Here is a 56,003-nt window from a genome sequence, read left to right as displayed (position 1 = left end):
AAATTAACAGTACCAGCAAATAAATACTGAATATAAGGAATCTCTAGGATTACTCTGGGGGTTTAGAACCATGAGCAGAGTGTAGCCTAACTTCTTAAAAGCTCCTATTTCTTGAAAAAGAATAATAGCTATAAAATGTCTTTTTATTACCTACTGGCCCATTTATATTGTATCAATTAAATAAAAAAGGTAATGAAACAGACAAATTAAAAGATAAAGCGACACTACTTTTTTCCATACTTTTAATTACCATTATTGCACCAATACAGCATACGCTTTATATACATATATCTTAAACTTCATCATCAATTTTTCAGCAATTCAAATACATAATATATTATCATCTTGAGAATACAAAGAACACAACATGGAGGAAGATTGAGAAAATAGGTTCCCAATAGTTAGTCACTAGTGATTCTATAGACTTTCCTTTTAGTGTTTTCTATTGGAATTTTAAAATGCCCCGCCATGGCTCTACAAGTATAGAGCTGCCTGGAAGTGGAGGCAATGAAAAAAGGATGGATTCAAAGTTAAAAAGAGTCAAGGAGGAAATCTAGGACAGAACATATTTTGAAACTAAATATAAGGACTCCATTCAGCTAGAGTATACACGTCCAAACAGGTGCTAAGGGAGAAATAATATCCTCCCATTTCATCCTCAAAATTGCCAATTAACAAACAAAACAGATAGTACCCAATCAACTAAGAAAGGGAACTCTCTTCACAGCATTGTAAAAGGAATGGTGGGGCAAAGGAAAAGAAGTGATGGGAGGGCAACTTGTTTTTGAGATATCCTGGGTGATGGGTATCAAAACTGTAACTTAGGCAAAACCTATCACAGGTAAAGCTGTGATTCTCCAGCTTCCTTCATAAATGATGATACATATAATAGCAGCTTTTTTATTGAAGAATTAGATAGACTGAAAAGCAAATGTTTATGGAAAGGGGCCAGGTACCCAGGCAGCAAGGCAATGCGGGTACTGAATAAGAGTCAAGTGCTTTCAACCTCTGTGCTCTACAAATCAGGTTAAAAATTCTAAACCCTCAACTTTAGGTCAAACAATGGGACAAATACAAAATAACGCTGTGCTTCAAGTGTAGCAATGAGATGGAGCAGCAAGAAAGTACAGGTCCTCCAATAATGTCATTTTGTCATACTGTTGATGATACGCCATAGGAACTTAACTCTTGTTTATATCAATTAGCCCATGGTAAAACTGGTTTTGTTGTAAGTTGTTTAAAGTCACAAAACCTACTGATGACGTTGAAGACTTACTGTAAACACTTCTCTAGAATGTAACTTGGAAAACAGAGCTCCTTGACTCTCCTTCATCCAAGAGACACCCACTGATCAAAGATGTTGCACTATTCAACAAACAAAAGAACAGCAGAGGCTCCACCAACACAACCCTCTTATTATAGGAAGAGACATGTAAACGCATGAGAGGGTGATGGAGCTGCACTCAGCACTAGATGTTCACTGAATTGGATAAGCCTGAAGGAGGATATATAGCACAGACCCAAGAAACAGGTCCTTCTTCATTTCCATCTCTATCAAAATTCTAAATTTGTAAACACTGAGGTCAGTCTGTCCATTTTCAGAGTCTTGGGTTAGCAGAAAAGAAATTTCAAGGTTTCTGTCCCTCCTGAAAAAACTCAATAGGGCTTCACAAAGACACACACAGGGTCATGAGATGATTCTGAAATGTTAAAGAATTTAAAAGATGGAGAAAAATTATGCAGATGTGGGAGGTCATTTCCCCCTCACAGAGACCCTGGCCTTTTAAGCCCTGCATAGTCAGCCACAAGTATGAGAAAACCCACTACTCCCCTGCCTTGATGAAGAGGAGATAAGAGATACTTTCTTGGCTGTACAGCAAGTAACAACATAGGGGAGCGACATAAACCAGCTTGAACGTAATAGCGAAGCTATGAAAGATTGTCCAGTTATTTTGGTTCTGGGGAGAGAAGGGATTCCTAACTTCCCTCACAGATTGGTGCCCTCAAGGTCATTTTTATTCTTCAAGTCTGTCCTTAATGTCCTGCCCATGCTATTCAGAACTGGACCCAGTTAGATGGCTGTGGTGCCTGGTTTGGAACAGAGCTGCAAGACAGAACAGAGAGAAAGCCAAAGGCATAGTATTAGGACAGCTACTCCATTCTTTACTTAATAGTTTCAAAGAAATTGCTACCCAAAATTTCTGAAACTTCACAGCAATTCTACTTAGCAAGGCCTGAAATACCCACCTCCAGCTTCACCTTACAGTTTTCTTATCTCACCATCCCAGTACTCCTATACTTCCTTACCTAGAATTCCTGCCAAAGACTCTATATGACCTACGAATGCCCTGATCTAAGATTTCGTCTGACTGTACATATTATCCATACCCTGACCGAGAGTATGTTACACCCATACCTGGATGCAGTGCTAAAGTCTCCCCACAAGTCATTGTTTGAAGACACTGGCGCTGGTGCTGATGTGGTGACAGGAGCAGGAGAATCCAGATCTAAAAGGACATCTGAATACAAGGTAAAAGAAGAAAAAAGGAGGAACAGGAAATAAAAACATATGTTCACACAAAAATCTATATATAGCAGCTTTATTTATAATAGCCAAAAATTGGAAACAACCCAGATATCTTTACATGGGTGATGGTTAAACATGCTGTGGTACATCCACAGCATGTATTTATTGCCATGGAATACTACTCAGCAATAAATAGGAAGAAACTATTGATATACACAACAATTTGGATGAAAGCTCAAGGGAATTAGGCTGAGTGGAAAAAGCCAATCCCAAAAGATTATATACTATACGATTCCATTTATATAACATTCCTGAAGTGACAAAAGTATAGAGATGGAAAACAGATTAGTGGTTGCCAAAAGTTAGGGACTGATGGGGAGGGTGAGGAGGGGAAAAGACTGGGAGGGAGGGAGGGATGGTTATTAAAGGGTGACACAAGGGATCCTTATAGTGATAGAAATGTTCTGTATGCTGACCATGGTGATGAACCCAGAAACCTACACACAATACAACTGCACATATACACACAAATGAGAACACGTAAAACTGGTGAAATCTTCACTGATATGTGGTATATAAACCAAAAACAACAAAAGAACAAGACAAACAAATGAGAAACAGAAACTCATAGACACAGACAATAGTTTAGTGGTTACCAGAGGGTAAGGGGGTGGGGGTTGGGGGGTGGGAGATGAAGGTAAGGGGGATCGAATATATGGTGATGGAAGGAGAACTGACTCTGGGTGATGAACACACAATGGGATTTATAGATGATGTAATACAGAATTGTACACCTGAAATCTATGTAATTTTACTAACAATTGTCACCCCAATAAATTTAATAAAAAAAATTTTTAAAAACTGGTGAAATCTAAGCAGTAGACAGTATCAATGTCAATTTCCTGGCTGAGATATTAGACTACAGTTTTGTAAAATGTTACCATTGAGGGAAACTGGGTAAAGGATACGAGGGATTTCTTGGTATTATCTTTATAACTTCATATGAATGTACAATTGTCTCAAAATAAAAAATTTAATTTAAAAAATAAAGAATAAATCTTAGATATTATCTCCAGTGTCTTCTGGTTAACACTTATTATAACTTCCAGACTGTAATACCTGATTCTCTAGTCTTAGGAAAATTCCTTTCTGAGTTCTAATCTTTGCAATTCTTTAAATGTAAATATATCTATTATTTTCCCCACCAGATAGTAAAGAACAACAAAAATGCATTCACAAACACAGATGTCTCATTTTCTCCCAACTGCCCTGGTGAAGAAATGAAAAAGATTAAGAAATAACATTTACTGAATGGTTACTATGTGCCAAGTAGTGTGCTAGGTGCCCTCACATTACTTAACCTTCGCAATCCTGGGGTGGTTTTACGTCTCTATTTTGCAGATCAAGATACTGAAACTCAAGAGACTTTAAGTAATGTTACCAAGCATATTCAGATATAAAGGGGCAGAGCCATGACTGAAATCTTGGTTCATCTGACTCAGGCCTACTAGCACCTAACCAAGGTACAATGAAGGAAATAGTCTTTTTTATATCCACCCATTTTCTGCCAAAGAACCTACCACATACCATGACTCTCGGTCCACTAGAAAAGCTTTGCTCCCTTGCTAGAGGCTGCCAGAAATCACTTTGTCAGTACCAAGTGCCAATTGATAACAAAAACATCAACACTCTCCTTGACAAAAAGGTGTTCTCCAATTACAACCTAAGATATGATTTCTGAAAGTTAAAAGTACTAGAGAGATTTACCTGCATCACTACCTCCATGGTTAGATTTTGGAATGGGTGGTGGAGTGACATGATTGCTGATGGCAACTGAGGAGGAAGGTGGGGGAATAGTGATTTTGCCTCCAGGTGGGGGTGGGAGTAAGCTTAGGCCCCCAGTCCCTGCAGTCTTGGGCTTAGAAGCACCTCCTTTCTTGGTTGTAATGTTCTACAAAAGAAGAAAAAGAAGGAGAGCGAGAGAGAAAAAAAGAGGTCACAGGCTTATGGAAATATAGGAAAGGGGGGAAAAACCATACTCACCCCAATACTCAACTTGATGGTCTGTCCTTCCTTGAAGCCCAGATCCAACTTGGGACGAGTGTCCATTTCCTGAGATTCTTTGGAAATCTCAGATTCCTGCTTTACCCACCTTCAGTAAAAGAGTAAGTTATCTTAATTTGGGATTCCCTGAAAGCAGGGTTTGACACACAAATTTTAGTGTAGCTAATTTATGCAAAACAAGATTCCAGAAAGCACAGTGAGGGAACAGAAGAGTTAAAGGGAAGGGGGGGGGGGGCAAGAAAGAGGGCAACTGGGGCTCAATACCACTGAGGAATGAAACATAATGTACAGTAAACTTGCCCCTCCGAAGGAGGGCATTTAGTCACCAATTCCCATTCGCCTGGGTAAGGGCTGCCCCTGAAGGAACGTTAATTCCTCAGTCCTTCCAGGTTGTACCCCTGTATTAACTGGCCTTCTGAGGCAGAAAAGCAGAGGTATGTGCCTTGAGGTAGGAAGCGACAGCGTGGATGGTGCTGTCCACCATAGCTACGCCAAAGTCAGGTGGTCTGAAGAAATGTTGCAATAGGCACAAAACATGTCACTATATGAAGTAACAAAACTGGCATGTAACTCCCCACATATCTCATATACAGCCCTGTTACTGCATGCCTCTCTCAGCCACCTAAAAGCAAGAGCACCCCCAGAGGCATAAACAAAAGCATCATCTCAAACCATTGTACAAGGAATCAAAAACATATTCTGGGCTATAAGGAAAGGATAAACTAGATACAAAGATAATATACGGACAAAGAATCAATGGGAAGATTTATATTCATAATAAACTTGTTTACCAAATAAAGAGGGTAAAGTGACAGTGCCCATTCAACTGCGAAGCAGCTTTCCCCAAACCATTTAACCTGGTAACTAGGATGAGCTTCACTCACTTGAAGTGATCTTGCAAGGAGACATTAAAGTCAAATGCATCACCCCGATCTGTGAAGCCAATGCCAATGAAAGCACTACGCCCTGGGGGAAGAAGACAGGAATACTCAGAATAGGAAGTGCCCCAGGGGAAAATTCTGTCCAATGAAAATATAAGTTACCCAACCTGAAGTCTGACAATGTCAATCATCTTCTCACAGACCAGGGGTCTGCAAACTACATACAGCCCGTGGTCCAAATGCTGCCATAGCTTGTTTTCAGTAAAATAAAGTTTTACTGAAACACAGCCCCACCAATTTGTTTACATATTACCCGTGGCTGCTTTCACACTACAACAACAGAACTGAGTAGTTGCTATAGAGACCACTTGGCCTGTAAAATCTAAATATCTGTCTGTTTACAGAAGAAGTTTGCCAACCTCTGATACAGACAATGGAGAAAAGATAATGATTGGCCTAGATACAGATGATTTATGATGGTCCCACCAAAAACCACTACAAACAATGAATGGGCAATAAGTGTAAATTCTTTTGTTAGATATACACTTTGATTTATTTACATTTACCGACTAATTACCATGTCTTGAACTTGTGTTCATGTCTATTACAAATAACATGTTAATCCTTCTTTCATAACTATAATTAACTTTGCAGAAAGAGGAGGAAAAATTTAGTAAACTGAAGATAAATAAGATCAGGACACACTTTTATTGAAATGCATTAACTATTTTCCCAACCTCATCCCATTTCAAATCCCAGATCCCTTACCAGTACCGTCCTGGATCCGAATTACAAAATAGCGGCTGGAATCTGTCACTGTCTCCACAGCAATACCAGGATATTGTTCTACTGGTGCCTGAGCAAAGAGTTCCCCTGACAGGTAAAAGAAAGACTTCTTTGAGCAAAGGAAGCAAAAATCTAAAACTCTAATTAACAAGTATTTCTACTTCAGTCCCCAACTTAAAGATACTTACAAAAGCACAACAAACCAATATCCTTAATATGTTAGAGAGTCAAAAGCATAGATTACCTGAAATTTTATCTTCGAGTTTGATATAAGCAATCTTCCCTTTTGAAGTGATTCGGAGGCGACCAGTCCAATCAGGCTGGTCTAATTTCCAGTCAGAAGCCCTAGGATAGGAAAATATTATAGGAAACCTCAGGCCTCAGGTCCATGTCTTTAATATACAAAAACCCTATGCAGAATCATTTGCCATATTTCTATTTCCCTGTCTTGGATTGCTTACTATTTCTACCTATTAAGTAATCAATAAGAATAACTCATGAGGGGCGGCCGGATGGCTCAGTTGGTTAGAGCATAAGCTCTTCACACCAAGATCGCCAGTTCAAGTCCCACATTGGCCAGTGAGCTGCGCCCTCCACAACTAGATTGAAAAGAACGACTTGACTTGGACCTGAGCTGTGACCCCCACAACTACATTGAAAAATAACGACTTGTCATCCTAGAAAAACACACTGTTCCCCAATATCCCCCAATAAAAAATAAAAAAGTTCTCATCACAAGAAAACAATTTAACTATACAAAGTGATGGATGTTAATTAAAAAAAGCATAACTCATGATCCCCTCTACATAGTTGATTCATGTTAACACACAGTCCAAAACAAACAACACAATGTTACTATTTGGGGATTCTGGAGTTCAATAATATTCTTTTCATTGAATTTAACCAATATTTACAGAGTACGCATTAAGTCACGGACACTGTTTTAGGTGCTTGGATACAGCAGTGAACAAAATCAGACTCCTGCGGTTGTGAGGCTTACATTCTAATAGAAGATGTACAATAAAAAGGAAACAATAAATAAGTGAAATAATTAATATCTCATCAGGTGGTGAATGCTAAGGTGAAAAGAAAATGCAGAGGCAGAAGAGGGAGATTGGGAGGGTAGAGAGAGTAAACAGGTTGCAGCATTTGAATACTGCAGTGAGAGTGGTTAGGGTAGCCTTATTAACAAGGCGAAATGTGAGCAAAAATGTGTAGAATGTGAGAGTTACCCATGAAGACAACCTGGGTTTGAAAAGCATCCCAGGCATAGGAAGCAGCTAGTGCAAAGGTGCTAAGGTAGGAGCATGTCTGGAATGTATGCACTCAAGCAAGGAGGCCGCCGTCATTAAAATAGAGACAAAGTAGAAAAGCTAACAGAACAGAAGGCCAGATTATGCTGGGCCTTATAAGCCATTGTAAGAACTTTAGGTTTTACTCTCAGTTAAGGAGGAGACAAGCTGTTACAAGTTTTAAGCAGAGGTGTGACACAATCGCCTTTTTATTTTAAAAGAACTACTTTGTTTGCTATGAGTAGAAGAGATATAAAGATATGAGTGTTGAAGTCATTCAAGCAGGGGCATTATTTAAAACACTATTGCAGTGATCTAGGAGAGTCATGATGGTGACTAGTAAGAGACAGTAGCTAGATTCTGGATATACCAGAGATAGCAAAAGAATGTGTACAAGTGGACACTTGGGTTAATATTACTCAAGTAGTAGTTCGTCGTAATCAGAAGTGCCTGAAAACTGATGGTAACCACTTTGAGCACCTCTTGTAATTGCAGAAGTCAAACGTGACTTGTATTCATCTTTTATCAGTATATATTGAGTATTACAATTTTAATACAGTTTTCCTTTCTTCAAATGTATGTACATTTTTTTGGCACCCTCTGTATTTAAGGTAAAGGCAGCAGGATTTTCTAACAAATTGGGTGTGAGGTAGAAGAAAAAGAGAAGTCAAGGATGACTCCAAGGTTTGTAGCCTTAGCAAAGGAGTTGCCAATAACTGGGATGAGGAAGGCATGTCTGGGAAGAAAGATCAGGAGTTCAGTTTGGCATATGCTGAGCTTGAGATGTCTAGTAGATTTTTAAGAGAAGACGGACAGTTTAATATGAGTCTAGAGTTTAGGAAAGACATGTGGGCTAGAGATACGAATGTCCATGGAAACAGTGAGTATTTATAATCTGTGTTATAAATGAATTTGAGTGAAATTTAAGACACTATTTAAATATGGACAATTTTACAAAACATTGCATTTCTGATTTTCTTTTGCCAGGAATATGGAAAAGGGAGGACGAAGTAAAAGTTATTAATAACTTATCCCTTAGGGCCCTGAAAACCAACACTTCCAGGTTAGAAAAGTAACAACAGGGTATGTCTGAACGAGTTTAGCTATAGAAGGATGAGTTTAACAAAAGGGTAAGTAAAGGAGGAAAGGAAGAAAGTGAAGATTAAAATTAGCACAGATGTTGAACAGGATTTTGTCATCCCCTTCTCTCTTGATGCCCTGCTCTCAAAGACCTTCAAGTACCTGAATCTGATCCAGATTAGAGCATTCTAAAGTTCCCTTAATAAATTTTTAAAAAACAGCTGTTACTTAGGCTACCATACCACAAAGAGCTAGATATAGTGTAAATAGCTATTGAAAATATTAGGAACAAGCTTACAAGATGTATTTGTTTGGACAGGTTCCTTGTCTTAATTACTGTGTGTGTCTAGTGGCCAATATTTAACAAATTCTCGGTAAGTGAATTTGTTACTGAGATTCAAAATTCAAAAACACGGCAGCAGTTTCCCTCAGCCCTCAGCATTAGTTCCTCTCACACTCCCAAGACCTAGCCTGAAGAACTCTTGGTTTTGGTGAGAATACTTCTGACAATACTGTAAACTGATCTCACAAATTTTCATTTACTTTAGCAATAAATCCTTACAGCAGCCATATGAAATATGCATGAAAAGCCTCTCTCTCTCTCTCTCTCTCTCTCTCTCTCTCTTCCCGCTCCCTCTCTCAACAAAGGACAATAACACAGTAAGCAATAATGCCTAACTTCAAAGTCCAGCATTCTTTTCATTACATTAAAACATACTATAGAATTTAATATTAATTTAGCTGGGAAGGAGGGTTGTAATGAATAAAAAAAGTTTTATAGGTCAGGAAACCATTTTCTATTTATAAATTTCTCATCAACCTAAATTTTCCTTCCATTGGTCCAGGAAGCAACAGCTTACACTAGTTGAATCAAAGTTATTTATTCCTTCTAATAGTATTAGTCACTAAAAGAAAGGATTTTTTCCTTTCATGGCAGCCTAGAGAATAAATCATGCTCATAATGGAAAACGGGTTCTGGCAAACAACAAGAAAGATTATGCAGACAAAAAGACAGAAAAGCAATATTTATCAAGTATCTATTATGTGCCAGGCATGCCCATTCTTGTGAAAATTAAGTGAGAGGATCTCGTAACATAAGTAGTATTACATCCATTTTTATAGGTAAGGAAACAAAAGCTCAAAAGAGTTAAATGACTTGCCAAAGGTACCCCAACAAATAAATGAGAATCACAATTCAAACTTAGTTCTGCTCTAGTCACTCACTATAGTAAGAGTGGCTGATGATAAAATGTCTCTTGGGGAATAGGAAATATTAGTAATAAGCATGGAAAACATAGAAGGATAATGAGAAAAAGAGTAAAAGGGGAAAATTAAGAAATTGTTTTGATGGCTCAATGCAATTAATTGACATAAGAATAAAGGGTGTGGATAAACTACAAAGTGGAGGTAGAAAACGCAGATGAGAGAAGGTCTTTAAAAAACCTTGAAGAAGAAGTAAAAGAATAGAATCCCATTTGAATGTGTATCATATCCTTTAGGAAGTTTTAACACCTTAAGTTGAAAGGTATGACTTATTTTCCTTATTTAACAGTTTAATCAATGCTAATTTATGTGATTAAGTGTAATCTACTAAATTGTTCTTTCAGTCAACATTTACAGAGTGCCCACTATGTGCCAGACACTGTGCTAGATTCTGGGTATACAAACTTAAAAAAGACCTCAAGTTCCTTACACTCTAGAGAAATAGGAGACCAAACAATCAATTGCAATACGGAAGGAAGAGCACTGTGACACAGACAAACATAGGTGCTATGGAAGCACAGAGCATACCTAAGCCAGAATGGAAGGGTCCAGGATGGCTTCCCAAAGAAGGTGATGTCTCAGATGAGTCACACATATAGTACTACCAGCAAAAAAACACACAGATTTCTATTCATGCTCAATTTGGGGTCTGACTGAAAGCCTAAAATTAGGACTACCTCTTTGTCAAAAGGTACAACCCACAGAATCTAGTGCACAAGTCAGCAAGCACAAAGATAATGACCCATGAGAAATGAACCTCGGTTCATTTTGTCATTCAAGACAAAATAATGGACATAGAGAGAGGATAAATTGTTAGCCAAGGTAATAATAAATGCCAAGAGGAAAATTACGATGATGATATGGAATAAAAACAGTACCACATGTTTAAATACAGCTTTACTGTTTCCTAATTCTTTCACATTTATTGTATGATTTCATTTAACCCTCCAAAAACTTTTGTGAGGCACATAACTACAACAGGTTTTATCATTAAGTTCTATTTTTTCTATTTTTACAGATGAGAAAACTGAGACTTGGAGAGGTTAAGAGATTTGTCCAAAATCATACAGCTGTTAAGTTGCCAGTGCCCATTCTCATGTTTTTTAACATGCAACCCAGTGAGTTACGTGTCAACTCTTTCCACTACATGACTTCATGGCTTCCTACAGCATCCCCAGACACTAACAGTCATTGAATTACAAGGTTACAACACAAATTTAGCTCTACAGAGAAAAGGCAGGTTAACTCTGGAGGGAAAAGCTATACATAGGTTAAGAGTGAAGGAAGAGAAGGAAGGTAGAAAATACTACATAATCATCGAGAAAATATATTGGAAAGAAACAGTATGGACAATCATTAGAAAACGTATGATAACCTTTGCCCACTGGCAGAAAAGCTGATGGTGAAACCAAATGGTGGATGATGTATTTGCTGCCAACATAAAAGATACATTAGACCATCCTGAGAGTGTCCAACAACACAAAGATGACCCACACATGTGCACGGAGTATTGGAAACGTGGCGGTGGAGATGAGGGTGACAAACTGAAGGACGCAGGGAAGAGGGAAGGAAAGGTGACTGACGAAGAAGCAGGCACGACTGGATGTGGGTGATGGAGAACCGATGGGTAACCCAGAGGGGTCCAGGGGAGGAGAAATCGAAGAGGCAGGATGGCAATTTTTTTTTTAAGCAGCGGAAACAAGGGTGATGGCAGTCTAGAGTGGGGTAAAAGCAGAAGGATAGGCCGATAACAGCCCAGGTGGGGAGGCTAGCAAAGTGACAACTCAGAGTTGGCAGTGGCGGGGACGCACGGCGATCTATCTGAGAAGGAAACTGTCATCCCCGACCGGGTACGCACGTGCTGCAGGGCCTCGAGGTTAGTACCTGTAACCGCGGTTAGAGGCCCGGGGCGGAATCCGGTAGACGCTCACGTCGGGTTTCACACACAGGACAGACTCGTACTCCAACTCGGCCGCCATCTTGGCTTTGCTCTCCGTGCCACCGGGGGCGGGGCGTAGAGACGGAGGCGGGACATGGAGGGGGCAGGGAGTTGCGGTACATGACAACTTCCGCTTACGGTACTTCCGCGTCAGTATATCTTGGTTCCCGAGATTAACCTCCAGTGGCGGGGGTTGGGAAAGCCATTTTGAAACCTGGAAACAGTGAGGCTACGCGGCTCACCATCTTGAGTAATGGCAAAGATGCCATCCCAGTGCGTGACGCACGTTATGGAAATCTCCATCCCCGAAAGGTAATGAGGGAAAGCGCCATCTTGCTCCCGGCCGGTACCCACGATGCTCTGGGAGGCTGAGAAACCTCTTGGAATCTGGCGAAATTTTTCCTTCCAAGAGTCAATTGTTAACCGTAGTTTCCTGGCAGAAAAGGGGTATCTGCACATCGATAATCCCCAGCTGGGTACCTACAGGAAATGTATGATCCTGTCGTAGACTTGGTGGATTTTTAACCCTCCAGATTCTAAACGTTAAAATTGCTTAGCCTGATTAATTGCCTAAAAGCACTTTTTCCCCCCTCATATTTTCCACAACGGCACCTTTAGAAATGGTATTCCTCACTTTCAGTTGTGTTTTCTGGTTATCTGTTTGGAAAATTTGACTCTGGTTAAACTCTTAAGTGGTATTAACCCAATTCCTGGCAATTTCAGGAAGCATAATGAACTATTTAATGGCTGCTATTTGTTCCCAGTTCTATTATAATGATATATCCTACCGAACGCTCTCTATAAATGTTACTGTACACTCTAAATGTAAACTTGCCACAAAACTATCACTTAAAACGATTTAATCATCAGATAACAATTGACAAAACCGAGATATAAAAAGTCTGTCTGTTGCACTACTGAATTTCTCTGAGACTCTGTACAGCTGGAAGCAGAGCCCCTGTTTACCTGGTAGAAAAAAGGTGAGGATGATGAGAAAAAAAAATTTGCAATAGCATCAAAAATGAGATACTTTGGGATAAATTTAACATTGCTGAGAGACCTCATTAAATAGATATGTTCATGTGCTGAAAGATTTAATATTGTTAAGATGTTAGTTCTTCCAAATTGATTTGTATATTCAATGCAATCCCAATCAAAATCTAAGCAGGCTTTTTTTTGTAGAAATCAACAATCTGATTTATAAATGCATATGGAAATACAAAGGTTCTAGAATAGCCAAAACAACTTTGAAAGTTAAGAACTAAGATGGAGAATTTCCCTATGTCACATCAAGAATCAAGACACCACAGACAATAGTTTAGTGGTTACCAGAGGGTAAGGGGGAAGGTGGATGGGAGATGAGGGTAAGGGGGAACAAATATAAGGTGATGGAAGGAGAACTGACTCTGGGTGGTGAACACACAATGGGATTTATAGATGATGTGATACAGTATTCTACACCTGAAATCTATGTAATTTTACTAACAATTCTCACCCCAATAAACTTTAAAAAAACAAAGAACAACAAAAAAAAGAATCAGGACACATGGGCCGGCCCGGTGGCTTAGGCAGTTAGAGCTCCATGCTCCTAACTCCGAAGGCTGCCAATTCGATTCCCACATGGGCCAGTGGGCTCTCAACCACAAGGTTGCCAGTTCAATTCCTCGAGTCCCACAAGGGATGGTGGGCAGCGCCCCCTGCAACTAAGATTGAACATGGCACCTTGAGCTGAGCTGCCTCCCCAGTGGCTCAGTTGGTTGGAGCGCAGGCTCTCAGCCACAACGTTGCGGGTTTGACTCCCACAAGGGATGGTGGGCTGCGCCCCCTGCAACTAGCAACGGCAACTGGACCTGGAGCTGAGCTGGGCCCTCCACAACTAAGAGTGAAAGGACAACTAGAAGCTGAATGGCACCCTCCACAACTAAGATTGAAAGGACAATAATTTGACTTGGAAAAAAGTCCTGGAGGTACACACTGTTCCCCAATAAAGTCGTTCCCCTTCCCCAATAAAAAAGAAAAGAAAAAAGAATCAAGACACATGAATCAAGAAAATGTTATATTGGCATAAGGGTAGACATATAGATCACATAAATCAATGTAGCATATAGGGAATCCAGAATAGGCCTACATCTATATGGTCAAATGATTTTGACAAAGATGCTAGGGCAATTCAATGGGAAAAGATAAACTTTTTTCAACAACTTGTACTGGAACAACTGGAAAAAAATGTCAACCCACATCTCACACCATATGTCAACCCATATCTCACAAAAATTAACTCAAATGGACCAGAAGCTAAAACTATAAAACTAGGAAAAAAATGAAATCTGTGAAAACTTAGGTTAGGCAAAGATTTCTTAGATAAAATATAAATACCACAAGCCATAAAATATTTGAAAATTTAGACTTTATCAAAATTAAAAGTTTTTACTCTTCAAAAAATACCATTAAGAAAATGAAAATGCAAGTCACAGACTGAAAGAAAATATTCACAATACATATATCTGACAAAAGACTTGCATTCATTGTGTGTTTGTGTGTGTGTGTGTGTGTGTGTGTAAATTAAATAGAAACCACAAGATAACACTACACACTTAAAAAGAAAATGACAACAACAACGTGCTGGCAAGAATATGGAGCATCTTTCATACATTGCTAGTGGGGAGATAAAATGGCACAATGACTTTGGAAAACAAAGTTTTGTGTTTTCTTAAAAGTTAAACATACATTTATCATAAGACCCAACGTTCCACTCTGAGATATTTACCCAAGGGAAAATAACACATATGTCCACAAAAAGACATATATGTAAATGTTCATAGCAACTTTGTTTACAATAGCTAAAAACTGGCAATAACACAAAATGTCTATCAACAAGTGAATAAACAATTTGTGGTGTACCCACATAACAGGATACTGTCATATTGATATACAGTTGTAATATATAGGATAGCAATAAAGAGGATTAAATGACTAATACTCAGTGATAGCAATAAAAAAAATTTGAACTACTAATAAACACAATGACATGGATAGAGCTCAAAAACATTACACTAAACAAAAGAAGCCAGGCCCAAAAGAGTACATACTGTATGGCTTCATTTATATGAAATTCTAGAAAAGACTGTAGTTACAGAAATTAGATAAGTGATTGCCTGGTACCAAACATAGGAATTGAATAGGAAGAGGTACAAGGCTATTTGAGGTGGGGTGGAGTGATGGAAATGTTCTGCATCTTGATTGTGGTGTTGGTTACACAAAGTGTATATATATATTAGTTGAATATAAGACAGTGTATCCTTAAAATGCATGTATTTTATTGTATGTAAATCATAAGTAAATAAAATTTATTTTAAAAATCTTAAAGTCCACCCCCCTGCTCCTCAAAATCCTTTCATTCTCCATTGAATTAACTACTGTAAACAATGTTTTGCATATTCTTTCCTGGTAGTTTTTATGCATTATGCATTTATAAGAATGTGTGTGTTTGTGAGTATATGAATTTACACAACTGGAATCACACTATACATACTGCACATATTTTGCTTTTTATTTAACAATACATCAACACCTTTTTATGTCAGTACATTTAGGTAGACCTCAAACTTTTTAGTGTTTCATACATTCGATTGAAAGACTACCTACAGAATCTTTTCAAATTGCCTGCAAATTAAATTAATAAGGTTAACTTCCAAAGAATTCTTACAAGGTAGCAGAAATATAAGAACTTTGAATTAGGAGAGACCTTTAGACATTAATACTTTCAAAACCTTTGGTTTCTTAGTAGTATAATTCACAGTAAGAACACATTTTATATTAGAACTCAATGCACCCATCTATACTCAAATATATATAATTGAAACAAAGTTTTCCCAAAATGATACCCTTACTAAATATGAGGGCAGTTTATGAGTCATAAACTCTCCACTGGCTGTACCATAAGTCTAATCTCCTTAGCTAGATGATTCTTCATAATCTTGTCCCAACTTCTCCTTCCAATGTCACCTAGAGCCTTCTCTCACACCTTCTTGCTCACTGTCTTCAGCCCCGATGTTCTTTCTAGCTTAACTGATTACGTTGCCATGACTTTCCAAACACACTATCTTTGTTCTTGCTGAACATATTTGCACAGGCTGAAATGCTCTTCCCATTCATTCCTTGGTAAAATGCCTTCAGATGTAATTTACACATCAGTTTCTCTGAGCTTTCCTGAATGTCCCTAAATAGAACTAGTAATTCCTTCCTCTGTGCTCCTACAACATTTTTTTTTATGGCCATTTTGCCTGTTATACTGGTTTAGACTGCTTTCCCAGAGTTCCACAACATTTTTTATACTTTGGTTTTAGTTATTATCACATTGCATTCAACTGTTTATAGCCACATCTATTTTCCAAGGGCAAGAAGCATGTTTGTATTGCCCCAACATCTACTACAGTTTACAGAATAAAATAAGACCTCCATATAGTTTGTTGTTGTTGTTAAATGAATGATCATTTCTGTCCATCTTTACAGGATAGTTTGTTCTTTCCCAATTAAGAAAAATTTAAAAGTCTTGGCTGGAATTCACCTCTGTGGACCACTAGGGGGTAGTAGCTACGCAATTCAAACGTTCTGGGCTGGAGAATAGATTAACTGTCCTAGAAACCAAGCTTATTTTCTCACGTGTGACTTTCTAAGTGTATGTGATTTAATCAAGTTCAACAAAAGCACCTTTGTTGGAAATGGCGGAGGCCTCATCCGTCTCAAATCTTGTTTATTTTTAGATACAATTTAAATATTTAAAAAGTTGTGATTTTCATATCTCCACCTATGTCATATGCAGTATGTATATGAAATAGTAGTAGGAAGAAATAGTAACATATTTCCCATCTCTTTCTTCTTTACTCACACACAATAAGTTATTTATCATATATTTTCGAATTCTGATTTTCCTTTGCTCAGGATACTGTTATCTAGCATAAAAGCGTACTTGTTAAAATACAATTTTCCTAAATCCTGGGGTTGAGGTTGCTGCAACTAGCAATGGCAACTGGACCTGGAGCTGAGCTGTGCCCTCCACAGCTAAGACTGAAAGCACAACAACTTGAAGCTGAACGGCACCCTCCACAACTAAGATCGAAAGGACAACAACTTGACTTGAAAAAAAAAAAGAGGCCTGGAAGTACACACTGTTCCCCAATACAGTCCTGTTCCCCTTCCCCAATAAAATCTTTAAAAAAGAAAAAATCAATAGAGCAGTGGCAAAGTTAACCACATGACCAATTACCAGTCAGGCTGCCTCAGTTTCAGTCCTCACTCTACTACCTACTGGCTGTGCAACCTCAGGCAAGTTACTTAACCTCTGTGTATTATAGTTTCTTCATCTATAAAATAGAGATGATAACTGTACCTACATAGGGTTGTTGTTTGGATTACCTTCAGCTAATATTTGTAAAGTGTAGCTATGATTATTTTTGAATGTGGATAAAAGAAAATATTTGAAATTAAGAATTAGAAAACTCTTATAGATGATGTAATATAGAACTGTACACCTGAAATCTGTGTAATTTTACTAACAATTGTCACCCCAATAAATTAAAAAAAAAAAATTAGAAAACTCACAGATCGTATAGGTAAGACTGGAAGCAGAAAGCCTGCAATGGTTTTGCAAAGCCTGTACTGACTTTGCAATAGTTTTCGGGATGTCAGACTCTCAAGTCTTTCTTTTTGGGGATCGTATCACCCCATTGCTGACCAATGCCAGGACCAAGTAAACTCCAAGTAAACTCCAAAGATGAAGGAATGGGGGAATATCATCTAAGTATCTCTAAATCACAGTTCATTCAGCCCCATAGCCATGTGCTTCTAAATGATTCCACAGGGGCAAGGAGAATTAGGGAAACTCAGAGCAAGCAGGTGTGGTGGTGGTACACCTGCAGGTGTTGTGATGCTGTTCACTCTGAGCCATTCAACAAGTTGCATTCCAGCATCTGGTGCAGTACTTTGTAAGAAACAGACCACTGTTATACCAAAGCCAGCTCTTTTAAAAAAGTTGGGGAGGGAGTTCTAGGGTTAAGAGCCAAGGATCCTCATGCTTTTGAGATCAAAGATACCAAAAGACGCTCTCTTATTAGTCCTAGAAGAAGGGGTCCCAACCTGAGACTGGGCTGTCCTGCTGCTTGGGATGACTTTCACGGAGCCATTCATGAGGGCTCCCACTGGCCAGGGGAGGCCAGGCCTTTCCTCCCAGCTGGGTATCCTAACCAGCACCCTCCCCAGGTCCTTGCACAGGAGCACCCGCTTTTAGAGGCCTACCAGAAACATGTAACTCTAGGTAATTGGAGGCTTAGTCTGAAAAGCACACATGAACCTGTTTCGAGCTACATACCCACTCGAAACACAGATATAGAGCCACATTCATCTAAATTAAGAAACATATCCATACAAACCTGGGTTACCGCCCTGTCTCCTAAACTCCTATACCACTACTAACAGGTAGCTTCCAGGACCAAGTGGATATACTTAGGGACTTAAGTAGTCCATCCATGGCCCAGACAGGAGAGGAGAAAACATAAAATCCCAAGCAAGATGAAGCCTCTTACTTGGCTTTGCTGTGGGATGTAATACCCCTCACAGAACAGATTTCCTAATGGCAAAGCAGGGAGGCAGGCACCCAGTTAGTGATGCCAGGTTGAAAGGCAGAGCTCTACTAAACACATAGCCCAGACTCAGCGAGAAGGATTTCCTGGCACTTTTCCCCTGCATTTTCTGAAGATTCTGGACTCCTATCTTATGAAGGAAAACTTAAATACAAGGTTCCAGAGACCCAGAACTGAACAAGAAACAGGAAGGGAGAAGATGATTATTAAGTGCTTTTATGAAAGGAAACTCCTCAGAGGTCAAATCTCCCTGGTGGCCACCTTATTTAGATGGAAGACTGGAAGGAGACTGAGCAGAACACTCCTCACTCCTCTCTTCCTATGCAGGATCTGATATTTTATTTTATTTTAAGGAACTGTCAGCAAAGGACAGGAGCCGGGTAGGGAACTGGGGCAGTGGTACTGGGTCAACATTAGGGAAGAACTTCAACCCAGGAGTTGGCATTCCCCTATGCCCTTACTTCTTGTCTCGGGACATGTGGGACTCCCATATCCCTTTGGATTCTATTGGTAGAGACATGCTTCCAGCCAGACATGGGAATATCACGAAAGGAGGCCTCTCGGTATCTGAGCTATGGTGAGTGGGGACAGACTGCTTTTCTTGTCAAGAGAGCAGTAATCACAGTGGGTTGGAGAGAGCAGCTCTGGTGGAGCTGACCTAGGGTTGCAGATAAGAAAATATAATACCAATGGAAGCCCTAAACAAGGCCAGGCCATGAAATGCCATCATGACTTTAGTGAGGGCCCACTCTCGGAGTGAGAGGGCCCAAGGATGGAGGGTGGTATGGGAGTCTGGTTGGGATATGTCAATCATCGCTATTCAGTATGAATGGAGTTCTGAAAATGCGGGCATTCTCTGATATCCCTTGCTGTGAGCATGGCAATATACACTTCCCTAGGGACCTCAGATGAATCCCATCCTATTAGTCCCAAACACTAAAAAACCTCAGAGCCTCTTCAGCAAGATGTGGGTTCCAATCCAGAAGCTTCCTCAGAATACATTTCCCAGAGATTCTCTGAGTTATCATTCTACCTTCCCCAGTAATGAAACCCAAGAGCCACCATCTCATTCCCCTACATCCACTAGTACCTAAAGATGACAGAGAGCAGATGAGAGAATGCACTAACCTGTCTCCAAGGTTCCCCCAGCAAACGGAGGGAACCCCTTGGTACTGGAGTTAGGGGTTGGAGGGATTCCCCTCTTCAAAGGCAGATGAAGAGTCTCATCCTCAGTGGCTCTTGCTGTACTTGGCTGAGCCTCCCAAGCTGGGGAGGGGAACTGGGTCCCCTGGGGACGAGGAGCAGAGGGAGGTGGAGCAGGGGGAGGCGGAGAAGGAGGTCCTACCTGGGGAAGGTGGCACACCCCCCACACTCTGCCAGATACCCTGGGGAGGAGGGGAGGAGCCTCTCCCAACCAGGAGCTGTCTCCTCCCCCTTGGGGGAGTCCCCCTCCCCCCCAAAGTGGATCTTTCGGGAGCGGAGAGCTCTTTCTGCCTGACGGAGATCTGAGCGCAGGGGTTCTGCCCTGTTCCACTGTCTAGGTACAAGGAAGTTGAGGGGGGAGTTCTTCCCCTCTCCCGAAAAGCTGAAAGCCGATTCCTCTTCTTTCCCTGGAGTGTCTTCTGCTTCTGAATGTAAGACTCCTCTCCCGTGATTACTGGAGAGGATGGAGAGTGCCTACTCCATAGGCATACCCCCTTTCTCTTTGCCTCAAAAGTCCCGAAGTATTGAGAGTGTGTTTGGAGGGGTGGAGGCACGCCGGGGCGGTCTCACTCTGCTTCCTTTAGTAAGGATCGCCCCCTTGTACTTCTAGAGGTCTATTCCCGGGCCAGTGCGGGGATTTTCCTCGTCTCCAGGAAGGAGAGACTCGTCCCCTATAAGGGTCTCTTCTTTCCCTCGCCCGGATGGTAAGGGTCTTCTCTTCCACAGGGAGAGGCGGCTCTCGTCCCCGCTCCTGCCTCCGCTCCTGGGGTGCCCCAGAGGGTGGGGTTTTCGTACTCCCCGCTCTCCCTGGGCCGGCCTGGGCAACCGGGTCCGAGAGGCCGCGGCTCCGGACTCCCGTCAGTGGCTACTGTGGCGGCAGCGCCTCCTCTAGTCCGGTCCCGTCCGGTCCGCTCCCTTCGCGCGTGGGGCTCCCCGCACTGCCACCTCTCGGGCTCCGGCCAGTCCGGGCTCCCGAGGAGCCAGAAGGCGGACGGACAGTGTCAGGGCTCGCCTCGGCTCCTCTGCAGACCCCGGCTCCGTCCCGGCCTCCGCGCCGCGCTCTGCGCCCCTCCCCCTCCCCCGCCCGCCCGGCCGCCGCCGCCGCAGCCTCCCTGCGCGGGTTAAGGAGGAGCGGGAGGCGCCGAGCGGCGGGCTGCGCCGCCCGGGGGCGCTGCGCCCGGAAAGCCGCGCCGAGGTACTCTTGCTCCCGGGGGACGCGCGTCGCCGCTCGCTTCTCCAGCCGCTACCTGTCCACCTCGCTCCATGCAGTTTGCCATCAACCCAAGACGACCCACTGCTCTGTATCCGGAGATTCTCTCGTTCACGCTGTACACGAACTATCAGTTCCAAGTTAACACTAATCCTGGTTCGCTGACCTCTTTTTTCATTCTGTTGTAGTCTGTGTACAGATAAACATCTCCGTTTTTCACCGAAATATTTTTGGTGGGCTTCTCTTTCCCCTGAGATAGTTTATAAAGGGTTATGAGGGTTGGGGTGAAGTTACCCTCATATCATCCTTGAGTTCAATCAATACTGTTGAATAAATGAATGTATAGAGACAAGTGAGTGTGTAACGGACATAACTCTGAACTAAACGTAAAATCTAGCTTTGTAAAGTTGTGCAAGGCCCTTGTTCTATAGAATCTTGGTCAGCAAAGAGAAGACCTTGATACTTGCCGTGTCCACTAAAGAGTGTTGCAAAGAAAATAGTTTATGTGAAAATGCTTTTTAAACTGTATAGGATACAAAATATGACTCGTTCATTTCTCTTGATGACCCTATAACATATCTTATTCTGGTCACAGAGTGTAGAATGTTCTCATTCTCTGCCCCTTACAGAATAGTCCCCACCCAAGACAGAAAATGCCACCAGGGAGCAGACTCCACCTATACTTTTCCTTCTGGAGTCACATTATTCCTCTGTAAACTCTTATATTGCATCCTCTGGCCTATTAAACTTTTCTCACTCTCCTGTACTCTCTATCACATAAAATAATATAACAGCAAAAATACTATGCATGAAATATTTGAATTGCTCAAAAAAAGTCTGCATATTCAAGATTACAGCTTGACTACATTTCACATTTAAATAAAGTATTTTGTCTTCTGGCTAAATATGATATTTTATCTAAATTATACATACATAAAATTACAGTATATTTACAATATGCCAGGCATTGAGCTAAGCACTCTGCATGTATTACTACATTTAATTCTTCTGGAAGTCCAGTAAGGCACTATTAAACCTATTTTATAGATGAGAAAACTATAACTTAGAGATATTGACTATGTCTAAATTAACATAATTAGTAAGTAGCAAAGTCAGGACTTAAACTAACAAATCCAAACGACTCTAAAGACCCAGCGCTTCACTTCTGTTCCATTGTCCTTAGCTGTCAGAATCAAAAGTCATCCTTAGGGGGGTTATCACTGTGTGAGGAATATAAATGATAAATGTCTATTGCATTGTTTTGTACACCTGAAACTAATTTTAAAAAAGGGGGGGGGGGGGGAAGTCATCCTTAAACTTAAAAGAAGTGAATCCCAGTCAAGCCTTTTCTTTCTCCCTACCCTTCCAATATCAGGTTTTAAAGCTGTATTTCCCCCCCCTTCTTTGAAACATCAACATATTCCTCCCACACACACAGATAATTTGGCATCAAATGTTTCTTGCTAGTATGCGTTAAGATGTTTTGCTTCTTTTTTCAACCCTTTTTGACATTTTCTATGTATGTATATGGAATTTGGGGGGCAAGAGTAGAGAGGTGGAAGTCCTAAAAATGGGAAAGCTAGGGAAGGATTAGAGTCCCTTTTTCTGGAAATTTAGAAAAATAAAAAGCTCAAAAACTTATTTGATATATACAAGATATTTGCTGCAGCATTGTTTGCAACTGTAAAAATTTAGAAACAACTTGAATGTCCATAATAGGGTAACTGTTAAATAAACTATGGTATATCTATATAGTAGAATACTACTTGGCTTTTAAAAGAGTAGTAATTGTATTTAACTTTGGAAAGTAGAATTAGTGAGGAGTTTGCTTTTCTCTTTTATATCTTCTTCACCGTTTAGATATTTTGCGATAGGCACATGTTATATTAAAAAACCAATTATTTTTCATTTATCTGAATATATTCCAGTGAGAAAATAATGTTTTAAAAGTTTGTATAATACAATCACACAGTTGCTCTTTAAAATATGTATATGTGTATGTATATATTTGTGTATATACATATATAGATGGATAGACACCAAAGATGTGAGCCTAAAGATTATTTTAATTTATACCTCATTTTCTACTATATCTGTAATTAGTGTTTGTATGTTTTTTGCTAATGTAATTTTTTTTAATTAAAAAAAACAAACTATAAGGCTGGTTTGGTTTTGGTTTTGCCCTAAGACGGGGGACCACTAGCATGCATTCTCCCTTTACTTTCTATTAAGGAGGGTGAAATGAAGCAGAACAAAAATGTATTCACTGAAAATGCAAGGAATCAAAATGTAAGGATCCACCCTTCTCTGTAACAGAACATGTTATATAATTCTACATGAGTGTTAGCTTGAGCAAAATGCTTCTTCATAATATTGGTGAATATGCCACAATATACATTTTGTTAGCATTTTTTAAAGACCTGTGTATTATATGAAACATAGTATAGTGCATAAGATTCATGTATCCAAATCATGTATTGGTACTCAGTAACTGAGAATTTAAGTCATTTAAGTCAACATCTCATTAGTAAAATGGGGATAATAATAGTACCTACTTCATTGTGTTGTGGAGGCTTTGTGTGACTTCATGCATGTGATGCATTTAGATAAGCACACCAGAGAAGGGGAACCTAGAGATTAAAAGAGGCTTAAAATACACATAAAGCAAATGTAATATATACAGATCAAGAGGCATATCCATCAAATGCAATATGTAGACAGTTGGGGGGAATCCTGACTTGAACAAAGCAGCTGGAACAAATATGAAGCAATTGGTGAAATTTCAGTCCTGGTTTTTGTGATATCACAGAATATTGTTATATTTTAGATGCTGCTGGTGATTCCCCATGGGCCAGTGGGCTCTCAACACAAGGTTGCCAGTTCAATTCCTCGAGTCCGCAAGGGATGGTGGGCTCTGCCCCTGCAACTAAGATTGAACTGGACCTGGAGCTGAGCTGCGCCCTCCACAACTAAGACTGAAAGAACAACAACTTGAAGCTGAACCCCCACAACTAAGATTGAAAGGACAACAATTTGACCATTGCTCAATAAAGTCCTGAAAAAATCAAAAAAAAAAGACCCAGCAATTGGTGAAATTTCAGTCCTGGGTATCACAGAAATCTGAAAACATTTATACATGTGCTAATGGTGTGTGATTATTCAATTGCAGCTTTGTTTACGGTGGCCAAGACATGGAAACAACAACCAAAATGTCCTTTGACACATGAATGGATAAAGAAGTTGTGGTATATATACACAATGGAATACTATTCGGCGATAAGAAAATATGCTATAGGAACATTTGTGACAACATGGATGGATCTTGAGAGTATAATGCTAAGCGAAATAAGTCAGACAGAAAAAGCAGAGAACCATATGGCACCCTCACTGATATGTGGATATAAACCAAAAACAACAAAAGAACAAGACAAACAAATAAGAAAGAAACATTTATACATAAAGACACAGACAATATTTTAGTGGTTACCAGAAGACATGGATGTTGAGATGAGGGATAAAGAAGGATCAAATATATGGTGATGGAAGGAGAAAATGACTCTATGGTGAACATTTGTGACAATGGATGGATCTTATAGATGATGTAATACAAATAAATAGACAGAAAAGAGAACCATGGACAAACAAATAAGAAAGAAAAACTCATAGACACAGACAATAGTTTAGTGGTTACCAGAGGGTAGGAAAGAACTGACTCTGGGTGGTGAACACACAATGCGATTTAAAGATGTTGTATTACAGAATTGGACATGTGAAATCTATGTAACTTCACCAACAATTGTCACCCCAATAAAGTAGAAAAAAGAAAATGAAAAAGCCACAGATTGGGAGAAAAAATTTGCAAAACACATATTTCCTAAAGGACTGGTAACCACATTACATATATAAAGGACTTAAAAATAATAAAGAAACTAATAACCCAATAAGAAATTGGGCAAAAGATTTGAACATATGAGTACACCACACCAGAAAAGACACACAAATGGCAAATAAAGCACATTAAAAGATGCTCAACATCATTAGTCATTAGGGAAATGCAAATTAAAATCATAACATGTTAGAATGGCTACACACTTGTTAGAATGGCTAATGTTAAAAAGACAAACAAAAACACCTTTCAGTGGCAAGTGCTGTCAAGGATGCAGAGCAACTTGACCTTTCATACATAGGCTGGTGGGAATGCAAAATGGTACAGATCCTATGGAAAACTGTTCAACAGTTTTTAATAAAGTTAAATATATACCTAAAAAAAAAAAAAAAAAAAAAATATGAAGCAATTGGTGAAATTTCAGTCCTGGTTTTTGTGATATCACAGAATATTGTTATATTTTAGATGGGCCAGTGGGCTCTCAACCACACGGTTGCCGGTTCAACTTCCTCAAGGGATGGTGTGCTGCGCCCCCTGCAACTAGCAATGGCAACTGGACCTGGAGCTGAGCTGCGCCCTCCACAACTAAGACTGAAAGAACAACAACTTGAAGCCGAACAGAACCCTCCACAACTAAGACTGAAAGAACAACAACTTGAAGCCGAACAGAACCCTCCACAACTAAGACTGAAAGGACAACACTTTGGCCATTGGTCCCTAATAAAGTCCTGTTCCCCTTCCCTCCCACAAAAAAAACTAAATACAATGCAATAAAGTAAAATACAAGGTCACACAATTAAGTTCACAAACTTGTTGCGATGATGTTACTAACCTTTTTTGATATCAGAGAGATTATTCATTATAAATTTGTACCAACCGGACAGTTAACCAAATGTGCTATTTGGAAGTGCTGAAAAGGCTGCATGAAAAAGTTAGAGGACCTGAACTTTTTACCAACAATTAATGACTGTTGTGTCACGACAATGCACAGCTCAACAGCACTGTCTGTTAGGGAGTTTTTAACCAGTAAACAAATAGCTGTACTGGAATACCCTCTCTGTTCACCTGATCTGGCCCCCAATGACTTCTTTCTTTACCAGAAGATAAAGGAAATATTGAAAGGAAAACATTTTTATGATGTTCAGGACATAGCTTCCCAAGGCGAGTACTTCGAGGGTGACCACAGTGATATTCAGCATTGAGGTATGTAGCACTTTTTCTAGGATGAATTCGTGAACTTAATTGTCCGACCTTGTATTAAGCATGTAAGTGATATTATTTGAGATTTATTACATGGGGCTGTGCAGGTCATTCCTCCCAACTACTCCCCATCCCCACCCACACATACCATAGGTGACTGTGGTGTATTTCTAAAACAAAAACAAAAGCAAACATCAATGAAGTGCGTAGCTTATGTACAGAAGTACTCTTTCTAACTATGCTCCGTCCTGAAGAAAATGTCCGAGAATTATACCCTCCCACTTCTCTTTTTTTCCTTTACTTATCTGTAAAGTGACTCACTTTGACCTCTTCCTGTGAAGTCAAATGGTAGTCAAAAGAGTGAGGTTCAATTTATCAACACAGATGAGGAGAGAGAGAAGAAAGAGGAAGAGCTCAGCAAATTTCCTAAACAAGTTTTCCAACCACACTTGACTGTGGTTAAGTGTGAAGATCAGACAGGACTCGGGGAGGCCCCCAGATCTATGCTGAAGCCTTCAGCTACTGTCTCAGCTTTTTGGTAAGGAATCCTGGATCCAGCTGGTAACTTGTGCCTCGCTTGTTTTGCTCATTATAGGTAATGGTTGGAAGGTCATTATCTTCTATTTCTCCTTATTCCTTCTCCAACTTATACTTCTTTTGTTTTCTCCCCGTGTGCACCTTTCTTTTTCTAAACATTCCACATTTGATTATCCTTGCTCTTCATATTTTCGTTCTAGAACTAATAGTGATTTTTTTATGTCATTGCCCCCCCCTTAAATTGGCTGTTTCTCTATCTGACCTTTGATTCCAGTTTTCCCCAATTGTCTATTTTTTCTTTTTATATATGTTTTTTTCCTCATTGTATTTCCCTCTCTTTTTCTTTTTTTAAAAATTTTTATTGAGGAGTATTGGGGAACAATGTGTTTTTCCAGGACCCATCAGCTCCAAGTCAAGTCATTGTCCTTCAATCTAGTTGCGGAGGGCGCAGCCCACCATCCCATGTGGGAATTGAACCGGCAACCTTGTTGCTAAGAGCTTGAGCTCTAACCAACTGAGACATCCAGGCACCCCCCTCTCTTTTTCTTATATTCTTTTACGTATTCCTTCTTGATACTTACTCTGTCATCCTATCATTAGTATTTGATTCTGGAATCCACTTTTTTTTCCCTACAATAATTGAATTTTAGTTTCAGTATTTTATTTATCTTATTAGTTACTGCCAGTCAATTCAGTATTAAAAACTAAAATAAAAGAAAATTCTCTACTAATGTTAAATGTAGAGGAATTTTTCAATCAAAACCCTAGGATAAATGTGAAAAGTGATCTTGTTCTGAAAGACTTTAAGATTCTGATTTATATATACTTTCATTTCAAGACAGATAATATGTGATATTTAAAATAACTCATACCGGATGACCCAATTTCTTTACATCGGAATGTTACTTCAGTCTTTGATATTTCAATTTGTGCAGCTCTTGATACCCTTCCCCTTGTTAGCAATACCACAGGCTTCTAAGTTACGTGATTCTTTGTGGTAAAAAGAAATTGGTCTGACACACATGGGACCTAAAATCTGAGAACCCTCTTAGTTGTATAGTAAAAGTCACCTAATTTTCTGAGTATCAGTGTCAAAACTGCAAAATGAAAGTAGAGACAAGGAGAAGTGATTGCTAAGTTTCCTTTTGGCCCTAAGACCCTATGACTATCCTTTTCTGAACATTTTATGGATCTATGCATGAATATGTGTGTTGGAATAGAACAGTGGATCAGGGGTGCTGCCATGCAAAACAGGGAAGGAAGGAACCCTGACAGGACTTGAATATTTGAGTATGTGAGGCAACAGGAAAGATAATAATCACTTCTTTTTATTATTTTGCTGACTTAGTTATTTTAACTTTTGCTAATTAGGACCCTACAACAACATTTGGTTAACTCAGCAGAACTATTTTCCAGTCACAAAAATATTTTGGGGCCTTTATAAAAGGAAACATAAAATGCTGTTACAGCCAGTAAGAATTGGGAAGCAGAAAACAAAACGGAAGTTAGAGCGGCCAGCTGCCGTGTGCTGCCGTGGGCTGCTGTGTGCTGCCGTGGGCTACCGTGTGCTGCCATGAGTGGCCAGTGGCCAGCGTGAGTAGCCAGCAGCCAGCGTGAGCGGCCGGCAGCTGGCGAGAATTGCCGTGAGCTGCCTGCCATGAGCGGCCAACCGCTGACCAGCGACTGGCTGCCTCAGCCGTGGATATGGGGGAGCACAAGGCTCATAACACCAGCATGGGCCAGGGAGCTGTGTCCTACACAACTAGACTGAGAAACAATCGGCTTGAACCGGAGTGGGGGTGGGGGGAGGCGAAAGAGGGGGAAAATGGGGCGGGGGGGATTTAGTTGAGAAAGAAAAAAAGTAAACCCCCAAAATGAGCCTCCATACATATAAGTAATATTTAATCTTTATGTCATATAGGCATTGTGCTAAATTCTGTGGAACAAGCATTTAGTAACAAGATTCATTTTTATCATCATTAAATTTAAGGCCAGTATGATAAATAAAACTGCCACCATAATAACTATAAGATAAAATGTGTCATTGCATAATATGAAAAGAGGTTCAAACCACACGCACAAAAAGAAAATAATTCGAAGCTGAAGAACTAATTTCTGGTTGGGATTATTAGAGGAAGTTTCAAGGAAAATATAATATTTGAACTTGATCTTGAAGAGCTAGGATTTTAACAGGGCGAGATTAGAAATGGAGGAAAGGGGAAGTTAAGGTGAAGGACATAATTGCAGAGAGAAGCAAACAGCATTAGCCATAGAACAGAAAATGGCATTAACTTGGAATAGTGAGTTGTTCATAAAGCTATGAAATAGAGTACATTTGTAGGAGTGTTCAGAATTGGGGGAAGGTAACATCACAGGCTAAGAGAAGAGAATGTTGAGGAGTCAGTGTATCACATGATATGTATTATATTGTGGAAGATGGCGACAGAGAAAAGGATGCTTGAATTTATTATTTAGAGGTAATTTTAGTGGAGCAATGGGGGCAGAAGACAAATTGCACAGTGTTAAGAAGTGAGTGGTAAGAACAAGAGACTCCAAAACAAGCCAATATCCTTGAAAAAGAGAAACTAGACTAACTTAAGACACTTAAGAAACATAACATCCTGATGTAAGTGTGATCCTAGATTGGATATAATTGTGGGCAAATTAGCTATAAAAGATAGTTTGGGGACAGTTGGAAAAAATTGAATAAAGATCGAGTATTCCTTAAGGTACAATCTTATTGTATAATGTGAAAACTGGTAACTGAAAAAAGAAAGCAGTTTATAAAACAATATGCATTTAAACCCACATTCATAGCGAGAGCATTATTCACAAAAGCTAAAAGGTAGAAGCAACTCAAATGTCCATCCACAGACGAAGAGATAACAAATGAGGTCTATCCACATAATGGAATATTATTCAGCCTTAATAAGGACAGAAATTCTGACACAAGCTGCAACATGAATGAACCTTGAGGACATTATGTTCAGTGCTATAAGCCAGTCACAAAAAGATGAATGCTGTATGATTCTATTTTTATCATAGTCTATGGCATAGAAACAGAAAGTAGAATGGTGATTGCCAGGGGCTGGGGGAAAAGGAAGTGAGCAGTTGTTGTCTAATAGGAAGAGTTTCAGTTTTACAAGGTGAAAATTTCTGGAGATTGCACAATAATGTAAATATATTTAACACTACCGAACTGTACACTTAAAAACGGTTGATGATAAATTTTACGTATATTTTACAACAATTAAAAATTTTTTTAAAAACCAATATGCACGGTATGATCTAATTTTGTTAAAATTTGCTTAGCAAAAAATATACATACATATATACATGTGTATGTATACACACATATAAAATGATTCAGAAGTTTCTAAATTAAGGTGTTAAAGTAGTAATTAATGACTGATGGTATATAAAACTTTTATTTTCTTATTTTTGCTTGTCTATATTTTCCAATTTTTTATGCATATTTTCTGCTTCTGTATAATAAAGCTATCATTTCCGCTATAATCATAAAAACAAATAAACAAGAAAGAAATGATGGGTAATGAGGAAATCAATAACAAGAGGGTAAACAACTCTTTAGAAACTGGGTAGCAAAAGGAAAAGCTGAGGTTGTATCTAAAAGACATAAGTCAGTCTAGGGCACCTTATTCGGTGGTGGTGAGTCCTTTGAAAATCTGGTGGGGGAAATGGATGGACCTTCTGCCCTCAAAGAAATGAAAATATGTAAAGTTAAAATTATCCATATCATTTGAGGTGGTGATGAAGCTTCCCAAAGCCCTTTCATGGATCTCAAGTTGGGAACCTCTGGTCTAGAAGTTATTGTTTGTCCATCAGTATCATTTGTTTGTTTGTTAATAGGGGACATTAGGTAAGGAAAGAAACCAGTGGAGAATGAGAGCTTAAAAGCTCAAGGAAAAGAAATTTACGTTGATATGGACTTCTAAGTGAGGTTATTATTTTGATACATACTTCAATTGACACAGTACATTTTAAATGGTCTATCAGAGAATGTTTTTGTGTGATCCAATGTGAAGCCAAGGAATAAAAACTAAAACAGTGTGAGAACCTTTGTGGTTCTAGTAATACATCATTAGGTGGGAAGGTTAGAATTCTAATAATACTCATTTTTTTTTAAAGATAATGTTTTTTTAAACATTTTTGTTCATCTTTTTGCAGAAGTTTAGCCATGGAGTCTTTCTCAGCTGAGACCAATTCAACTGACTTACCCTCACAGCCCTGGAATGAACCCCAAGTAATTCTCTCCATGATCATTCTCAGCCTCACTTTCCTACTAGGATTGCCAGGCAATATGCTGGTGCTGTGGGTGGCTGGCCTAAAGATGCAGTGGACGGTGAACACAGTTTGGTTTCTCCATCTCACACTGGCGGACTTTCTCTGTTGCCTCTCCTTGCCCTTCTCCCTGGTTCACTTGGCTCTCCAAGGACACTGGCCTTATGGTTGGCTCCTATGCAAGCTCATTCCCTCCATCATTGTCCTCAACATGTTTGCCAGTGTCTTCCTGCTGACTGCCATTAGTCTGGACCGCTGTCTTTTGGTACTCAAGCCAATCTGGTGCCAGAATCACCGCACTGTAAGAAGAGCTTTTGCTATCTGTGGATGTATCTGGGTGATGGCTTTTATAATGTGTATACCTGTGTTCATATACCGGGAAACATACACCTTGGACAATCATAATATGTGTGGCTACAATTTTGGTCTCAACAGTTTGTTAGATTATTCAGACTTCACTTTTGGTCTCCTGGAAAACGGGTCTCTTGACAACTCCACTGTTCAGCTGCCTGGAGAAATGGATGATAGGTTAGATTATTTCTCTTTACAAACAAATGTTCTTCATTCTCAAACATTTCAAAGACCTTCTGGAGATTCACTCCCTGGGGATTCAGCTAGATTATCTACTCAACATCCATATTATAATTTATTTAAACCTGATGGTGAGGTCTTACCTACAATCGCAAGTGGGTTTCCCACTGAAGGTCACAAAATTAACCCACTAGATAACTCTGACGCTTTCATCGCTACTGATTTAGAGTTTTTCTCTAGTTCCTCTAGCAATTCCTTATACATGACTGAACTATCACAAGATTTGCAGGATGATTATTTAGGTCAGTTTGCATATGACAATCAAGTTCCAACACCCTTGGTGATAATAACCATCACTAGGTTAGTGGTGGGTTTCCTATTGCCATTTATTGTCATGGTGACCTGTTATAGCCTCATTTTCTTCCGAGTGCGGCGAAGCCGCTTCACCAAGTCTCGGAGCAAAACCTTCCGAATGGCCATGGTGGTGGTGGTTGTCTTCCTTGTCTGCTGGGCGCCATACCACATTTTTGGAGTCCTCTTATTGTTTATTGACCCAGAAACTACCTTTGGGGAAGCTCTGCTCTCCTGGGACCATGTGGCCCTTGCTCTAGCATCTGCCAATAGTTGCTTCAATCCCTTCCTCTATGCCTTCATGGGGAAAGGTTTTAGGAAGAAAGCAAGGCAGTCCATGCAGGGCATTCTGGAGGCAGCTTTCAGTGAGGATCTCACACATTCCACCAGCTATACGCCAAAGTCTTTTCAGAAACAAACGGTAGTAGAGCTGTGTGAAAATATGGAGCATTGAACCAAGCAGAACTTCTTAGGTATTCACCCAGTGTAACATGCCCTGCCCCAGAGTTGTTAAAAGCTCTATTTATTTTTTCTTTATATATATATATATATATATATATATATATATATATATATATATATATATATATATATATATATATATGAATATTGGGGAAGTGTGTTTTTCCAGGGCCCATTAGCTCCAACTCAAGTCGTTGTCCTTCAATCTAGTTGTGGAGGGCGCAGCTCGCTGGCCCATGTGGGAATCAAACCGGCAACCCTATTGTTCAGAGCTCACGCTCTAACCAACTGAGCCATCTGGGCCACCCCAAAAGCTCTATTTCTAATGAATGCTAAATTTGAGAGTCATTGTAAACATTAGTCTATTTCTATCCCAAACTAAGCCACCCGAGATAAATGAGAATCTAGTCTATTATAAAATGTTTCCATCATTAAATTTTCTGTTGAGTGTATCTAAATTCCCTTCCAGATTCATTCTAAAATCATTTCTCCTTTTTCTGAGTGAAAGATGACCATTTATTCTATGGCTTTCTTGTTGTGCTGTTGGTGGTATTCGGGATGGTTTTAAATAAAAAGAAAGTGCAAGAAGAAAATGTTTATGAAAACAAGGATTGATGAGACTGATTCTGGAGCAGAGTACCGTGCCAGATGCTTCCCATTTGGAATACTCATGGATACAGGACATAGGAATTCCAAGATTCCATTCATACAACTAAATAAGCATCTCTTGTAAAGACAGACTACTAGAGCATCTAAAAACTTACTCACGAACTGGTATTGTAAGCTGCCGTTTGGGGAGTTCTCTTGTCTCTGTTTATTCTGCCTATTGATAGAGCCATCTACTTTCCACTTCTTGTCTTAAACTCCTTAATTCTCTCATTCCTTCCCTGCCTCTGTCTTCCTCCACATTAGACTTTGTACCTCTCCTAACCACGAATTTCAAAAGTTTCAAATCACTGAAAAATGACTGAGTACCCTCCAGGGACACTATCAAACTTATTAAAACATGACTATAAATGAGTATCTTTCACATTAAAATTAGCAGATACATCTTTAGGTTTTTAAAATTCATCTTTATCTTTACCGAAGTAATACATGCCCATAGTTTAAAGATAATTCAAGGTTTATGGTGAAATATAAGAAGTTTCCTGCCCCATTCTGCCCAACCACTCCCTCCTATTTTCTGAGATAACCCATACAACAATTTTAGATGTTTCTTCTGATATTTACTGTATTTCAAAGTCATGTGCTTATGCTGATAGTTTTTGTAGACATGATAAAATGACTTATTTTGAAAGATGAATTTTATCCATTCATATTTTTGTTTATTCAGCTTCCCAATATTCATTAACCATTAGTTAATGACCACTCATTTTCTTCCACTTTTTCTACCCATTCCAACCACATATATAGCTTTCCTTCTATCCTTTCATTTTATAAAAGCATTGTTCAACTCCCTATCACCTTCTCATTTTCTCTGTATATAAAACTTTATGTGTTAAACCTCTAAAATTTCAGGTTTGCTTGTACTACAACATAGCTTCATCTAAGCTGAATACAATGCTTTAACTAAAAACCGAAAATGAGAAGTTTTAAACTTGCAGTGATTGAGGTGAGGGTCTGAACTACAAAACTCTTTTAAAGTGCTATAGAGTCAATTTCAAATAACTAAGAATTCTTTCACTTGTAAGGTAATAATGTCTGATATGTTGTAAATTTGCAATGTTAACTTCCAGTTTAATCCACTTATATATTTGATGCAAATAAATGCTTTGATTTTTGTTGTTCCTTGCAAGGCTGAGAGATTCATGGATCCTTTTAATTGACAGAATATATCATCATATCTAAATATGCAGCAAAAAAATCTCATAGTGGGTAGCTGTAGATCTGCTGTAATGACAATTAGCTAGGCTTCTGGAAATCCCAACAGATCTCACAAGACCTTGGGTATAAGTGCCAAACTTCCTGGGTTAGTGTATAGAATATTAGGATGAATGAACTTGGCATAGTTACAAAGATTCAATAGTTGACATTCTTGGACTCCTTCTGAGAGTACCATTTACCTTGAAATGTATTCTGAAAAAATTCCTACAGTTGGAATTCCCTCATTTCTGATGAAAAAATATGGCAAGTACCTGTAAGTACTCACAGGAAGTCCCAGATGGAAACCCATCTCCTTCCCAAATTGTAGTATCTTTAATCTTTAAAATATCCCAGAATGCAAGCAAGGTGGCCTTGTCCACCTTGCTCCACACCAAGCTCCAAAGGGTGACTGCCTCTCGCAACGATATTTCACTATTTTAATAGCATTTGAAAAGGGGAATGCTTCAAATTCTTGTCTCCCATCAATCTTACAAAAAATTTCAGTGAACTAATCAAACCCTGTAGTGTGAGGTATGGGAGGGGCAAAACATTAATTGAAAACAAATGCTTCACATTTCTCCCTTCCTACCCTGGCAAAAAGAAATTTGAGGCCAGCACTAATAAGATAAAACCATAAATATTCTTTTTTGTTTTTATTAAGAAAGCATGCAAAAACAACAACTTCTGAGACCATACCCCACCTTCTCAGCCTGCACCAATGCAAAGCATTATGGGTGGTATGAAGGACTCACCAAACCAGAAACATAGGGGTTGAAGAGAGAAAGGCAGGGATGGGTGGATCTATACCAAGTAATTGTTCCTCTGTCCCTCTCCTCCACTTTCTCCCTTATTTCCTCTTGCAGGCAGTGAACTCCTGCAGTTTTGCACACATCACCCAGTACAACAACGACTATACTTCAAGTCCAGCAATGCTGAACCAGCAAGAAAAAGTAGTATTCCATTTCACGGGGGGGTCGGTGGGGGGAACGACACGGGGCTGAGGCCCAAATAGGGTCAAGTTTGTGCCATTGAACAAGGCTGAGTTTAGCAGAGGAGAGCTAAATTCCCAAGGAGTCCTGATGACCCATCTCCAACCTTAGTCCCCAATTTCAGTTACTCTGGCTGCCCACCAGAGTTCTTAATGAGACTAGTTTTTTTAAGATACAGATTAATTATAAACAAGGGACATTTACATGTATGATTTAGTCTACCTTTGAAAACCCTGTCTGGATCTGAGTAGAAAAGGGGTTAGAAAAGTGGAGTGACAATGTGTAAAGGGGGCATCTTAGGAAGAACAGATGGGAGGCTGTATGCAGGAGGCACCTTGACTGGAAGGAATAAGGAAGAGATGCACAAAATAGGAACACTGGGCAAAGGCATTTTGCCACCCTCTAAGAGAAATTCTCCTTTCCCCAATGGGAAATATTATGTCACACTTCAACCCCACTACTGCTCTCCAACACAATGGGGGATTCAAGCCACTCATACCCCTATCTCTTACAAAGAACTTCAAAGAAATAAAGTGCTCTTTAATCAACCACCCTTTCTTGCCCATTGCTTTAGCTTCACTGGACTTCTTCAACAAACTTTCATATATAAGCCCCTTACAAAGAAAGGAAGGGGTGGATGAGGAGAAAAAGCAGGAGTGGGAAGCTAAAAAAAGTGGAAAGCGAAATCTCTTGGAAATCATCAGTAAATAAAAGAATATTAAAAGCAGAAATCAGAGTGGCCTTGTCCATTCCACACATTTTGTCCTATAGCTTTCAGAAAGTAAACATTTAGTAAAATAGCAACAGAAGTAATATTGTTCTTCCCTCCCATATCTAAAATTCAACAATTAACATTAAATATACACTAAGGACTTTGCAGCAACAAATCATGGCCACTCCTTAAAGGAGGTAAGTCATCCCTATACCTTTTTCTGCGGGTCTCCCTCGGCCCTCATTGAATTCTTCCCTCTAGATTATATACTCCACACTACCAATTTCCTTCACCCCTCAATACCCTATTGCTAAAGCTTCAGCCCCAATGATCTGATTCCAAGAGAAGCATTTGTCTACATTGTTAAATAACTGAAATATTCCCTACCCGTATCTATGCCAGCTCTTTTCCTTTCCCCAACCTCTTATCACCAATTAGGTTTCGTTCTGCTGGTAGGTGGGAAAGAGATTCCCACCCTGTTCTAGGACATGATGAAAGTAAGAGTGATAATGGGTTACTTGTCTATCTTGAGAATGCCAGAAAATGGAAGAAGAAAATAAGGTGGGTAGAAGAGTTGAGTTAAAATATTTGCTGAATGGGAAAAGGGGATTGAAGGATAATTTGTAACTGCAAATCAGAGAAAATTATGTTTAAAAAGGCAAAATGGTTAAATTGAAAACATCTCCAAAAAGTTGACCCTATGCTGAATAGTTGTCCTCATCCCTACCATAGCAGCAGAGTTCTGGTTCAGACCCACTCTATCTTCCATAGAGAATGGGCTAGGAATAAGTCGATGTTTATTTGACATAGTATTACATACCCAATTTCATTCCATCGCCCCTCTGCAGTATTCAACTCAACTCGGGCCTCTTATTTCACTAGGATTTTATTGTCACCCTCTGGCACCACCACCATCACTCTTATCCTTGATGGGGAATGAGGATCGGCAGAAGTAAGGGTTAAAGATATACAGGGACAAGGAAGAGCTCAGAGGACAAAATTAGCACCATTGAGTAAAACCTGCAAAGTCATGGCTGCCAAGCAGTGTTTGAGATCCCTTCTACTTAATAATGTGGCCGCTCCAGTTCTGAACTGAATTGATAAGAACAGAAAACAATTTAGGGCCAAAAGGTGGGTTTAGCACTGACCTTCTCAGAGAAACAGGTAAGTAAGAGTTTGAAACCTTTCTCAGTAGCTATCATGGCCTCACCTTCTAGCCAGATGATTTTAAATTAGCAAGGGGTGGACATGGTCAACAGTGTAGGGACAGGAGACTGGGGGCAGCATATAACCAATAATAATAATATAAGAAGAAGAAGAATAAAATGACTCGGGGAAAAAAACAAGAAGGAAGAGGAAGAATGAGGCAGGAAAGAGGGGTTATCTTCGGCAGCATCTTGTGGTGGCTTCTCTGACAGAGAAAGAAAAAAAAAAAAAAGAAGATATATATCTATATACAGGCAAGGGGGGAAGGAATGGGCTGGGGCTGCTCTCTCCCCACTGCCAGCCTTCACCACCCAGCCCTGGGCTGACAGCCACACTCTGTGATGCACTAAGTGATCAAGTCCCAGTCGAAGTCATCAGGGATCTCCTCACTGGCACCAGGAGGTGGAACCGGTGGCCGAGGGACCATATGGTGTCCTGTCAGGAAGAGACAAAGAGATTAAAAGAAGAGTGGATGGGAAGCTATTCTATCAGTGAGATGGACAGTGCTCCACCCCAAATAATACCTTGAGGATCGTCTGGGGAAACTATCGTCCTTATCAGCCCAGAGTTATTTTAGTTGCTGGCCGCCACATTAGTGAGGTCCCAGGAAATAAACTAGAGTAAACTAGGTCCCATGGCAATATAATAGTATGCATCCATTAACACTTATACTTGTGAAGACTACGTAATGACAGAAAACATACAAAATGTACTATTATATGAAATAGCAGTACAAAAATTTGTGTATCATATGGATTAGGAGTACACGGACAAAGTCAGAGGTCACCCAAAAACTTAAAAATACTTATGGTCTGGCAGGATGATATGAGTGATTTTTCTAAAAGGTATTTAAAGATGAAGGATCTGTTCGTTTTATACTATTTATGGTCATTTAGAGTCTCTTCTGCCCTCATCAGAGATAATTCAATTCCAGACCCCTGAGAGTAGAGGGCAGGTGACAAAGCAGGTATGTCTGCATACCATGTTTCTTTTATTTGCCTGAGTATATACCTCATCTAGATTCCAAAGTTAGACATAAATGTTCTACAAATCCATCTTTTGTTTACATTCATGCTTTTAATTCCTTTCATTATTGCAGGTACCAGCTAATTTTAACATAATCGGTCTTTCGTCTCCCACGACCTACACCTCCCTAGCAGGTAGCCCACTCTCCAGCTTTGAAAATCATGAAGGCTCAGGCAGTAGATGCAGACAAAAAGGCACAGATGCAGGCTTAGAGCAAGAGGAAAGCGAAACAACTTGTCAGGGTAGAAAGGGCTTGGTTTGTGGTGAAACAAGCTTCCTGGCTCTTACCTGGGCGATTGTATCCTGCTGAGTCCTGGGTGGAAATTGGGTACATTGGTGATGGGCCAGGGTAGAGGTGGGGGGCTTGTGGGTGCCCATAAGAGTTCACTGCCAAACAAGACAAGAGTAACTTGAGTAGGATCATTATACTCAATGAAGCAGGGTGCAATAGAGAGGGGAAAAACAGTGCTCTTCCTACCCTTAATTTCTTCTCCCTTCCCTGCTCTGTTCTGTAGCTCCCGCAGAAGTTATCAGTCCTCACCACTTAGGGTAAAAAGGACCAGATACTACAACTGTGAAAGATCATAGCTATTAGAAGGGTGACAAATGTAGAAACAGGATCACTGAAGCTCTCGTGTCACTGGTTTGAAGATCATGTAACAGCAGAGAATACCAACTCCACCTGATATGATCCAGTTAGGAGTTACCAAGACACAAATTTGGAATGGAGACTTTCTCCTCCCTTTTCTTATGGAATCCCAACCTCCAAAATCAAGGTCTAAAAAGGAATCACACGGTTTATTTCTTTGGCATTTTTCAGTATAGACACTACCAATACAACAGGTGTTCAGTCAACATGGCGAACAAATTAGTCCTACTGCTCAGTTTGGATCATTGCCCATTGGATGATTTTTCTCAGTTCTCTTCTGTCCTTCTCCTCCCCTTCCCTTTTCATCAGAGTCTCCACCTCCTTGGCCACTTGCTTTCTTCAGTACCTTGGTTCAGGGCTGGCTCTTGTTTGCCACTGGTGAGGGCACAGGAGTCAGCAATACGGGCAGGGGCTGGTGGCCGATGGGAGCCCCCTTGGGGGGGCACATGACCAGTCTGAGTAAGGAAGTGATTAAGGGAGTCGCACAGATTGGCAATGTGATGCTGGTCGAGGCTCCAGTTCTTCTGCTCTGCCTGTCTCAGACTCTCCATCAGTTCTACAAACAGAGAAGCAAGAAATGCTAACCTTGCAGAGGCCCCGGAGTCCCTACCAAGTCTATCCTATCTCACTGTTCCGACCACCTCATAAATCAACACCACTGATTATATGCGTTACCGATAATAACTGGCATCTGTTACAGTTCTACATTATCCAACTCCCATTCTATTTGTTTGCTACTAAATGCTTATTATAATTTCCATCTTACTGATGAATAAAACAAAATTTCAAAGTGACTGAGTGAATTAGCCATGGTCGCACTGCTAGTACATAGTGACAAAACTATAAAATAGTGGTCCAGGGTTTCTGAATTCTGAGATTCTTCCCTCTCCCAGAGACATAACTGGCTAAGATAAATCACTGTCATATTTTGAGTTAAGACAAAATTAATTACAATTTATTTGCAAATAATATCAATATTATCCACCTTATAAAACATGGAGGGGAAACAATGAAATCCTCAATCCTCAAACTTCACTTAACCATCCCCTTCTGGTTCTGGTTTGTATTGGGTTTGTCCACTTACAAAATATCCCACTTCCTTCCAGTCATCATCCTTTGATCACTAACCTGAGAACTGTGACTGCTCAATGCTAGACCAGTTGAGCCGATTCACCATCTTGAAGCTTTCCTTTAAGGAGTCGATACTGGAGCACCAATCAGGAGGAAAGGCTGGAACGAGGAGGGCAAAGTGGAGAATAAAACAGATTCAAGTGTAAGATGGCAGCCAACTGAGAGTAGACTGACTACATGCAAGATTCTTGCATTTACACAGGTCATCAACAGCATTAACGAGATAATTTTGGAATCTCTCTCCCTGGAGATTTCAGACTAGTAAAGCTATCTATGCTATAGGGATTGACAGCCCAGCTCATAAGTAGGAGAATATGTAAAACAATCCCAATTATTTTTCCAAAAATTCTATGATATGGAGCTTGAAATAGCAAATTCTGTTAGCTCACATGCGCTCTCATGGAGGAGTCAGGCTAAAAGACTCACTATTAACTTCCTAATCAACTGCACCTCCATGCCAGAGTCTGAACAAGGAGGTCGTTCACCCTCCTCTAGGATCTCCCTGCACCCTCCTTACTCACCAAAACCAGTGCTGTTGATAGGAGCCTGGCCTGGTGCCTGTGGCTGTGGTGGTGGCGGCTGCTGGGCAGGGTGGGAGTGGGGATGGTGCTGATGAGGGTGGTAGCCTCCATGCTGCAGAGGGGGTGGGTGCATGGCCATCACAGAGGAAGGCCCATAGCCTTCGGCCCCAGTTTGCTTGCCCCCTGGTGGGGTACAACCATCTGGGCTTGGGGTGTGCAATGGAGGAGCACCCCCTACAGCTGAGGGGCCCTGGGCTGGTGCCTGCTGCTGCTGTGGCTGTGACTGCTGGGGCTGTGGCGGGGCCGGCGGCTGCTGTGGTGGTGGCGGCTGCTGCTGCTGGTACATGTAGTAGTTGTTAGAGGGCGGCATGTCCCCCAGGAGAGACGAAAAGCCTGCAGGGTGGGAGGAAGCAGGCAAGTGACTTGGGCAATGCATTTTTCACTCAACAGGATTTCCACTGGGTTGAGGTGGGCAGCCTCAGACAGAAACCACAGACTTCAAAGAGTAAGGGTGTTCTGGGACAGCACGGATCCCCCGGCCTCCTGGATGGTGAAACAGACAGGGGGAGGGCCTTGACAGTGTGGTGACCACTGAAATTTTAGCCAAAAAGGTAAGCATGTACCTTTTTATGCTATTCTACAGGGACTTGGTATAGGCCTGTAATCACAGTTTCCAAAGAAACCAGGTATCAGGTAAAGTTTAAAAGTAAATTACAAATAAAACAAAGCCATTGGGCATCTATTTTCTCCTCTTCCTTATTGTCTCTACAGCCTTCTACTCTTACCACCTTCTTGTGTTCACTACCAACAGATGGAGCTTCAGTGAGAAGTGGAGTCGGGATGGATGAATTTCTCAAACAGACTGAGCAGGGAAGAACTAGAAATTGAGGCGAGGGGCTTTCAGCCACCATTAAACTTGAGTGAACACTTAGCTTTCCTTGCTCAATCTAATTTCTCACTTTGTTTCTGAGAGCCCCTCTATTTTACCCAGTTCTAACTCAACCAATCACCTGAGTTGGATTCATTTCTCAAGCAAATGCTACAATCTTGGAACACAACTCTAGATATGAATCCCCTGGGATATAAAAGAAGAAATTCGTGAAAATTAATATCAAATTTCCCCGAAATGATTCCTAACCACTTTTAATCATTCCATTCATGTCCTGCCACAGTACAGAACAAGAAGGTCTGATGACTCACTCGAAGGCTTGAATTCACCCTCACCTCTAATTTCTTTAAAAACAAAACACAAAACAGGAATTACAGAGGGCCGAACCAGTGCTCTCTTAAAGAGCCTCCCAATAAGGACTTGAAATCATTCTCACATGATAATTTGGGAAATTGAGTATGGACAAGTGTGGTGTCCATACTCACTGATAAAAAACTGATATTAGGAAAGCTCGTTATTGTGTTAGGTGTGGTCATGGAAATGGGTAACTAAAACAAGATTTTATCATCAAGGACGCATATTGAAATAGTACGTACAGGTAGAATGGCATGTCGGGGAACTGCATCAAATTACTCCAATTTTTTTTTAAAAAGCTGGGTATAAATAAAACAAGCTTAACAAAACATTGGTACTATTAAAAATGGGCTACGGAAACATAAGGGTTTATAACACTATTTTTTCATCTGTTTGAAATTTCTTCTAATAAAAACTAACATATGAATATGCTAAAAAATAAAATTAAGTTGTTCTCACAATGAAACGCAGGGATTCTTAGGGGAAAAAGATGACTGCTGCCCCCTAGTGGCCATTATCTACATGACTTGCACGCAACCATAAAAATCACTGCCCTAGTTCTAGCAGGGGCATTCCTCCAACTCACTTTCTGAAACTAATAACCCAGCCCATCTCTTGAAACAGTTGTCCTTCATAACTAAGCCAGAAGAGCTCAGCTCCAAGCAGTTTTGGTGCATGACATGCTTCCCCTGACCAGTGATCAATCTCTCCTTGTCTTAAAAATAAGAAGGGCGAGAAGAGTCTGTCACCACCTGTTCAAAATACAGACGACCATACTCCTATCCCAACTGTAGTCTCACCGTGCTGGGAGGAGGAAGAGGACTTCTCCAGCATGGATTTGTAGAGGTTGCGGAAGGACCAGCTCAGATCCTGAAAATTGATCTCTGAGTAGGAGAATTTGAAGTCATGGTTGGTGTTATACAAGGGAGGGGGACCCTCAGTGCTTTCTCGGCCTGGAGCCCCTGCGGCCACTGCTCCGCCATCCACAGATCCTGTGCCCTGCAAAAAGAGGTTAGAAAGACTTGATCCACGTCCTCAGTGAGAAACAATACAACCCTTTAATGGTCACCAAGCTCTCTTGCCTGTCTTCATCCCCTCCCAACCTTTTGATGAAAAAGTATTATTATCTCCTTTTCTAATTCATTCTTCTCTTGATGTAGGCTCTTGGCCTTTTCCTATGTTACATCCACGTCCTACATTGCCTTCTCATAACCTTTTTGGCTCCCTTTCCTCTCTTCTCACCTCTTTTTTTCCTGATATTTCTCAAAGTTCTATTATCTATCTCTCTCCCTCACCCACTCTCCTGTCTCAGCTTCCCTCTTTTGCTTTCTCCTTCTTTCCCATTTTATCTGACTACTATATCACAGATATTCAATACAAAATTTTTAGTCGACAGATATATGAATCTTTTCTACCATCCATCCATCCATCCATCCATCCATCCATCCATCCATCCATCTGCCGCCCCTCTGCCCCCTGCCACCTCTACTTCCTACCTGGCTGTAGCTAGTGATAGAGGTGGGGCTCTGAAGTGACATCTGAGGATTCCCCTCAGGAGGCAGTGAGGCTTCTCCACTCCCTGGAACGCCTCCGCGGGGGCTCTTGCTTGCCTCCTGTTCTGGTGAGTCTTGGGATAGCTGAGGGTTGTGAAAGAATAGAAATCCGTAAGCAGAAACTAAACTTCCTCCCAAGACCCATGTTTTCACCTCTGCTGATATTTGTCCTTTGCCCCAAATATAAGAAAGGACTAAAAACACACGAAAGAATGTGGAAGGAGTAGCTGGTTCAGAAACGGCATCTCTCCATGAGGTGGCGACTTACATCATCATCTGGAGGGTGCCTTCTCTTTCGGGAGATGTCAGGACAGGTGTCAATTGTCCAGTATGAGCCCTAGGAGAACCACCACCACAGAGAACAAAATCATTATATATGGACATGCCCACCTTTGGAAAAGCAGACATTTGGGAGGATTTTCACATAAAATAAGTTACATTAAGAGAAATGACTGGGGATTCACACAGAATCCTGAGGGTACAGGCAATTTGTGAGGAGTAAATTTGTCCTAAAAGCTCAGAGCATGTTCAGAGATACCCCTTGGGGTGCAAACACAGGCTCCAGTTGTTCTGGAGGGGCAGAACAATGGTATCTAGTTCAAAGTGCTGGAAATGCCAAACACAACCCTTCCTTTCCATGTGATCTGAGGCGAGACTCTCTTGGCCTTTAGCATCCACGTTTGTCAAATGAAGAAAATGATCTAGCCCTTTTTTCCTCTGAAGATAAAAATCATGGGATTTTTCTATACAAACATTCCTACAAATGTTATTAAGTCCACCTTTTACATCCTGAAAGAGTGACACACAAAACAAATGGGGCAACAAAGTCAACTTTATCAAAAATATTTCTGTTAAAAAAAAAAAAAAAAGATTTCACAATCTTCCTTAGTCATTCATTCTAGTGGGAGCCTATAAGCTTGATTACCAAGCTCTTCCTCTAAGGAAAAAATAAAGCTGCTTCTCTAATTAACATGATTTCCTCTTCTGGGTAATTAAAACCACCAGAAGACTCTAGGCTGTCAACTACTTCTCCCCCCTTCCTGCTCCTCCCTTCAATGCTTACAGCAGTATCTCACCTTCCCAGGGTCATCCCGAGGTCTGGGCACCTTCCGGAAACATTTGTTGAGAGAAAGGTTATGCCGAATTGAATTCTGGGGAAGCACAGAAACAAGTTAGGTTTGAGCATTGTACAACGCAGAAAATTTTCCAATAGGACACAGAAGAACACAATAGGACATACTACACAATAAAGTTCAAATACCAGGGTAAACTTATCACCTCTCAACTCTACTAATGGAGGAAATTGCATATCACATAGCAAAATCAATGAGATAAGAAAAATGCAAAAATTATATTGATGAGCAGTAATGGCTATAAATTTGACTACTAAGTGCTTCTGGAAAGCTGATTATACAGTTTTTCAATCTTTCCACCCAACTAACAACAGGTACATAAATGCCTCAAAATAATAGCTGCCCAGTTCCTATATCATTCTATCTGTAGTAAAGGCACACTATTTTAAAACTGTTTATACAAATGATGACACATATAAATTACAAGTGAAACAAAGGCACAGTTCATCTTTGTCAATAGCTCATAGCACGATCACATTTGGAGGAAAGAAATATTGTTGTATAAATGTGTTGGGTGTTGTGGTAGCTTGCAGGGACACATTTATAAAGGAAAAAACTGAATGATTTCAACAGTCTCCAGCTCATCATCTGGTTTGTATGTCAACTGGTGACTCACAGAGTGAGAGAACTACATTAAATCCCCATTCTACTCAGCAAGTAGCAAATGAACTGCTGCTCCAAAAGATTTGAGAATATTAGTCTCTTCCTCCTTTGCTTGAAAGAGGAGTCCCCTTCTTCCTATCTCTAGCCAAACAACTTATCCTCTCATTACTTGCTTGTGATGCTGTTGGTAAAGGACCTAATTATTTTTTTCTTGGTAAACAATATTTTAAAAAGATGATGACTATGTGCAATGAAGTTTTGGAAATCTGATGAGATTCCTACCACCAGGTAGGAAGGAACAATGTCATGCCTTGCATAGTGACTTGAACATAGTAGAGTGGCAACAAGTATTTGTGAAATAAATGACTCTCCTTTTTAAGAAATCAGAAGACAAAAGGAAATAATCAGCAACAGCATCCTACCATCCACATAACTCTACTTAGAGGCTCGGGATCACTGGAGCTTTTTCCCTGATATATCTTATGAAAGCATTTACCACATCTCTGAGACAGGTCAGAGTGAACTGAACAAAGCTATAGAAAGAAACAAAAGTAGAGAAAAAGGTTGTCAGAGGCTGAAAATAATCCCTGATTATAGAAACCATCGCACCTTCCAACCAATGCCAGCATTCTTGTAATAGGGGAAGTTATCACAAATCCAACGGTAAATCTCACTGAGGGTCATCTTCTTGGCTGGAGAGGAATTGATGGCATAGGTGATGAGGGTGGCATAGCTGTATCTTGGTTTGCCATCCTGGTGAACTGCTGCCTCATCTTTGCTCAGGGTGGCATTAGGATCTGTGGGTGAGCCTGGGGGACACTTGCGGCTGCCCCCTGGCGGCCCAGCCTGGGAAGCACTCCCCAGCTTTTCAATGGTAGCTCGGAGGGTCAGCTGGGGGAGCCAGTCTATGGAGGTGAGGCTACTCTCTAGGTCAGAAGCCATAGTTCTTCTGGGTTCTGCAGAGAAGAGGACAAAGGGGAGAAGAAAAAAGAATAGATAAGAGTTACCTCTGGTTACTGGCAGCAAATAATACCAAAATCGTAGTTCTTAATAGGAAGTAGAGTTTCTTCCAGCTGTAATTCCCATAGAAGATTCCGTTCTTGGGACAGCCTTCAACCAGGTGTTCCCAGAACCCGCAAACGGATATACCGTGTTTCCCCGAAAATAAGACCTAGCCAGATCATCAGCTCTAGTGCGTCTTTTGGAGCAAAAATTAATATAAGACCGGGTATTATATTGTATTATATTATATTGTACTATACCTGCTTTTATATTATATTATATTATACCTGGTCTTATAGTAAAATAAGACCGAGTCTTATATTAATTTTTGCTACAAAAGACGCATTAGAGCTGACGGTCCTGCTAGGTCTTATTTTCGGGGAAACATGGCATCACCAATCATCTACCAGGTGATAGACAGATACTTATTCTACATCTTAATGTGGAATATAGCCAAGAGGCCTCCACCTTCATGCAGGACTAAACGAGAGATCAAACCACCCCCCAAAATGAGCTATTCCCTCTGTTCTCCTTACTTAAAGCTCTAAAACATAACATTTTAAAACTATTTAAAAATAATTTTTAAAAAACAGACAAAATCAGTCAGTCTATTCTCCAATTATGTGACACATGATAATTTACATACATCTACAGAAAAACAAGTGAACATGTTAAAAAAAAGTCTAAGTAAACAGAAATACACACTAATGAAACACACTTTTAAAGATATTTGGCTCTTTTAAAGATATTTGGCACTTTTAAAGATATTTCATATTTGATATATTTGAGTACTTGCCCTTTTTGGCACACACGTGCACATGAAGCATATTAGATATATCCCAAGCATTGACAACCACCAAAGAACAGATGTGAGACAAACACATAAACAGTGCCCCACAAACACAGATCACAATTAGCTATATAGTACACATTACCAACAGAGCACAAAGTCACACACAGAGGTAACAGATCTTGAGTACAGCTGCCCTCACACCTTGAAAGCTACCCTTTTGCTAGCTCCCGCCCACAGACACCTACACCAGGAAGAAGTCATCAACAAGGACCTCCCACCTCTGAGCCCGCTGGGCTTCACTGAGCCAGGGAGACACCCAGCTGAGTGTGCACCGGTAACAATCAGATAGCCTGGCTAAAAATAGCAACTCTGGGGCTAGGAGCTGGCTCCCCTTCTCCCGCCCTCCTCCTCTCTCCTTCCTTCCCAGCCATGCACGCACGCACGCTCGCTGCACCTCCATGCAAACTCCTGGCGCTGCCAAACCGCCCACGCCTGATGTTTGCACGCCCTGCTTCCACCCACACAGCCTGGGCACTCTTACTGGCAGAGAGCTATAGCTGGAGTGAGGTCTTGGTGGGGGAAGGAGAAGAACGATGGGTGACATTTGTATTGCTGGGTCTAGAAAGACTGGCAGGAACCCCTCGGTAATCATTTGGCACTCCCCTAGAGCTGATGCCAGCAACCCCCTAAGCATTTGCTGCCTAACAGGTTTATGCCTGCACGGCCTCCAGATTCCAACTAGTCTTTCTTCCTCCTATCCCTGTGGACAGTCCCTCCACAGGGCATTTCTCTAGCATGCCTCAGAGTTCAGAATCCTGGACCTAAACATATCACGTATGTAATCTCTAAATCCACACCCAGATACCATGCACAAGCTTATACATACAACTATACACAAATCCACACACTTTGCCTTTCAAAGTTCATCCTAGCTATGGCTGCCTACCCCTCTCCTGACTCCAACACATCTTTCAGGCTATCAGTCACTCTTCTAGTCAGTGACTTCTCCCCTTGACACTTATCCCTTTCTCCTAAGGGTCAGCATTCATGCTCATCGCCCTCTCCCTCAAGGTCCCCACCCATGCCATCTTTGCAGGTACACACAAGTACCCTGCCCTGCTCTCCTCACCACCAACATGCCCACTCAACAGGGCTGAAGGAAACACCTTTAGTGCCTCAGGGGCCTGGGCTGCCAGAGACCCAACTGCAACCCAAGAACTGCTTAATAGAAGAAAGGTAAAAAAAAAAAAAAAAGCCATATTTATAAATAGCTTCAGGAAGGGGTTTCCCCTTTATCCTTATCTTCTTCTCTCCTCACCACCCTCCTTTTCATCCCACCACCATGGAAACTTAGAAACTAATAGGGGCATTCAATCATTCCAGGAAACCTCAGACCTCCTAGCATTGTACTAAGTCAAAACACCACAGCCTCTGGGGTAAAGCAGGCACTTTGGGCAGTAACCAGGTCCCGTAGTTGGGTTATGCCAGTTGGACAATAACATGACAACAAGCAGGTGTCAATGACCAGGGTTCTCCTGGGCCCTCCCCACAAGGGGAAGTCTGTAAAGAAGTTTTACCCTATTTCCTATAATGTCCTGCTAAAGATTATCTAGGAAAGCTCAGCTTAAGAACACAGAAGCCTTTAGTGGATATTTCCTTTGAAACTCACCCAACATTGGACAGGGGCGTGAGAGTAGATTTAAAGTAGTGAGAGGGCTTAGAGAACCCATTTGGCACATGCCAATCACTGTGACTTCCCGAAAGGGAAGCACTCTCAGCCTTTTGCTAGTTGTTCTGTCCTTCCCTATCCTTACCACAGCACCAGGTTAGGACACTGAGGTTAAATTTAACCTTTCTCCAGCACCCTCCCAGTCAGCCCTCCAGATACCGCCCCAGCACTCAAAATATATTCGTCTTACCAGCTACAAGAAGCTTGCAGCAAAAGATCCTTCTGATCTTTCAGCACCATTCTTCTTTAACCCATCCCACTTCCTCACGCCCGTCACTTCCCCATTCTTCAAGGGTAGCCCAGTGTGAAGAACCTCAGAGATTAAGGTTCCTCCATTCTATTCCCAACCTTGACGCTGACTCACTAAGTGTCCCTAACCACCCCTTGCTCCCTGAAGTCTTGATGCCTCAGTTTCCCCCTTCAATAAAAGGGATGAAGTCATAAACACTGCCAAAGCTTCATCCCTGGAGGGAAGTGAATGAAGTGTAATGAGCTCGTGGCGGCCACACATTCCATGCTCCCCAAAATAATGGCGTGAGGCTTATGTTCAGGCTATTATTAGAAAGGCAAATAAGAGGTACTTCCATTTCTCAGTCTAACCAACCTAGTTACCCAGACCTCTCCAGGTGGGCCTCGTGCCACTGGGCTTGGGCAGGACCTGAGTCAGGCCACATTCTTCTCTGCGTGCTGGAAGACTGAAAGGAAATACCCATAGAAACTGGGAAAGGCAGCCAAAGGACAGGCTCCATCACATCCACAGGACATCTAATGAAGACTATAGTACTGGGAGAAAGGCAGAGAAAAACAAAAAAACATTCTGTTGGAGTGTAAGACTGATCCTGGATGAGATGTGTAAGAGCCAAAATTAAAGCCACAGTTTTCTTCCCATTTTATCTGAAAGGCCAGTAATTGTTCTCTATATGGTACCAAGGTCAGGTATTAAGGAGCGATAACTTCCCGCTTTGTATATAATGCCAAAATCAATACAGCAGGGCCAGCCTGGTGGCTTAGGCGGTTGGAGCTCCATGCTCCTAACTCCGAAGGCTGCCGGTTCGATTCCCACATGGGCCAGTGGGCTTTCAACCACAAGGTTGCCAGTTCCAGTTCAACTCCTCAAGTCCCGCAAGGGATGGTGGGCTCTGCCCTCTGCAACTAAGATTGAACACGGCACCTTGAGCTGAGCTGCTTCCCAGATGGCTCAGTTGGTTGGAATGCATCCTCTCAACCACAAGGTTGAAGGTTTCGACTCCCGCAAGGGATGGTGGGCTGTGCCCCCTGCAACTAGCAATGGCAACTGGACCTGGAGCTGAGCTGTGCCCTCCACAACTAAGACTGAAAGGACAACAACTTGAAGCTGAACGGCACCCTCCACAACTAAGATTGAAAGGACAACAACTTGACTTGGAAAAAAGTCCTGGAAGTACACACTGTTCCCCAATACAGTCCTGTTCCCCTTCCCCAATAAAATCTTTAAAAAAGAAAAAATCAATAGAGCAGTGGCAAAGTTAACCACATGACCAATTACCAGTCAGGCTGCCTCAGTTTCAGTCCTCACTCTACTACCTACTGGCTGTGCAACCTCAGGCAAGTTACTTAACCTCTGTGTATTATAGTTTCTTCATCTATAAAATAGAGATGATAACTGTACCTACATAGGGTTGTTGTTTGGATTACCTTCAGCTAATATTTGTAAAGTGTAGCTATGATTATTTTTGAATGTGGATAAAAGAAAATATTTGAAATTAAGAATTAGAAAACTCTTATAGATGATGTAATATAGAACTGTACACCTGAAATCTGTGTAATTTTACTAACAATTGTCACCCCAATAAATTTAAAAAAAAAATTAGAAAACTCACAGATCATATAGGTAAGACTGGAAGCAGAAAGCCTGCAATGGTTTACCTTGCAAAGCCTGTACTGACTTTGCAATAGTTTTCGGGATGTCAGACTCTCAAGTCTTTCTTTTTGGGGATCGTATCACCCCATTGCTGACCAATGCCAGGACCAAGTAAACTCCAAGTAAACTCCAAAGATGAAGGAATGGGGGAATATCATCTAAGTATCTCTAAATCACAGTTCATTCAGCCCCATAGCCATGTGCTTCTAAATGATTCCACAGGGGCAAGGAGAATTAGGGAAACTCAGAGCAAGCAGGTGTGGTGGTGGTACACCTGCAGGTGTTGTGATGCTGTTCACTCTGAGCCATTCAACAAGTTGCATTCCAGCATCTGGTGCAGTACTTTGTAAGAAATAGACCGCTGTTATACCAAAGCCAGCTCTTTTAAAAAAGTTGGGGAGGGAGTTCTAGGGTTAAGAGCCAAGGATCCTCATGCTTTTGAGATCAAAGATACCAAAAGACGCTCTCTTATTAGTCCTAGAAGAAGGGGTCCCAACCTGAGACTGGGCTGTCCTGCTGCTTGGGATGACTTTCACGGAGCCATTCATGAGGGCTCCCACTGGCCAGGGGAGGCCAGGCCTTTCCTCCCAGCTGGGTATCCTAACCAGCACCCTCCCCAGGTCCTTGCACAGGAGCACCCGCTTTTAGAGGCCTACCAGAAACATGTAACTCTAGGTAATTGGAGGCTTAGTCTGAAAAGCACACATGAACCTGTTTCGAGCTACATACCCACTCGAAACACGGATATAGAGCCACATTCATCTAAATTAAGAAACATATCCATACAAACCTGGGTTACCGCCCTGTCTCCTAAACTCCTATACCACTACTAACAGGTAGCTTCCAGGACCAAGTGGATATACTTAGGGACTTAAGTAGTCCATCCATGGCCCAGACAGGAGAGGAGAAAACATAAAATCCCAAGCAAGATGAAGCCTCTTACTTGGCTTTGCTGTGGGATGTAATACCCCTCACAGAACAGATTTCCTAATGGCAAAGCAGGGAGGCAGGCACCCAGTTAGTAATGCCAGGTTGAAAGGCAGAGCTCTACTAAACACATAGCCCAGACTCAGCGAGGATTTCCTGGCACTTTTCCCCTGCATTTTCTGAAGATTCTGGACTCCTATCTTATGAAGGAAAACTTAAATACAAGGTTCCAGAGACCCAGAACTGAACAAGAAACAGGAAGGGAGAAGATGATTATTAAGTGCTTTTATGAAAGGAAACTCCTCAGAGGTCAAATCTCCCTGGTGGCCACCTTATTTAGATGGAAGACTGGAAGGAGACTGAGCAGAACACTCCTCACTCCTCTCTTCCTATGCAGGATCTGATATTTTATTTTATTTTAAGGAACTGTCAGCAAAGGACAGGAGCCGGGTAGGGAACTGGGGCAGTGGTACTGGGTCAACATTAGGGAAGAACTTCAACCCAGGAGTTGGCATTCCCCTATGCCCTTACTTCTTGTCTCGGGACATGTGGGACTCCCATATCCCTTTGGATTCTATTGGTAGAGACATGCTTCCAGCCAGACATGGGAATATCACGAAAGGAGGCCTCTCGGTATCTGAGCTATGGTGAGTGGGGACAGACTGCTTTTCTTGTCAAGAGAGCAGTAATCACAGTGGGTTGGAGAGAGCAGCTCTGGTGGAGCTGACCTAGGGTTGCAGATAAGAAAATATAATACCAATGGAAGCCCTAAACAAGGCCAGGCCATGAAATGCCATCATGACTTTAGTGAGGGCCCACTCTCGGAGTGAGAGGGCCCAAGGATGGAGGGTGGTATGGGAGTCTGGTTGGGATATGTCAATCATCGCTATTCAGTATGAATGGAGTTCTGAAAATGCAGGCATTCTCTGATATCCCTTGCTGTGAGCATGGCAATATACACTTCCCTAGGGACCTCAGATGAATCCCATCCTATTAGTCCCAAACACTAAAAAACCTCAGAGCCTCTTCAGCAAGATGTGGGTTCCAATCCAGAAGCTTCCTCAGAATACATTTCCCAGAGATTCTCTGAGTTATCATTCTACCTTCCCCAGTAATGAAACCCAAGAGCCACCATCTCATTCCCCTACATCCACTAGTACCTAAAGATGACAGAGAGCAGATGAGAGAACGCACTAACCTGTCTCCAAGATTCCCCCAGCAAACGGAGGGAACCCCTTGGTACTGGAGTTAGGGGTTGGAGGGATTCCCCTCTTCAAAGGCAGATGAAGAGTCTCATCCTCAGTGGCTCTTGCTGTACTTGGCTGAGCCTCCCAAGCTGGGGAGGGGAACTGGGTCCCCTGGGGACGAGGAGCAGAGGGAGGTGGAGCAGGGGGAGGCGGAGAAGGAGGTCCTACCTGGGGAAGGTGGCACACCCCCCACACTCTGCCAGATACCCTGGGGAGGAGGGGAGGAGCCTCTCCCAACCAGGAGCTGTCTCCTCCCCCTTGGGGGAGTCCCCCTCCCCCCCAAAGTGGATCTTTCGGGAGCGGAGAGCTCTTTCTGCCTGACGGAGATCTGAGCGCAGGGGTTCTGCCCTGTTCCACTGTCTAGGTACAAGGAAGTTGAGGGGGGAGTTCTTCCCCTCTCCCGAAAAGCTGAAAGCCGATTCCTCTTCTTTCCCTGGAGTGTCTTCTGCTTCTGAATGTAAGACTCCTCTCCCGTGATTACTGGAGAGGATGGAGAGTGCCTACTCCATAGGCATACCCCCTTTCTCTTTGCCTCAAAAGTCCCGAAGTATTGAGAGAGTGTTTGGAGGGGTGGAGGCACGCCGGGGCGGTCTCACTCTGCTTCCTTTAGTAAGGATCGCCCCCTTGTACTTCTAGAGGTCTATTCCCGGGCCAGTGCGGGGATTTTCCTCGTCTCCAGGAAGGAGAGACTCGTCCCCTATAAGGGTCTCTTCTTTCCCTCGCCCGGATGGTAAGGGTCTTCTCTTCCACAGGGAGAGGCGGCTCTCGTCCCCGCTCCTGCCTCCGCTCCTGGGGTGCCCCAGAGGGTGGGGTTTTCGTACTCCCCGCTCTCCCTGGGCCGGCCTGGGCAACCGGGTCCGAGAGGCCGCGGCTCCGGACTCCCGTCAGTGGCTACTGTGGCGGCAGCGCCTCCTCTAGTCCGGTCCCGTCCGGTCCGCTCCCTTCGCGCGTGGGGCTCCCCGCACTGCCACCTCTCGGGCTCCGGCCAGTCCGGGCTCCCGAGGAGCCAGAAGGCGGACGGACAGTGTCAGGGCTCGGCTCGGGCTCGGCTCGGCTCCGCTGCAGGCCCCGGCTCCTCCCCGGCCTCCGCGCCGCGCTCTGCGCCCCTCCCCCTCCCCCGCCCGCCCGGCCGCCGCCGCCGCAGCCTCCCTGCGCGGGTTAAGGAGGAGCGGGAGGCGCCGAGCGGCGGGCTGCGCCGCCCGGGGGCGCTGCGCCCGGAAAGCCGCGCCGAGGTACTCTTGCTCCCGGGGGACGCGCGTCGCCGCTCGCTCCTCCAGCCGCTACCTGTCCACCTCGCTCCATGCAGTTTGCCATCAACCCAAGACGACCCACTGCTCTGTATCCGGAGATTCTCTCGTTCACGCTGTACACGAACTATCAGTTCCAAGTTAACACTAATCCTGGTTCGCTGACCTCTTTTTTCATTCTGTTGTAGTCTGTGTACAGATAAACATCTCCGTTTTTCACCGAAATATTTTTGGTGGGCTTCTCTTTCCCCTGAGATAGTTTATAAAGGGTTATGAGGGTTGGGGTGAAGTTACCCTCATATCATCCTTGAGTTCAATCAATACTGTTGAATAAATGAATGTATAGAGACAAGTGAGTGTGTAACGGACATAACTCTGAACTAAACATAAAATCTAGCTTTGTAAAGTTGTGCAAGGCCCTTGTTCTATAGAATCTTGGTCAGCAAAGAGAAGACCTTGATACTTGCCGTGTCCACTAAAGAGTGTTGCAAAGAAAATAGTTTATGTGAAAATGCTTTTTAAACTGTATAGGATACAAAATATGACTCGTTCATTTCTCTTGATGACCCTATAACATATCTTATTCTGGTCACAGAGTGTAGAATGTTCTCATTCTCTGCCCCTTACAGAATAGTCCCCACCCAAGACAGAAAATGCCACCAGGGAGCAGACTCCACCTATACTTTTCCTTCTGGAGTCACATTATTCCTCTGTAAACTCTTATATTGCATCCTCTGGCCTATTAAACTTTTCTCACTCTCCTGTACTCTCTATCACATAAAATAATATAACAGCAAAAATACTATGCATGAAATATTTGAATTGCTCAAAAAAAGTCTGCATATTCAAGATTACAGCTTGACTACATTTCACATTTAAATAAAGTATTTTGTCTTCTGGCTAAATATGATATTTTATCTAAATTATACATACATAAAATTACAGTATATTTACAATATGCCAGGCATTGAGCTAAGCACTCTGCATGTATTACTACATTTAATTCTTCTGGAAGTCCAGTAAGGCACTATTATACCTATTTTATAGATGAGAAAACTATAACTTAGAGATATTGACTATGTCTAAATTAACATAATTAGTAAGTAGCAAAGTCAGGACTTAAACTAACAAATCCAAACGACTCTAAAGACCCAGCGCTTCACTTCTGTTCCATTGTCCTTAGCTGTCAGAATCAAAAGTCATCCTTAGGGGGGTTATCACTGTGTGAGGAATATAAATGATAAATGTCTATTGCATTGTTTTGTACACCTGAAACTAATTTTAAAAAAGGGGGGGGGGGGGGAAGTCATCCTTAAACTTAAAAGAAGTGAATCCCAGTCAAGCCTTTTCTTTCTCCCTACCCTTCCAATATCAGGTTTTAAAGCTGTATTTCCCCCCCCTTCTTTGAAACATCAACATATTCCTCCCACACACACAGATAATTTGGCATCAAATGTTTCTTGCTAGTATGCGTTAAGATGTTTTGCTTCTTTTTTCAACCCTTTTTGACATTTTCTATGTATGTATATGGAATTTGGGGGGCAAGAGTAGAGAGGTGGAAGTCCTAAAAATGGGAAAGCTAGGGAAGGATTAGAGTCCCTTTTTCTGGAAATTTAGAAAAATAAAAAGCTCAAAAACTTATTTGATATATACAAGATATTTGCTGCAGCATTGTTTGCAACTGTAAAAATTTAGAAACAACTTGAATGTCCATAATAGGGTAACTGTTAAATAAACTATGGTATATCTATATAGTAGAATACTACTTGGCTTTTAAAAGAGTAGTAATTGTATTTAACTTTGGAAAGTAGAATTAGTGAGGAGTTTGCTTTTCTCTTTTATATCTTCTTCACCGTTTAGATATTTTGCGATAGGCACATGTTATATTAAAGAACCAATTATTTTTCATTTATCTGAATATATTCCAGTGAGAAAATAATGTTTTAAAAGTTTGTATAATACAATCACACAGTTGCTCTTTAAAATATGTATATGTGTATGTATATATTTGTGTATATACATATATAGATGGATAGACACCAAAGATGTGAGCCTAAAGATTATTTTAATTTATACCTCATTTTCTACTATATCTGTAATTAGTGTTTGTATGTTTTTTGCTAATGTAATTTTTTTTAATTAAAAAAAACAAACTATAAGGCTGGTTTGGTTTTGGTTTTGCCCTAAGACGGGGGACCACTAGCATGCATTCTCCCTTTACTTTCTATTAAGGAGGGTGAAATGAAGCAGAACAAAAATGTATTCACTGAAAATGCAAGGAATCAAAATGTAAGGATCCACCCTTCTCTGTAACAGAACATATTATATAATTCTACATGAGTGTTAGCCGACCTTGAGCAAAATGCTTCTTCATAAT

The 56,003-nt window shown here is 41.3% G+C and overlaps 3 protein-coding genes across 4 annotated transcripts; 1 reads left to right on the top strand and 2 right to left on the bottom strand.

Moving 5' to 3' along the window:
- Positions 1-225: 225 nt before the first annotated feature.
- On the bottom strand, positions 226-11,959 carry NECAP1 (NECAP endocytosis associated 1). The gene is made up of 8 exons (XM_019713517.2): positions 11,778-11,959; positions 6,503-6,603; positions 6,241-6,345; positions 5,476-5,557; positions 4,571-4,679; positions 4,295-4,478; positions 2,417-2,519; positions 226-2,104 (listed from the first exon to the last, which is right to left on the bottom strand). The coding sequence occupies exons 1-8, from the start codon at positions 11,870-11,872 to the stop codon at positions 2,056-2,058; spliced, it is 828 nt and encodes a 275-aa protein (XP_019569076.1). The 5' UTR covers positions 11,873-11,959; the 3' UTR covers positions 226-2,055.
- A 14,410-nt stretch (positions 11,960-26,369) lies between these two features.
- C3AR1 (complement C3a receptor 1) lies at positions 26,370-32,263 on the top strand. 2 transcript variants are annotated; one of them, XM_019713506.2, is made up of 2 exons: positions 26,370-26,507; positions 30,695-32,262. In XM_019713506.2, exon 2 carries the CDS (start codon positions 30,705-30,707, stop codon positions 32,142-32,144), a length of 1,440 nt encoding a protein of 479 aa, XP_019569065.1. In that variant the 5' UTR covers positions 26,370-26,507; positions 30,695-30,704; the 3' UTR covers positions 32,145-32,262. The 2 variants fall into 2 exon arrangements, with proteins under 2 accessions (XP_019569065.1, XP_074182174.1); XM_074326073.1 differs by having other exon boundaries at positions 26,428-26,564; positions 30,695-32,263.
- Positions 32,264-34,641: 2,378 nt separating this feature from the next.
- Positions 34,642-53,455, bottom strand: FOXJ2 (forkhead box J2). The gene is made up of 11 exons (XM_019713507.2): positions 52,331-53,455; positions 45,391-45,737; positions 44,122-44,196; positions 43,314-43,382; positions 42,989-43,129; positions 42,293-42,491; positions 40,250-40,642; positions 39,726-39,827; positions 38,944-39,153; positions 38,237-38,335; positions 34,642-37,357 (listed from the first exon to the last, which is right to left on the bottom strand). Exons 2-11 carry the CDS (start codon positions 45,721-45,723, stop codon positions 37,269-37,271), a joined length of 1,710 nt encoding a protein of 569 aa, XP_019569066.1. The 5' UTR covers positions 45,724-45,737; positions 52,331-53,455; the 3' UTR covers positions 34,642-37,268.
- Positions 53,456-56,003: the final 2,548 nt, after the last annotated feature.

Source organism: Rhinolophus sinicus, linkage group LG02 (genome assembly GCF_036562045.2).
Source record: "Rhinolophus sinicus isolate RSC01 linkage group LG02, ASM3656204v1, whole genome shotgun sequence".
NCBI lineage: Eukaryota > Metazoa > Chordata > Mammalia > Chiroptera > Rhinolophidae > Rhinolophus > Rhinolophus sinicus.
This window is presented reverse-complemented; position numbering and strand designations above follow the sequence as displayed.

Excerpts from the sequence above, each read along its gene's own strand:
- NECAP1 (XM_019713517.2), bottom strand. The coding sequence starts at position 11,872 with ATGGCGGCCGAGTTGGAGTACGAGTCTGTCCTGTGTGTGAAACCCGAC. Across the intron at positions 4,479-4,570 it reads CCATCAAGTTGAGTATTGGG|AACATTACAACCAAGAAAGG; the intron begins GTGAGTATGGTT and ends CTTCTTTTGTAG. Across the intron at positions 2,105-2,416 it reads GACTTTAGCACTGCATCCAG|CTCTGTTCCAAACCAGGCAC; the intron begins GTATGGGTGTAA and ends TCTGTCTTGCAG.
- FOXJ2 (XM_019713507.2), bottom strand. The coding sequence starts at position 45,723 with ATGGCTTCTGACCTAGAGAGTAGCCTCACCTCCATAGACTGGCTCCCC. Across the intron at positions 39,154-39,725 it reads TGAGCAGTCACAGTTCTCAG|AACTGATGGAGAGTCTGAGA; the intron begins GTTAGTGATCAA and ends CTCTGTTTGTAG. Across the intron at positions 37,358-38,236 it reads AGCAGGATACAATCGCCCAG|GACACCATATGGTCCCTCGG; the intron begins GTAAGAGCCAGG and ends TCTTCCTGACAG.
- C3AR1 (XM_074326073.1), top strand. The coding sequence starts at position 30,705 with ATGGAGTCTTTCTCAGCTGAGACCAATTCAACTGACTTACCCTCACAG.